This window comes from Thamnophis sirtalis, unplaced genomic scaffold (genome assembly GCF_051295495.1).
Source record: "Thamnophis sirtalis isolate CommonGarterSnake01/CBP01778 unplaced genomic scaffold, rThaSir2_p1.2 scaffold_6, whole genome shotgun sequence".
Classification (NCBI taxonomy): domain Eukaryota; kingdom Metazoa; phylum Chordata; class Lepidosauria; order Squamata; family Natricidae; genus Thamnophis; species Thamnophis sirtalis.
The window spans coordinates 4,005,882-4,077,970 of NW_028261386.1; positions in this window are offsets into that span (position 1 = coordinate 4,005,882).

Consider the following 72,089-nt stretch of genomic DNA (forward strand, 5'->3'; position numbering starts at 1 on the left):
TGGTGATTGGCCCAAAGTCACCCAGTCAGCTTTCATACCTAAGGCAGGACTAGAACTCACTGTCTCCTGGTGATTGATCCAAAGTCACCCAGTCAGCTTTCATACCTAAGGCAGGACTAGAACTCACTGTCTCCTGGTGATTGGCCCAAAGTCACCCAGTCAGCTTTCATACCTAAGGCAGGACTAGAACTCACTGTCTCCTGGTGATTGGCCCAAAGTCACCCAGTCAGCTTTCATACCTAAGGCAGGACTAGAACTCACAATCTCCTAGTGATTGGCCCAAAGTCACCCAGTCAGCTTTCATGCCTAAGAAGGGACTAGAACTCGCTATCTCACTACCGTCATAAGTCACTTTTTTTCACCGCTGTTGCAACCGTCACTAAACAAACAGTTGTAAGCCGAGGATTACCGTATACCTTGAATACCATCAGTGACTTAGCAGGGTGTAAAAACCTACATTCTTCTGCATTTTACACAGATGGGCTTTCATTTGGCTATCTATGTCATTTGTAGACTGAGAGTATATGCACCGAAGATAAATTCCTTGTGTGTCCAATCACATTTGGCCAATAAAGAATTCTATTCTATTCTATTGCTTGCATTGACAAATGTTTCCCTGCCTAAACACTTCCCATCTTTCCTTTTAAACACACACACACATGTGTTGTCACCTAGCGGAAGAAGGATTCCTGAGGTTAATGCCACCTTTAGCAAAATAATATTTTTTTTGAAAGCCCTTTGTTTTGTTCATCAGGTTGTTTAGTAAATTTATTCCTCAATTTGTCAAAGATCACGCTGTTCTCCCCTCCCCCTCCCCCTCCCCCTCCCCCCCCCATCTCTCTTGATTTTGAAGGAGGGTATCACGACATCCCTGGGCTTCGGCGGAGAAATATTTTCATTTCAGGCCAAGCGGACTCCTTCACATCCCCACCCACTACATTAGCCTCTGAATATTCCTATTGTGCCATTACTAATTAGGAACTCTCTCAATTTGGCAGCTGCGAGTGGGGAGAAGGAGAAGGAGAGGGAGGGGGGGAGGAAGGTAAGGCAGCATTAAGCATATGGTGTAATATCCTATTAATGAACCTTCTAAATTCAAAAAGCAGGTCAGCTGTTACATTCCATCCTTCCGAGTTTCTGCCAGGAGGGGGGGGGGGAAATGGAGAAGACCACCTCCCTTCAGGGGGCTTTCCAGAGCTTTGCCTAGAGAGAGAAAAAAAAACATAGGGAGAACAGTTGCAGGAATAAGGTATAGCCAGGGGTGGGTCCATCCTCTAGCAAAGGTTCGGCACAATAGCAATAGCAGTTAGCAATAGCAGTAGACTTATATACCGCTTCATAGGCCTTTCAGGCCTCTCTAAGCGGTTTACAGAGAGTCAGCATATTGCCCCCAACAATCTGGGTCCTCATTTTACCCACCTCGGAAGGATGGAAGGCTGAGTCAACCCTGAGCCGGTGAGATTTGAACCGCTAACCTGCTGATCTAGCAGTAGCCTGCAGTGCTGCATTTAACCACTGCGCCACCTTGGCTCTTATATACTTAAGAGACTTATATACCGCTTCATAGGGCTTTCAGCCCTCTCTAAGCGGTTTACAGAGTCAGCATATCGCCCCCAACAACAATCTGAAGTAGCTCTACCATAGAAGCTAATTTGATGTTGATTTGACAATGTCTCAGCACAGTCTATATCAGAGGATTGCAGTTAAAGAGAAAAATGTCAAAGAAATACTATGTATACTGCCTGGTCCTTGGTGACCTCTGAGCTTGGTTGCTTTCTTGCAGACATTTCATTACCCAACTAGGTAATATCATCAGTGCCGGAAGGGAGTGAGGTTTGCTGTCTTTTTATATATAGTAGCTTGCCCTGTCAGTGCTAGTGGGGAAGCTGTTTTCTTCTTCTTGGTAGTTCTTTGATTAGACTGTTGTTTACAGTTTGATACAAAATCAAGCTGCGTCTGAATTGATATTCCTTGACTGGGATATTGTTTACTGATTGATTGATTGATTGATTGTTAGTCTAGTGTTAATCTTGAGGTTAATCTCTGCTTATCTGGGGGTTGATTGCTGGGGAGGGGCTGTTTTGGACCCTTCAGCTTTCTAATTATCTGTTTTGAATGGTGTGTAAATATTATTTATCTCTATGTGCTGTTAGAAGTTAAAACGCACCCCTCTCCTAGAGAAGTGAAATATTTTGGGATACACTCAAAAGGCAGAATATTTCCCCTAAAAAGAGAAGTAGAAACTCAGAGAGGCAGAAAATCAGCCACCCCCACCTTTGTGAATGGGCCATTAAGGCTTGAGCCAGTCTACTCTACATAACAAAGATCTACCCACTTCAGGCAGAGCCATTTCATTGCCACCAAGTTTCAACCAAACATAGCACACGGACAACCTACAAAGCTAGCTATGACCTCTGACAGCAACCAATCAGGATACTCTTCCTCTGCCCCAGGAAGTTCAAAGCCCAGGAAAGGGTATAAAACGAAGGGACTCTCAGCATCTCTTCCCTTTTTTTCCTTCACCCAACATCTTGAAGCATGTGATCCCTTTTCTGCTCAGGAACTCAAGCCATGTGATCCTGTCCACCATTAAACCATCTTTCCAAGCAGCCTCCATGTTTCCAGTGTCTTTTCCCCCACTTGGAATTGAACCCAGATGGATATTTCTTCCAACAGTGCATATCTCTATGCGTGCTAATTTAAGGTTCTAGAAGAACAGGGGGGATAGAAAGGTTAACAGAAAGATGGGAGGGAGGGGGGAAGGAAGGAACGAAGGAAGGATAAAAAGAGAGAGAAAGCGAGGGAGGGGGAAGGAAGGAAGGAAGGAAGGAAGGAAGGAAGGAAGGAAGGAAGGAAGGAAGGAAGGAAGGAAGGAAGGAAGGAAGGAAGGAAGGAAGGAAGCAGAAAGTTTCAGTTTCAGTTTATTAAACTTGTATGCCGCCCTATTCCCAAAGGGACTCAGGGCGGCTAACAAACCAATAGGGAATGGGGACGATACAAAGAAAACAGACAAGAGAAAAACAAAATACAGCAACAGGATTAAAAAGAAAACTTCACAACAGCCGCAACAACTCGAGTGGGGCTGGGAACTCATCAGTCCCAGGCCTGCCGGAACAGCCAGGTTTTGACAGCTTTACGGAAAGCCTGAAGGGTGGTGAGGGTCCGGATCTCCACGGGGAGCTCGTTCCAGAGGGCCAGAGCAGCCACAGAGAAGACCCTCCCCCGGGTGGTCGACAGCCGGCATTGGCTAGCTGATGGAATCCGGAGAAGGCCTAATCTGTGGGATCTAATTGTTCGTAAGGAGGTAATTGGCAGGAGGTGGTCTCTCAAGTACCCAGGTCCGATACCATGTAGGGCTTTAAGTAACGAAAGAGAGAGAGAAAGGGAGGGAGGGGGAAGGAAGGAAGGAAGGAAGGAAGGAAGGAGAAAGAGAGAGAGAAAGGGAGGGAGGGAGGGGGAAGGAAGGAAAGAAGGAAGGAAGGAGAGAGAGAGAGAAAGGGATGGAGGGAGTGGGAAGGAAGGGAGGGAAGAAAGAAAGGAGAAAGAGAGAGAGAAAGAGTGGTAAGGAAGTAAGGAGAAAGAGAGAGAAAGGGAGGGAGGGGGAAGGAAGGAAGGAAGGAAGGAAGGAAGGAAGGAAGGAAGGAAGGAAGGAAGGAAGGAAGGATATCCCTGTAGGGATCTTAATAATGAAGAAGGACATTACCCTACACAAGAACACACACACACACACACACACACACACACACACACACACACTGTCTCTGGCCACTTCATAAGAACATAAGGGCAGGAATATCTCAATCCTCATATCTTTGTTGCATTTAGGACAGTGAAGATGATATAACCCCTATAAAATCTCATGGGGCTATTTGCTGCTTTCAGCTCACCCGTTTTCAAACGTCTTTGGAAGCGTTTTAGAAATGTGGAGAGATGAAGCCAAGAAACCGAATCACGGGTCCCATCATTGCAAACAACTTCCTATACCTCCAGATTGCATCTCTTTTCTTCATTTTATTTTATTTTATTTTGTTAGAAATAGACCAGATGGTTTTCTGACCCTACAACAACCCCCTTCTGAACTCTGTTGCAAACTCAGTTGCCAACTGGATGGAAATGTAAGCAGCATGCCTGCAAAATCCACTTGCAAACTCAAACTTTCGTTAGAGTTTGAAATGTGCATTGCTGGCTTCCTTCCAATCATGTTTTTTAGCCATAGCAGTCAGACTTATATACCGCTTCATAGGGCTTTCAGCCCTCTCTAAGCAGTTTACAGAGTCAGCATATCACCCCCACAGTCTGGGTCCTCATTTCACCCACCTCGGAAGGATGGAAGGCTGAGTCAACCTTGAGCCGGTGAGATTAGAACCGCTGAACTGCAGATAACAGTCAGCTGAAGTGGCCTGCAGTACTGCACTCTAACCACTGCGCCAACCTCTTCAAATAAGGTGCAAAATCTGTAACAGTCCTACTGCCACAAAGGAGGATCTGGTGCTAGGGATTTTCAGGAATGCCTGCCTCTAATGCATGGGTCACCAAGTGGTGGTCCGCGAGAAAACTTTGGTGGTCCTCAGAAAAATAATTTGCATTTTTTATATTGCACCAAACCAGGGGTCCTCAAACTACGGCCCCTGGGACAGATACGTGCAATGAACGCTTGTGTTGCTGCAGAGAGTCTCCACCTTCGGGGTCTTTTTGAGGGGGGCAGAAATTCCGACTTGGGGTCTGCTTCAGCCTCCTGGTGTGGGGCTTTGGGCGAAGGCTGGAGGGAAACGCCACTGGTGGCAAAGAGCTGGAGGGCATTGTTCCAGTGGGACTGCATCATGGCCTGGAACTGGCTGACCATCTCAGCCCGCTGAGCCTCCAGGCGCCGGTACCTGGCCTTGCACTCCCACAGGTCTTCCCTCTGCTTGGAAAGCCTATGCTCCTAGTCCTCAGTGAGGTGTTTCTGCTGAGCCTCCTTCTCGGCCAGATAAAATTGGAACTGAGCCAGCTGTTTCGCCAACTCTTTCTCATGGTGGCTGCTTAGCTCCAGCAACTGCTTCCTGTGGGGGCCCTGAGGAGCCCGGGTGGGCAGGCGAGGAGTGGCTGGGAGGGGCGAGTAGAGGCCTGCGAGGCACCCCCTTGACGTAAGTAACATTGAGTTGGCCAAGCCCACCCAGTCACATGACCACTAGCCACGCCCACCCAGCCAGTCATTAGGCAGATCGTATTAGTGGTCCGTGGGATTTAAAATTATGAATTTAGTGGTCCCTGAGGTCCGAAAGGTTGGTGAGCCCTAATGGTCTCTACTCATCCCACAAGATCTAGAAGTCTGGATTCTCTATAGCAGTGATAGCGAACCTTTTTTGGCTCCCGTGCCAAAAGCGGGAGGAGCACAGGGGGGGGGGCGGGTGCGGGTATGCCATACCCATAATGCTATGCGCGCTATCCCCCCCAAAAAAAATTGGTGCCATTTTTTCACCCCCCTCATGCTCCAGAGGCTTTCTAGGATACTGAAGAGGACAAAAACAGCCTCCCCCCTCCCCCCGCCTGAAGGCTCCGGAGGGTGAAAAGCGGACTTACGGGGAACCCGGAAGTTTGTGAATTGTGACTTCTGGTTATCTGTAGGTCCATTTTTCGCCCTCCGGAGCAGTGGTGGGTTTCAAAAAATTTTCGAACCTACTCTGTGGGTGTGGCCTCCTTTGTGGGAGTGGCTTGCCGGCCATGTGACCTAGTGGGAATCGTGGCACGACAAAACCGCGCTCGACTAAAGCGCGCCCGATTAAACCGCGTCGCTGACGTCATCAACAGGGCGACAACAGCGAGCGCGGAGAAAGAAGGGCGCTTTAAATAGTGCTTTGAAAGCAAGCCGATTCAAGTTAAGGTAAGGGTTAGGGTTAGGGTTAGGTTTAGGGTTAGGTTAAGGGTTAGGTTTAGGGTTAAGGTTAGCTTTAGGGTTAGGTTAAGGGTTAGGTTAAGGGTTAGGTTTAGGATTAGGTTTAGGGGGGTTAGGTTTAGGTTTAGGTGTTAATTTTAGGTTTAGCGTTTACAGCGTTCTTCTGTCTCCGCGCTGTTGTCGCCCTGTGATGACGTCAGCGACGCGGTTTCGTCGAGCGCGCTTTAGTCTCTCTCTCTCTCTCTCTCTCTCTCTCTCTCTCTCTCTCTCTCTCTCTCTCTCTCTCTCTCCCCTTCCTTCCTTCCTTTTGTCTCTCTGTCCCTTTTTCCTTTTTCACTTTTTCTTTCTTTTTTCTTTGTTTATTTCTTTCTTCCTTTCTTTCTCTTTCTCTCTCTGTGTGAGTCTTTGTGTGTGTGTGTGTGTGTGTGTGTGTCAGTGGTGGGTTTCAAAAATTTTTGGAACCTCTTCTGTAGGTATGGCCTGCTTTCTGGTGGAACCTCTTGTAACCGGTTCGGTAGATTTGACGAACCGGTTCTACCGAACTGGTGCGAACTGGTAGGGACCCACCTCTGCTCCGGAGCCTTCAGGGAAGCATCTTGAAGTCTCCGGAGGGAGAAAAACAGCCCTACGAGCAAACCGGAAGCCCATTCCTGAACTTCCGTTTTGCCTGTAGGGACAGTTTTTCCTGCTGCAGAGGCTTCAAGGAAGCTTCCGGAGGTTGAAAAACGGCCTCAAAAGAAGGCCGAAGTCAGCTGGCCAGCCGCCTGGGAAACGCCTTGCGTGCCCTAACAAATGGTTCCGTGTGCCACCGGTGGCACGCATGCCATAGGTTCGCCATCACAGCTCTATAGGATACAAAATCCCTATATACCAAACGGTTTCTTCATGGTGCAAAATAAAGGAAGGATCACCAAATATCTGGTCTGGCTTAGTTTTAATCCTATTTATTCCTTGGTTGTATAAATACAGCTAGTCCTTGACTTAAAGCAGTTCACTTAGTGACCGTTCAAAGTTTCAGCAGCCCTGGAAAAAGTGACTTATGACTGTTTTTCACACTTACGACCATTGCAGTATCCCCATGGTCACATGATCAAAATGCAGATGCGTGGCAACTGGTTCATATTTATGATGGTTGCAGCATCCGGGGGTCATGTGATCCGAAAGTGAGAACAATTAACCAGTGGAACAACTTGCCTCCAGAAGTTGTAGGTGCTTCATCACTGGAAGTTTTAAAGAAGAAGCTGGGGAGCCACTTGTCTGGAATGATATAGGTCTCAAGCTGGAGAAGGGGGTTGGATTAGAAAACCTCCAAGTTCCCTTCCAGCTCTATTCTGATTCAAATTTATTCGACATATTTTTACACCTGCTATATTTCCATTTTATTCAGTCAGTGCTGAATGTTATATGTCTGTAATTTGTAGGTGCTTCTAACACGAATCAAGAAAGATCGAGTTATCTGTCTCTCTGCGAGCTTCCCAACCGGTTTCCAATAAGCAACGTCCGTGGGGGAAACTGGTTTCCCTTAACAGCCATGTGATTCACTTAACAACCGCAGCTGCATGCTGACTGGGGGATCCAGGAGTTGAAGTCCACACATCATAAAGTAGGCTAGGCTAGGCTAGGCACTGTTCTGGCCTAAGATTTCCTTGGCCTTTCAGGGTATTTTTCCCAGAAGGACTAGGATTACAACACCCAGAATTCCACTCCTGCATTCTGGGCATTCTACTCCCAGGGGGTGGGATTCAGCTGGTTTGGAGCAGTTCTGGCAAACCAAATGCTTATTTTACATCTGGTTCCCCGAACCAGTAGTTGCAAGAACTGGCTGGCCCTGCCCGCCCTGCCCCACCCCTCCCAGGAGTCTCCCCGCAGCCTGTTTTGGATGCCCAGTAAGTGCGGGGTTTGCATGGAGCCTCTGGGAGGGCATAACATGGGCCTCCCAGAAGTTCAGGAAGTCTGGAAATGGGTCTGTTTCCAGCCTCCGGAGGGCTTCTGGAGCCCGCGGGGCATTTTTGCCCTCCCGGAGATTCGAGAAAAACCTCCAGAGGAAGGGTGAAATTCAGCAGCTTCTGGAGAACCGGTAGGAGAAATTTTGAGTAGTTCAAAGAACCGGTAAATACCACCTCTGACTGGCCCTAGAGTGGAATGGGAATGGAGATTTTGCCGTATCTTTTCCGTTGAGTGGGGAGGGAATGGAGATTTTGCCGTATCCTTCCCCTGGAGTGGAGTGGGAATGGAGATTTTGCAGTATCCTTCCCCTGGAGGTGGGAGGGAATGGAGATTTTGCAGTATCCTTCCCCTGGAGTGGGGTGGGAATGGAGATTTTGCAGTATCCTTCCCCTGGAGTGGAGTGGGAATGGAGATTTTGCAGTATCCTTCCCCTGGAGTGGGGTGGGAATGGAGATTTTTGCCATATCCTTCCCCTGGAGTGGAGTGGGAATGGAGATTTTGCAGTATCCTTCCCCTGGAGTGGGGAGAGAATGGAGATTTTGCCGTATCCTTCCCCTGGAGTGGAGAGGGAATGGAGATTTTACAGTATCCTTCCCCTGGAGTGGGGAGGGAATGGAGATTTTGCAGTATCCTTCCCCTGGAGTGGGGAGGGAATGGAGATTTTGCCGTATCCTTCCCCTGGAGTGGGGTGGGAATGGAGATTTTGCGGGATCCTTCCCCTGGAGTGGGGAGGGAATGGAGATTTTGCCGTATCCTTCCCCTGGAGTGTGGTGGGAATGGAGATTTTGCCGTATCCTTCCCCTGGAGTGGGGAGGGAATGGAGATTTTGCCGTATCCTTCCCCTGGAGTGTGGTGGGAATTGAGATTTTGCCGTATCCTTCCCCTGGAGTGGGGAGGGAATGGAGATTTTGCCGTATCCTTCCCCTGGAGTGGAGTGGGAATGGAGATTTTGCCATATCCTTCCCCTGGAGTGTGGTGGGAATGGAGATTTTGCCGTATCCTTCCCCTGCAGTAGGGTGGGAATGGAGATTTTGCAGTATCCTTCCCCTGGAGTGGAGTGGGAATGGAGATTTTGCCGTATTCTTCCCCTGCACTGGGGTGGGAATGGGGGATTTTGCAGTATCCCTTCCCTGTCATGCTCACCAGGCCACGCCCACAGAACTGATAGTAAAAAAAAATTGAATTTCAGCACTGCTACAGAGCCTGGGGAGGGCGAAACAGCCACCCCCAGCTGTGGTGCAGGAGGCTGAGTAGGTTACACCCACCATGGCCACGCTCACCCAGCAACCGGGCAGAGAACTGGTTGCTAAAAGTTTTGAATCCCACCACTGCAGTATTCTCTCCACAGTCCGGACAGCAGCACAATGGACCTTCTGTTTTCGAGACTCCAGCACGAAACGAGCTCAGACCTCTGACCTTTAACTTTTGCACCTCCTATGGAGCAAGATAATTTTTAAACAAAGCACCCCCAAAAAACCCATTTATGCCTGGTGAAAAGGGCAGAAAACCCTAATTATCCCTAGCATAAAAAAAAAAGAAAAAAAAAGGAGACATTGAGGGCAGGAAAAAGATAGGTGGAAAACGAGACCCAGAATTCAATCCAGGGCATTTTTTGCATCCAAAGTTTGCATCTGTCACCTGAGATTGACTGGGTCAGCGGATTGGCTCCAGCCCATCTCTTGCTGGGAATCAAAATATAAGTTCCTTGGAATAAATTATGTCCTTCACAAAGTACTAATAGAAATCACAACGGGAGCAGTGCCTAAACTGTGAGCGAGGAGGAGACCGATAAGTGGAGTCCAACAGGATTTCTAATACTTGATAGAGAGAGGGAAGAAATAATTTTAGCCACCTGAGATTTTTTACTTAGATGGGTCTTGCATGTTGATTCCATTGAAATGGCTCCTGTTTTTTTCTCCCTCTCTTTCCCTTTTTCTTTTCTCTTTCTTCTTCCTTCCCTTTTTCCTTTCCCATTTCCTTCCCTTTTCTATCCCTTTCCCTTCACCTTCCTCTTCCCATTCTTCCCTTTTTTCCTTCCTTTTTCCTTTCTTTGTTCCATCACTTTTCCCTTTCCATTTCTCCTTCCCTTCCTTTTCCCTTTCCCATTATTTTTCCTTTTCCTTCATTCTCTCCCTTTCCCTTCCTCCTTCCTCTTTCCTTTCTTTCCTTTCCTACTTCCCTTCCCTTTGCTCCTTCCCTTTCCCCTTTCCCTTTCTCCTTCCCTTCCTTACCATTTCTCCTTCCAGTCCTTTTCTTTTGTCCTTTTCCTTCCTTCTCTCCTTTCCCTTTCTCCTTTCTCTTTCCTTTCCTTTCTTTCCTTTTCTCCTTGCCTTCCCTTTCTCCTTGCCTTCCTTACCATTTCTCCTTCCAGTCCTTTTCCTTTATCCCTTTCCTTCCTTCTCTCCTTTCTCTTTCTCCTTCCCCTTTGCTTCTCTTTCTTTGTTTTTCTCCTTCCCTTCCCTTTTTCCTTTGTTCCTTCCCTTTTTTGTTTTTCCCTCCTCCTTTCCTTCCTTTCCATTTCTCCTTCCTTTCCCTTTTCTCCTTCCCCTTCCCTTTTTCCTTTCCCTTTCTCCCTTTCCTTTCAGTTTTCTTTTTCCTTCACTTTTATCTTTCCCTTTCACCAGTAGTGCTGGATCTCGTAATCTTAAATCCTGCTTCTTAATATAACATGGCTCCAGCCAGGTTGTGTGAAGATCCAGAAGGCAGAACAAGATGGAAATTCAAGTCTGAAGGGGGGAAAAAAATCAAAGTTGTTGCTGGCCAACAGCCAAATGTGAGTTCAAACAACCCGTTGTGGCTTCTGAACTTTTAAGAGGAATAGTTGCTTTTGAAAAGAAGCTAAAGAAAATGTATAGAGAATATTTCTGATATTTGAGGGGTATTGACAGAGGTGGCATTCACCCGAACCGATAGCGGAAATCACGGATGGAGCTGCCCACCTACCCCGGCTCTATGCCATCCAATCTAGGCATGTTTTTGAGGCCAGTCACATGTACGGAAGGTGCGCATGTGAGCAAAGCACATGTGCGGAAGGCCAGGCACATGAACGGAAGGGGCACAGTGGGCGAACCGGTGGTAACAAAATGGGAAACCCACCACTGGGCATTGGTTAAGGATATGCACATACATGTATTTTCAAATACAGATAATTCTTTACAAATTGCAACCATTTCTTTAGTGGCTAGTCAACGTTGCCAGAGCACTGTGACTTATGACCATTTCCCCTACTTCCGACCATTGCAACATCCCCATGGTGACATGATCCAAATTCAGACACTTGGCCACTGACTCATATTTATGACGGTCTCAGTGTCCTGGGGTCATGCAATCCCCTTTTGCGAACTTCTGACAAACAGAGTCAATGGGGAAGCCAGTGTCAGGGTTCCAAATAGCATCCAAAGTTAAATCAGAATCCAAGGCAAAGTATTGCTCAAAGTTCCAATTTATTAAGAGAGCCATGTTGGCACACCTGGGGAAATCCGGATCTGAAAGCTTCCCGGTTTTCCCCACCCAGTTGAAAGTTCATGATCTTTCTCCCACACCCACAAGTCCATCACATGGTCCAGTCTTCCACAGCCATGCTGGCAGCTTCCACCCATCCAGTTCCGGTCAGGTGCAGAGGTGCAGAAACAAAGGATGACCTTGGTTTTCTAGAAAGAATTTTGTTTTGGCTACATAGCATCTAACTCCGTACCATCCCCCCTCCCCTTTTCCCACAATAGAAAATGCAGAGTAGAATAATAGAAAGTGTGGCAGACCAAAGATCCAAAAGGAATATAATGGGTATAAAATGGGGCCAAACTCACTTAACAACTGTCTCGCTTAGCAACCGAAAATTTGGGTTCCAATGGTGGCCGTAAGTCAAGGACTTACCTTTAGGGACGATGCCGCCATGTATGTTGACAGGATGATTTTCAGCAAGACGGATTGTACGAGGCAACGTAGATCTGAAAAATTAACGGAGCCACCGAGGCAGGGTGCTTGACAGGGGGGGGAAATGGACTGAACGATTGCAAGTCATCGTAAATGACAAGAAATTAGAGCGAGGGAGATGAATTTGTGTACCTTGGTCAAACGCTTGCTAAAGATGGGGAAATAGATGGAGACATTATAAGGCGTGCAAAGCAGGGACATTTATTGGAAGAAGTGAAAGCAGCTACGTTCCTGCCTCCGCTGGGTGGCTCTGAGAATTGGGGACATCGGGGGGAAAAATGCCAGAGCAAGTTGAACGTTGTGAAATTATGTGCTAAAATGGTTCCACCACAAAACCGCGGTGGACTAAAGCGCGCTCGACGAAAGCACATACGTGATGTCATCACAGCGCGACGAAAACAGTACGCTGTGAGCGGTAAACTTAAAATTAACGCGTAAATCTAAACCTAACCCCCCCAAACATAACCCTAAACCTAACCCTAAGCCTAACCCTTAACCTAACCCTAACCCTAACCCTAAACCTAACCCTAAACCTAACCCTTAATCTAACGCTAAACCTAACGCTAACCCTTAACCTAACCCTAAACCTAACCCTAACGCTTAACGTAACCCTAAACCTAACCCTAACCCTTAACCTAACCCTAACACTAACACTAACCCTAACCCTAACCCTTACCTTTACGTGAATCGGCTTGCTTTAATTTTATTTTAATTTTAATTTAATTTATTTTTATTTTTTTTGTCGCGCTGCTGATGACGTCACGTACGCGCTTTGATCGGGCGCGCTTTAGTGGACCGTGGTTTTGACGGGTCACGGCTAAAATACCTACCATATTTTTCAGATTATAAAACGCTCCGGAGTATAAGAATACCCGAAGTATAAGCATCAAGATTTTGAAGAGACAAGTTTTTGCACTCTGCAGATCTCCTAAAAATGGCCCATCTTTCGCAAAAACGGGTCCGTTTTATGTCCAAAAAGTGGCATGCATAGCCATTAGGAGGCTTATAGAGTGCTCCTGGGGGCTGGGAGGGCAAAAGCGAGCAAAAAATGGCCTGTTTTTCGCTCATTTTTGCCCTTCTCAGCCCCCAGGAGCACTCTGGAAGCCTCCTAAAGACTATGCACGGTTGTTCTGGTGAAGGGGCGGGGTTTCAGGAGGCCAAAAATGCTGTATTCAATGTATAAGACACTCCCAGATTTTCACCCTCTGTTTTGAAGGGAAAAAGGTGCGTCTTATACTCCGAAAAATACGGTGGTATTTTTAAGTTATGACCTCAATTGTTCTTCACCAAATCATCAAGCAGACTCCTTGTCCCGAAAAAAAACCCCACCCCTTTTTATTTGGCTAATGTGAATTCCTAGCATCCACATCCAGCAAAGTCTTTCAAGGGTGAATTGCAAACACAGACCTTATCAGTCCTTGGATAGTTGCCAGGATGACAGCTTCCAGACGCAACTGCTATTACAAGGAAATACTTGGCAAGGAGCTTCTCAGATAAGCAAATCTTCACACTAATGAAGTAATTGTCTCCTGCAAACTCCACTCCCCTTTTGCTCCTATTTATTTCTTCGGGGAGGAGCCATTCAGCGTCTCCTTGTGCCTTTACTCCTGAGTTGGCCCTTATTCCTTAGCCGTTCCCGTCATCTGGCAGCTCTGCGCATGCACACATCAGGAACAGGCTCCAGCTGTTCTTCTGCCTCACTGATGTCTGACTCCAAAGGCAGCTGATAACTGTCAGACGGCCCTGGCTCCCTCTCTGCTTCCGACACAGAGCCCTCATCAGAGCCTTCCCCAGACTCCAGGACTGGCCCCAGTTCCTCCCCAACCCTCCTCACTCTCCGACTCTGCCGCCAGCACCACTGGCTACACCACCACAACAATTGAGAGCAGAATTACCTATGCTAAGCAAGGCAGTTGTTAAGTCACACTCAATTTTACAACCTTTTTTTTGCCATGGTGGCTAACTGAATCACTGCGCAGGTTAGTCCTTGACTTACAACAGTTCATTTAGTGACCGTTCAAAGTTACAACGGCACTCAAAAGGACTTATGACCGTTTTTCATGCTTCTGACCATTGCAGCGTCCCCGTGGGCACATGATTTACATTCAGATGCTTGACAGCTGACTCATACATATGATGGGATCCCCTTTTGCAACCTTCCAACAAGCAAAGTCAATGGGGAAGTCAGATTCACTTAACAACCGTCGTTGTGAGTCGAGGACCATCTGTATGTGATAAACGAAGGAGCAATTGAGCCAGGAATGTCTAGTTGCAAAAATGATTGTGGACTGAATACAGGAGTGGGTGTCTTGCACCATCCTGAGATGAGGAATGATCCTCGACTTATGACCATAACTGAACTCAAAATTTTAGGTTCCTAAACAGGACAGTTTGTTCAGCGAGTTCTGCCCCATTTTACGATTGTTCTTGCCGTGGTTCTTAAGTGAATCTTTGCAGTTGTTAAATTAGTAACATGGCTGTAAAGTGAATCTGGCTTCCTCATCAACGTCGCGTGTCAGAAGGTTGCAAAGGGGATCACACAACACTGCAATTGTCGAAAATATGAACCAGTTGCCGAATTTTGATCACGTTGCCATGAGGCTGCTAAAACGGTCGTAAATGTGAAAAACAGTCATAAGGTGTTTCAGTGCTGTTGTGCCTTCAGACACTTACTAATGGCTGTTAAATCAAGGATCGCCTGTATTCATTTTTTCTGCTTTATTTTCTTACTAGTTGATAACCCGCTGTTGTCCGAGTATTTATTTATAGGGGGGAAATTGTCTGGATCAAACATAATTTTCTAATGTTGGATTTCCCCCCCTTACCAGAGGAAGCTTCCATGGCAAGTCCTCAGCGCTGTACAGTAGAATCCATTTTACGGCAGTACAGTAGGAGCCATTTTAAGGCACAACAGGCTGTATCTTAACAGCCTGTTGTGCCTGAGAACACACACACACACACACACACACACACACACACACACACACACAAAAACACACACATTTGTGTCTGTCTGTCTATCTGTCTATCTATCTATCTATCTATCTATCTATCTATCTATCTATCTATCTATCTATCTATCTATCTATCTTAGGTCTTTAATTTCTTTGCCTTAGTTACGAACTGCGTCTCTGCAATCTGCATATTACCCACCCCACATAGTGGGTAATAGTGCGATTGTTTTTGTGTCTGCATTAACAACGAAGGAGACCTGTCTTTCACTGACCGATTGCACTGAACAACACTGAATGGGGTCTGGTCTGTTGGCCTGTGATTCTTCATCTTTTTGCTACATTGATTAAAACGAATTTAAAATCCCTATCGGGGACTTGCTTATGTCCTTCTCAGAAACCCAGAAAAGGAGAGAACTGATAAACTGGGTTAATTGCCAAGTGCTGTCTGGGACTTTCGACACAAAGGAATTATGTTGGAAGATGAAGCAAAGTTTGCTTTGGGTCACCAAAAGTAGATACCGAAACTGTGCAGAGAATTCCTCCCCGAAGAACAGCAGGTGACCTTGGAGCAGTGACACTCCGCCATCTTGTTTTCCCACCATCTTGTGAGGATTTACACACAAGCGGTGGTGAGATTCAGCCGGTTCGCACCTATTCGGGAGAACCGGTTGTTAACTTTCTAAGCAGTTCGGAGAACCGGTTGTTGGAAGAAATCTTATTTTGTTTTTTTCCACTTTTACAGGGCTAATCCTGTAAGGAAGGCAGGAAGGAAACATTCCGGTGTTGTTTCTAGCCTAATCATTATTGCCCTGCTTACAGAAACTGCCTCTCTGGTTAACCCTTATTACATTTTAACAGCTATAGCGAAGCGCCCATCGACCTGAGTGACCTTGAGTTGGCCACGCCAACACGGTCAAATGACCACTGAGCCACACCTACCCAGCTGGTCATTAGGACAGAGATCCAGTTGTTAAATTATTTGAATCCCACCACTGCATACAGGTGTTGTGACCCGGAGTTCTTACAGTCCACAAAAGTTTTGTTTTGACAATTCCACTCCAGACATGGGCTCAGGGGTGGGTTTCAACCGGTTCGCGGCGGTCCCCGCGATCCGGTTGGTCGCCGAACCCGGAAGTAAGTAACTTCCGGGAACAGCGAAGGCCTCCCCCCGCGCCCGCGCACGCCCGCTCCTTACCCGGTTTTGCCGAATTCTGCGCTTCCACGCATGCGCAGGACGCATACAATGCCTGCGCGATCCTCCAGGAGCAGCTGGAGCATCGCACAGACGCTAGTATGCACGTGCGCGCATGCGCGAGGACACCGCCGGCCTAGTTCCAACCGAACCGGTTGGAACGGGGCGAGAAACCCACCCCTGCATGGGCTCCAAAGTGTAACATGAAGGAAGTCAGATATGAAATACACATGGAGGAAAATCTTGCTAATTCTATTTAGCTGGCATTGTTTAATTTTAAAGCCATGCTTTAAATATTATTTTATTTATTTATATCCTGTCTTTGTTATTTTTATAAGTAACTCAAGGTGACGAACAAACACCATACCAGATTTACCTTGAGATAAGATGGGTGGCCTATGAATTTTATATATAAATAAATAAAATATTCCTTCCTGCTCCTTTCCCCCCCCTCCCCCCCACAATAACAACCCTGCGAGGTGGGTTTGGGCAGAGAGAGACTGACTGGAGTTAAGTCACCTGATGCCTAAGGCAGGAATAGAACTCATGGTCTCCTGGTGATTGGTCCAAAGTCAACCAACCAGCTTTCATGTGTAAGACGGGATTAGAATTCTCAGTCTCCTGGTGATTGGCCCAAGGTCAACCAGCTGACTTTCATGCCTAAATCAGGATTAGAGCTAACAATCTCCTGGTTATTGTGTCAGTGTGTATGAGAGTTCATGACTTGGCAGGGACATGGTAACAAGGTCAGCCAATGAATAGACATGGCCACTGGGTCAGCCAATGAGGGCTGTTTGGAAACTGAAACAGTATTTGCTGGAGACAGCAAGGAGCCTGGGGGTGGCTTAGTTCATCTGTTCTGTACTAAAGCTCTGAGTCTGTGCTGAGCTCTAAACTCTCTGCTGCTCAAAACTAAAACTGAAACTCTGTTTGCTTGCATTTGCTACCAGGTTGGAAAACCTGCTTTTAGTATTGTACATATGACATGTCTTATATTATATATAAAGAGAAGTTAATGCATCCTGCTGAATCAGTTACCTGTGTGTGCTTTCTGGATGTGATTGCTGCTGCAAACTCTGACAGGTTGGTCCCAAAAATCACCCAGCTGCCTTTCATGCCTAAGGTGAGACTTGAACTCACGATCTGCTGCTTTCTAGCCTGGTGCCTTAAAACTAAACCAAACTGGTTCTCATTATGTGTTTTCTTCCCTTCCAATGTTATCATGTAACTTTAGTTTGTTCAGTAGTGGGTTTCAAATTTTTTTAGAACCTCTTCTGTAGGTGTGGCCTGCTTTGTGGGAGTGGCTTGCCAGCCATGTGACCGGGAGAGTGGCTTGCCAGCCATGTGACCGGGGGGGAGTGGCCATCCTGTAAAATGTGGTGAAACTCATTTAACAACGCTCTTGCTTAGCAACCAAAATGTTGGCTCAGAAACTCTGGCATTTGAAGCATGCAAGTCTTAAAGAAGAGACCGCCTTCTGCCAATTACCTCCCTACGGCCTATAAGATCTCATAGGTTAGGCCTCCTCCGCATTCCATCGGCCAGCCAATGCCGGCTGGCAACCACAAGGAGGAGGGCCTTTTCAGTAGTGGCCCCGACCCTTTGGAACGAGCTCCCCGTAGAGATCCGTACCCTCACCACCGTCCAGGCCTTCCGCACAGCCTTGAAGAACTGGCTCGCCCGTCAGGCCTGGGGATAAGGACCATTACCCCGCCCGAATGTTGTATGCATGTTGCGTATTATTTTATTATGTGTTGTTGTCTTAGTATTGTATTGTATTGTATTCCCCTTTCCCTGGTTTCTGTGAGCCGCCCTGAGTCCCCTCAGGGAAAAGGGCGGCCTACAAATAAAATCAAACTGAAACTGAAACTGAAACTGAAAGCTGTCAAGTTACAAGACCTTTGCACCCCTAACCCTTTAGAAAAAAAAAACCCAGGGGTGTTCAAACTTGAAAGCTTTAAGACTTGTGGACTTCAACTCCCAGAATTCCTCCTCCAGTCATGTTGGCTCAGGAACTCTGACATTGAAGTGTGCAAGTCTTAAAGCTGTCAGGTTACAAGACCCTTGCACCCCTAACCCTTTAGAAAAAAAAACCCCAGGGGTGTTCAAACTTGACAGCTTTAAGACTTGTGGACTTCAACTCCCAGAATTCCTCCTCTCACTCTTCATCTTGATGATGTGCGAACCTCTATAGAAGAGGTTAGAACTGGCAAGAAACCCACCCCTGAGTTTGCTTGCTCTGGCTAACATGGCTATCAGCAAGAACATAATTTTACACCTTGTCTACTGCTACCTTTAGCTTGGTGTGATCTTCCAAATTAAGCCTCTCAACCTCTACTCAAGCATGCTACATGTAGGATTTTCAGAGAGTAGGACAAGAAGTAACAGGTAGAAGATCATTAAAGGGAGATCCAACCTAGAATGAAGGAGAAATTGTCTGACAGTGAGAACAATTAAACAGTGGATGTTAACCCTTCCCTCTCAGAGTTGTAGGTGATCCATCCCTGGAAGTTTTCTAAAGTAGACTAGACAACCATTTGTCGAGGGCGGTATAATTCCTGGCTTCAGTCGGGGGGGTGGACTAGAAGATCTCCAAGGTCCCTTCCAGCCCTATGATTCTATGTTCTGTATAATTAACAGAAGGATTCAATCAAGATCAAGTAAGATACCAATACCACTCTGTAAAGCCTTAGTAAGGCCACACCTAGAATACTGCATTCAGTTTTGGTCACCACACTATTAAAAAAAAGATGTTGAGACTCTGGAAAACTGCAGAGAAGAGCAACAAAGATTATTAGGGGAGTGGAGGCTAAAACATATGAAGAACGGTTGCAGGAACTGCGCATGGTTAATTTAGTGAAGAGAAGGACCAGGGGAGACAGGATAGCAATCTTCCAATATTTGATGGGCTGCCACAGGGAGGAAGGGGTCAACTTGTTTTCCAAAGCACCCGAAGGCCAGACAAGGAAGAATGGATGGAAACTGACCAAGGAGAGATTCAACCTAGAAATAAGGAGGAACTTTCTGACAGTGAGAACAATCAACCCATGGAACAGAAGTTGCCTTCGGAAGTGGTGGGAGCTTCATCAATGGAAGCTTTCGAGAAGAGACTGGACTGCCATCTGTCAGAAATGGTGTAAGGTCTCCTGCTTGGCCAGAGGGTTGGACTAGATGACCTACAGGGTCCCTTCCGACTCTGTTAACCTGTTAATTCGTTTTCGATTGACCTATCAAAAACTCTTAAGGACACCTTACGTTTGACCACTTTGGGGGTCTATCTTAAATGTCATGCAGTATTTGTGCTGGTTCATAGACTTGAGGTGTTTTTGTTACTCTGCTCTTGGTTTAAGCCTTGGTCATTCCCAACTCTGGCTTTTACTGGTTATCCTTCACGGCGTGACCCCAGAAGTCACCTTCAATGCCTCTGGCTTCAGGGCACGCTACCAAACATCACATGAACAACCCATATGACCAAGAAGAAATGGATTCCACCTGGCTCAGGAACTCTGGAAGAAGTGAAGTGGGATTCAGGGAGGCCTTTCAACCAGGGGGGGGTTCCGATTCTCTTAAGGAATTTCTCCTGGCTTCAGAGGGTCCTTTTCTAAAATCTAGGATCTAATATTGTCCCCTTTTGTAAGCAGAAAAGTGTGCCAATTTGTGTGTGTGTGTGTACATTACGAATGGTATGTTCCTATCCTCCGGCGTTTTACATTGAAATTCTGCACACTGCCACCCTATTACACGTTTGCTAACTATAAACCGTTTGATTTATATTCATTAACTAGTTCCCGACATCACCAGTGGCATAACTTTAGCACCGGACAAGCTACGGTTGACGGGAGAACCGAAATTCCAGTTAATTAAGGGGCTGTAATTGTTGTCCATACAAGTGTCTTTAGGGCATGGGGTTTGGCAAATAATTTTTCATCACCCCCTTTCCCTCCTCCTTCCTTCCTTCCTTCTCCTCTTCTGCTGGCTTGTCAGCCGACAACTTTGTCCGAGACATAAATTGCGGAAAAACTCTTATTTTCCAGAGATATGGTTTGCAGGTGGTTGAAAACAAAGAAATCTTAACTGTGTGCAGTTGGCAAAGTGGGGATCATATTGGCTGGCGAAATAATCTGGGAGTTGAAGTCCACACATCATAAAGTTGGTATGATTGAAAAACACTGTTCTGGCCTAAGATTTCCTCGGATTTCAGGGCATTTTTTCCCAATCAGGTGTCCTCCAGAAGGACTGGGATTACAACACCCAGAATTCCATTCCAGCATTCTGGGCATTGTAGTCCCCCCACAGATCTGGACAGCACCACGATCAGAGGTGGGTTTCCACATAATTTTACCATCGGTTCACCACACACCGAAACTGTGAGTACGTGAAACTCCCTTGAAGAAAGAGAGTGAAAGAAAGAAAAAGAGAGAAAGAAAAAGAAAGAAAGAGAGAAAGAAAGAAAGAAAGAAAGGGAGGGAGAGGAGGAGAAAAAGAAAGAAAGGGAGAGAGAGAGAAAAAGAAAGGGAAAGGGAAAAAAGAAAGAGAAAAAGAAAGAAAGAAAGGGAGAAAGAAAGGGAGAGAAAGAAAGAGGGAGAGAAATAAAAAGAAAGAAAGAAAGAAAGAAAGGGAGGGAGAGGAAGAGAAAAAGAAAGAAAGGGAGGGAGAGGAAGAGAAAAAGAAAGAAAGGGAGAGAGAGAAAAAGAAAGGGAAAGGGAAAAAAGAAAGAGAAAAAGAAAGAAAGAAAGGGAGAAAGAAAGGGAGAGAAAGAAAGAGGGAGAGAAATAAAAAGAAAGAAAGAAAGAAAGGGAGGGAGAGGAAGAGAAAAAGAAAGAAAGGGAGGGAGAGGAAGAGAAAAAGAAAGAAAGGGAGAGAGAGAGAGAAAAAGAAAGGGAAAGGGAAAAAAGAAAGAGAAAAAGAAAGAAAGAAAGGGAGAAAGAAAGAAAGAGGGAGAGAAAGAAAGAGGGAGAGAAATAAAAAGAAAGAAAGAGTGAAAGAAAGAGGGAGATAAAGAAAGAGAAAGAAAGAGGGAGAGAAAGAAAGAGGGAGAGAAATAAAAAGAAAGAAAGAAAGAGGGAGAGAAAGAAAGAGAAAGAAAGAGGGAGAGAAAGAAAAGAGAATGGAGGAAGGAGGGGAATAATAACTACATAGGAGGGAGGGAGGAGAGAGGAGGAAGGAAGGAAGGAAGGAAGGAAGGAAGGAAGGAAGGAAGGAAGGAAGGAAGGAAGGAAGGAAGGATGGGGGAAGAAGGATTTGGCAGCACTTTAAAGACGAACCAATTTCATTTTATTATCTCATCAGGTTTTGTGGGTTCCAATCCACTTCCTTAGATATAAGAATATCTCTAACCGCCCAAATTATTTTGTCTCTTTATCCCTGACCTCTCTCCTCCCCTCGTTCCACCTCTTCTCTCTTCCTTCCAAGAGCTGAACATACATAAACGTTTCTTTTCTCCGGAGCCGGAATCCATGAAATCTGATATAGGGTGATAAATTAAAATGGATTAGTCTGAACAGAAGTTCCCAAAATTTGCCCCAAGCCCTTCCCAAATGCTTCCATGACCATCGGGGGTCTCAAATCTTGAGGAGGGGCTTGTTTTAAGAAAGGTTTGAGCCATGGATGTGCCCAGAGCTGCTGTTTTGTGAAATATAGGGACGCGGTGGCTCAGTGGCTAAGATGCTGAGCTTGTTGATCAGAAAGGTCGGCAGTTCGGCGGCTCGAATCCCTAGCACCGTATAACGGAGTGAGCTCCCGTTCCTTGTCCCAGCTTCTGCCAACCTAGCGGTTTGAAAACACGTAAAAATGCAAGTAGACAAAATAGGAACCACCTTTGGTGGGAAGGGAACAGCGTTCAGTGCACCTTCGGCATTTAATCATGCCGGCCACACGACCACGGAGACGTTTTCGGACAGCGCTGCCTCTTCGGCTTTGAAACGGAGATGAGCACCGCCCCCTAGAGTCAGGAACGACTAGCACATACGTGCGAGGGGAACCTTTACCTTTAGATACGCTTCGACTTAACAACTGTTCATTTAGTGACCATTCATAGTTACAACGGCACTGGAAAAAGTGACTTATCACTGTTTTTCACACGACCGTTGCAGCATCCACATAATTATGTGATTTAAATTCAGACCCTTGGCAACTGATTCGTATTTATGACGGTCGCAGAATCCCGGGGGGGTCATATGATCCCCTTTTGCAAAACTTCTGACAAGCAAAGTCCGTGGGGAAGCAAGATTCAGTTAACAACCGTTTTACTAACTTAACAGTTGCAACGATTCACGTAACAACCGAGCTGTGGTGGCTCCGTGGTTAGAATGCAGGATTGCAGGCTAATTCTGCCGACTGCCAGGAGTTTGATCCGGACCGGCTCAAGGTTGACTCAGCCTTCCAAGGTTGGGTAAAACGAGGACCCAGATTGTTGGGGGCAAAATGCTGATTGTAAATTGCTTAGAGGGGGCTGTGAAGCACTGTGAAGCAGTATGTAAGTCTTAAGTGCTATTGCTATTGCAGGCTAATTCTGCTCACTGCTAGCAGTTTGATTCTGACCGGCTCAAGATTGATTCAGCTTTCCATTCTTCCGAGGTTGATAAAATGAGGACCCAGATTGTTGAGGGCCACATGCTGACTCTGTAAACCGCTTAGAGAGGGCTGTAAAAGCACTGTGAAGTGGTATATAAATCTAAGTGATATTGTTATTACAGGTGAACTCTGCCCGCAGCCAGGAGTTCGATCTTGACCAGCTCAAGGTTGACTCAGCCTTTCATCCTTCCGAGGTCAATAAAATGAGGACCCAGATTGTTGGGGGCAAGAAACTGACTCTGTAAACCGCTCAGAGAGGGCTGTAAAAGCACTGTGAAGCGGTATATAAATCTAAGCGCTATTGCCAGTACTAAGAAAGGTCAAAAAAGAGCCGAGGTGGCGCAGTGGTTAGAGTGCAGTACTGCAGGCCACTTCAGCTGACTGCTATCTGCAGTTCAGCGGTTCAAATCTTACCGGCTCAAGGTTGACTCAGCCTTCCATCCTTCCGAGGTGGGTGAAATGAGGACCCAGACTGTGGGGGGCGATATGCTGACTCTGTAAACCGCTTAGAGAGGGCTGAAAGCCCTATGAAGCGGTATATAAGTCTAACTGCTATTGCTATTGCTATAAAATGGGGCAAAACTCCCTTAATAACTGTCTTGATACTGGTCATCCATGTAAAGGAGATGGGATGATCTGGTAGACGTTTTTTGATATTTGATAGACATCTCCTGACTTGTTCAGGATTGTTGACAGAAGAATCAATGCATGACAAATAGTAGAGGTGATAGTGAGTCTCTTTGAAAGATTCCTCTCTTGATATTAAACTTCTCCCAATCTATCACCATTGACCGGCAACTGTGTCTTCCCTTGTGTCATTGATCTTCGCACAAATCTACTGATGTTGATTCCTGTTATTTCCGAGGCAGTTCATTATCTAGTGGTGTAGCAGGCAACCGGATGCCTTTTTTTTGTAATCAATCCCAGCTACAATTCCAGTTGGTCTTCCTTCTCTTGCACCTTGCCATTTAGGGACTGATTATCTATGGATCGTGTCAATTTAGGGGCTGATCCTATATTGGTGAGCACTTTCCTTTATGCTCAGGTCAGAGGTGGGTTCCTACCAGTTCGCACCAGTTCGCTAGAACCGGTTCGTCAAATCTACCGAACCGGTTAGAAGAGGTTCCACCAGTGGACCCGGAAAGCAGGCCACACCTACAGAAGAGGTTCCAAAAATTTTTGAAACCCACCACTCACTCACACACACACACACAGACTCACACAGAGAGAGAAGGAGAAAGAAAGGAAGAAAGAAAGAAAGAAAGAAAGAAAGAAAGAAAAAAAGAAAAAAGAAAAAAAGAAAAAAGAAAAAAAGAAAGAAAAAGTGAGAGAGAGATGAAAGAAAAAAAGGAAAAAGGGACAGAGAGACAAAAGGAAGGAAGAGAGAGAGGGAGGGAGGGAGGGAGGGAGAACACATAGCCGGCAAGCCACTCCCACCAGGTCACATGGCCAGCAAGCCACTCCCACAAAGGAGGCCACACCCACAGAGTAGGTTCAAAAAAATTTTGAAACCCACCACTGGCTCAGGTGCAAAGAACCTGTTTTCAATTAGATGTTGGAGGGCATCAGCTACCAGGCTACCGTATTTTTCAGAGTATAAGACGCACCTTCTTCCCTCAAAAAAAGATGCTGAAAATCTGGGTGCGTCTTATACACTAAATACGGCATTTTTTTTTTTGCCTCCTGAAACCGCGCCCCCTTCACCAAAATGGCCATGCATAGCCTTTAGGGGGCTTTCAGAGTGCTCCTGGGGGCTGGAAAGGGCAGAAATGAGCGAAAAAGGGGCTGTTTTTTGCTCAATTTTGCCCCCCCCCCAGCCGCCAGGAACACTTTATAAGTCTCCTAAAGGCTATGTATGCCATTAAAAAAAAAAAAACCTGGCCCGTTTTCACAAAAAACAGGCCGTTTTGGGGAGGTCTGCAGAGTGCAAAACTTTTTTTTTTAATTTTGCCTCTTCAAAATCTTGGTGTGTCTTACACTCCGAAAAGTACGGTAGTTAACAATTTAGAAGATGTTCATCATTTGTCTGTAGTTGTAGATATCTATGGAGATTCTCCAAATCATGGTTGTCCCAAATGTGCTTTTGGCACTAGATGCAGCTTCAGAGGATACCTTGAAAGAGCCCAGCAATCCAGGGCTGGAAGGGACCTAGAGGTCATCTAGTCCAACCCTCTGCTGCAGCAAGACATTGTTAAAGTGTGTTTCTTTCTTTTGACCGTCAGTCACGTGACTACATAGCCCCCACCTTTGTCAATGGGCCATTAAAAAGCCTTGGCCAGTCTATTCTACATAACAAAGATCTCCCCCTTCAGCTCCAGGGTGATGGGTTTATGGCATTATTGTATTAGCCCTTTACCCATCTCACCACAGGGCACCTGGGAAGAAGCAATGCTCAACCAAACTTGGACTCAAAGCACAGCCTAGAGAGTTGCCCCTGCATGGCCCCATGGGAGCCTGACAACCAATCAGAACACATGCTGAAGATCAAAGGCCAGAGAGGGCATAAAACCAGCGTCTTTCAGTATCTCAGTCTCTTTTCTTCTTCATCCAACATCTGGAAGCATGTGATCTCTCTTTTCTGTTCAGGAGCTCAAGCCATGTGGTGCTGTCCACCATTAAACCATCTTTCCAAGCAGCCTCCATGTTTCCAGTGTCTTTCCCCCCACTTGGAACTGAACCTGGAAAGACATTTCTTTCCAACTGGTGTAAAACGTACAAGAAGCAGAAAGCAGCTGATAAATATATAAACGTGGAGGAAGGCGAGGCTGCATAGCATTTGACGTCCTCTTTCAATCTTACAGGAGGCGGGAAGGCAGATGAGACGGAGGCAGGCAGGAGACCCTGCATGGCTAATCAGCCCACCATTCAAGGGTTAGTAATGAGCAAAGAGGAACTGTGATCATTTGGAGCCGTAGATGGTACCCTGCTGGGGACGAGTCAGCTTGCACGAACCACAGGGTAGTAATGAGGGAGGAGGCCCACATTGGCCTGCAAAGTGTAATTATAAAAAAAAGAAAAGAAATACCAACACCAGCTCTTCACGTGATTGTTCAGGCATTTGAGTTCTTTGCCTTTCTCCGGTTTCCTCTGGCAGCTCCCACCCCTTCTTTTCCGCCCCCTCGGATTAATCATCATATTTTCCAGTCATTCCTAGACAGAAGGTTGGATGCCAGGGAATGACAAACAAATCCATCAGAATTAGCCAGGATGCCTTGATTCCATTTCAGACGTGAAGACAGAATTTGGAGCTACAGTTTGCAGCTGGGGCAAGGCACAGAATGTTGTTGTGTGGGAAGTTATCATCCAACCCTCTCCCAAAAAAATGAAATATCCTAGGAAATGTTGAAAAGACAGAATATTTCTCTGGATGTGAAAAGAAGCATGTTTTAAAAGACAGAATAGTTGCCTGTACCTTCTTGCCCACCCCCACTTTGTCAATAGGCCCATTAAGACTAGCCAGGCTAGCCCACTTTACATAATAAAGACTTCACCAGCAGCTACAGAAAGGCATGATAATATACTCAACTGACCACAAGGCATCTGAGAACTCATCACAGCCTAGAGAGTAGCCCCCGCATGGCACCATGGGAGTCTGACAACCAATCAGAATACATTTCTTACACAGGAACAGGAAACAGAGAGGTGGGACTAAACAGGATATAAAAAGCCTAGCAAGCCCCTCCCTCAGCCCTTCTCTTCTTCTCCACCAACATTGAAGCATGTGATCACCTTTTCTGTTCAGGAGCTGAAGCCATGTGGTCCTGTCCACCATTAAAACCATCTTTCCAAGCAGCCTCCATGTCTCCAGTGTCTTCTTCCCCACTTGGAGTTGAACCCAGAAGGACATTTCTTTCAACAGTTGTGCGGGATAGGAAGTTAAAAAGAGAGTCAGGGACACTTACATGACATACACAAATTGGTAGTGCAGGGGTGAAGAACAGTACGGGGTCGTATTTACTTACCTTCAAATGTGAGCGATGCCCATGCGCTTGGGATTTTAAAAGGGCCTAAATGATGTGCCATAGAGCTGGGGGCGGGTGGGCGGAGCCACCTGAGATTTCCGCTACTGGTTTGGGAGAACTGGTCCGAAGCGGCTGAATAACGGTATTCAGCAGGTTCTGACCAGTTCTAGAAAACCGGTAGAGGGAATTTTGAGTAGTTTGGAGAACCAGCAAATATCACCTCTGGCTGGCCCCGCCCCCATCTCTTTTCTGCCTCCCGAGTCCCAGCTGATTGGGAGGGAATGGGGATTTTGCAGTATTCTTCCCCTTCCATGCCCACCAAGCCACGCCCACCAAGCCATACCATGCCCACCAAGCCACACCCACAGAACCGGTAGTTTAAAAAAAATTGAATCCCACCACTGCTCTGAATCTTGGTCACTTTAAAACTTGTGGACTTTAAAACTTGTGGATTTTAAAAGGGAGGGAGAGAGGAAGACAATGGATTTCCCAGCCCTGCCCGGGGCCATCACAGGTGCCCCTGACACAAGGGATGTTGAGCTGGCCATGCCCACCCTGCCCCACACCCACCCAGCCCCCCAAAGTCAAACACAACCCTGATGTGGCCCTCACTGAATTCGAGTTTGACACCCCTGATCTATTCCAACCCTCTGGTTCAGTACAGGGTCCCCCGCAAGCTGGAATGGGTGGAAGCTAATCAAGGAGAGAGGCAACTTAGAACTTTCCTGACAGTGAGAACAAATAATCAGTTTGCCTCCAGAAGTTGTGAATGCTCCAACACTGGAGGTTTTTAAGAAGAGATTGGACAACTCTTTGTCTGAAGTGGTGTAGGGATTCCTGCGTAAGAAGGGGGTTGGACTAGAAGACCTCCAAGGTCCCTTCCAACTCTGTTATTCTGTTCTATTCATTGCTATTCTATTCTATTCTATTCTATTCTATTCTATATTCTATTATTCTATATTCTATTTTATTCTATATTCTATTTTATTCTATATTCTATTTTATTCTATATTCTATTCTATTCATTGCTATTCTGTTCTCTTCTATTTTCCATTCTCTTCTATTTTCTATTCTCTTCTATTTTCTGTTCTATTCTATTTTATATGCTCTTCTCTTCTCTTCTTTTCTATTCTATTCTATTCTATTCTATATGCTCTTCTCTTCTATTTTCTATTCTATTTTATTTTCTATTCTATTCTATTCTATTCTATATGTTCTTCTATTCTATTTTCTATTCTGTTCTATACTATATGCTCTTCTCTTCTACTTTTCTCTTCTATTTTCTCTTCTATTTTCTGTTCTATTCTATTCTATTCTATATGCTCTTCTCTTCTATTTTCTATTCTATTCTATTTTCTGTTCTATTCTATTCTATATGCTCTTCTCTTCTATTTTCTATTCTATATGCTCTTCTTTTCTACTTTCTCTTCTCTTCTATTTTCTATTCTATTCTATTCTATTCTATTCTATATTCTATTTTATTCTATATTCTATTTTATTCTATATTCTATTCTATTCATTGCTATTCTCTTCTATTCTATTCTATTTTCTATTCTATTTTATTTTCTATTCTATACTATATGCTCTTCTTTTCTACTTTCTCTTCTCTTCTATTTTCTACTCTATTCTATTTTCTGTTCTATTCTATTCTATTCTATTCTATTCTATATGCTCTTCTCTTCTATTTTCTCTTCTCTTCCATTCTAGGAACATCTCAGACAAACGACAGCCCAACCTCTGCTTGAAAATCTCCAGAACATGAGAACTCTACCATTGCATGCAGCAATGATCTCTGAAGCCAAGACAGTGTAAAAGGTGCAATATATCAACCGGTGATTGCTTTTAGAAAAGTCATAAAAATAATTGATTAGATTGCAGGGATTTGAGGATGTCTTTTTTCTTTCTTTCTTTTTAAACAGAGCAGCTGGTTCAGGGTTCAAGCCATGATTCCACCAGGCTACTGTTCAACGGAAGCCGCAATAAAACTTTTCCCTGACGGTATTATTGCTCTGTGGGGACATTTAAATCCTTCCGGATCCTGTGAACCTTTACTCCGGTGTAATTCACCTTAGGTTCAGTGAGGCTTGCTGCTCAATTAAAAAGCAGGAAAAGGCTAATGACTTTCACCAGGTCTTTTGTCTGAAATGATATAGCAAGGGGTTGGACTAGAAGACCTCCAAGGTCCCTTCCGACTCTGCTAGTCTGTTATACATTTTATAATTTACATGTCTATGGAGATTCTCAGTCATCCAGACTCATGGTTGTCCCAAAGGTGCTTTTTTTTTAATGGGGCAACTGGAGTTTCTGGTTTTTCTTTGAAGCCGTTTCGCTTTTCATCCAAGAAGCTTCTTCAGCTCTGTCTGGATGGGGGAGAATGGAAGGATTTATATTCCTTGCAGACAGATGGTCATTTGCATCCTTTTAGAGAGTCATTGAGGCCACCTGGAGGTTTGTCTCTGTCCTCAGGGTCACCTGAGTGGGGCAAATGGGTGTGAAGCCTTCTTGAGCCTGTTGAAAAGACTGTGTTGTAGACTGGAGGTAAATGATGTTGTATAGCAGTTATCCCTGCAGGTGGCCTCAACAACTCATTAAAAGGATGCAAATGACCAGCTGTCTGCAAGGAGTATAAATCCTTCCATCCACCCTGTTTTGGTCCTGGAAGGCCTCCTGCACCAACCTGGAAGCCAAAATGGGGCACAGGGTGCAGGGATGGGTTCCTGCCACTTCTAACCTCTTCTATAGAAAAGGTTCCACAAATCTACCATGCTGTTTAGAACCAGTTCCAGCTCCCACCCCCTGCCCGTCCGCACCACGCTTGCCCCGCCCACCACTCACTGATTGGCTGGCTCACCAATCGCCCCGCCCGCCTCTTAAGAGTCCTATCTAAACCTTAAAGTCTTAAAGCTGTCAAGTTTGAACACCCCTGGGGTTTTTTTTTCTAAAGGGTTAGGGGTGCAAGGGTCTTGTAACTTGACAGCTTTAAGACTTGCACACTTCAATGCCAGAGTTCCTGAGCCAATATGACTGGAGGAGGAATTCTGGGAGTTGAAGTCCACAAGTCTTAAAGATGTCAAGTTTGAACACCCCTGGGCCTGGGGGTTTATTTCCTAAAGGGTTAGGGATGCAAGGGTCTTGTAACTTGACAGCTTTAAGACTTGCATGCTTCAAATTCCAGAGTTTCTGAGCCAACATTTTGGTTGCTAAGCAAGAGCATTGTTAAGTGAGCTTCACCACATTTTACAAGTTGGCCACGGCCTCCCAGTCACATGACTGCCAAGCCACGCCCTCCCAGTCACATGACTGCCAAGCCACTCCCACCCAGTCACATGGCTGGCAAGCCACTCCCACCTAGTCACAAGGCTGGCAAGCCACTCCCACAAAGCAGGCCACACCTACAGAAGAGGTTCTAACAAATTTTGAAACCCACCACTGGCAGGGTACATGTGCGGGGGACGTTCACATTGCAATTTGTGGGTGCGCGCCAGTGGTGGGTTGCTACCAGTTCGTACCGGTTTGGCCAAAGCGGTAGTGATTTGCAGCCTGGGTCGCTGGAACCGACAGTGACTCAGGCCTGCCACACCCCCTAACTGATTCTCCGGGCGGTGCCTATTATTTTTTGCTTCTGCGCATGCGCAGAACAATTTTTATTGTCGATGCACAGCGCGCATCAAGCGGGTGCAGGGTACACCCATGAATGAACCAGCAGTAGTGACTGCCGGAACCCATCCCTGGTGGGTGCGCATACGCTTTCGGTACTCGGCACCAAAAAAGGTTAGCCATCACTGGTCTAGGGTTTCCTACTTGAGCTAGGGGTTGGACTAGAAGACCTCCAAGGTCCCTTCCAACTCTGCATTCTATTATTCGGAGAGCTTGTACTCTCTCCTCCGCGGGCAAATTGCGAATCCCCGAAGGAATTAAAACCGAGCAATCTAACTTCCAATTTCACCTTCCTTTTATAGAAAGGTGCCACTTTGTGCTCACCGACCGAAACGCAATCCTGTTTGTGACCGTTCCCGGGTTGTTAGGTGCTGGGCCTTCATCTGACATAGGAATCTTGACATCCTGGCTGGCCTTCTCACTTTTTTCCAATTTTTCACTACATCAGTCATGAATAAATCACCCAAACCTATCAGATAGCTGCAAATAGGAAGCCGAGTGTTAAGTATCAGTTCAGTGGTCAAAGAGCGCCTTTTTCGGGAGGGGGGGGGAAGCAGAGAACAGAGTTTGGCGGTTGCTGGAGGGGCGTTTGCAAATGGAAAGGCTGGCGCATTCATTAGGTTCGACATCCCTCTTTAAAAAAATCTCTCCGCTCAGATTCAGAGAGAACTTCTCGGCCTGCAGGTAATGCTCCTCTGACTTAGTGATCACCTCTCAAGATTGCCATCCGCACGGCGGCATTCAAAGGCCGGCGGCGTTCGAGCTTACAGCCGTCCTGATGATTGGCAGTTGAAAATCCCACCAGGCTCAAGGTTGACTCGGCCTTCCATCCTTCCGAGGTGGGTAAAATGAGGACCCATTTTGTAAACCACTTAGAGTGGGCTGTAAAGCATTGTGAAGCGGTACATAAGTCTTAGTGTTATTGTACTTAGTGCAATCTAACTCTGCCCACTGCTAAGAGTTTGATCCTGACCAGTTCAAGGTTGACTCGGCCTTCCATCCTTCCGAGGTGGGTAAAATGAGGACTCAGATTGTAAACCACTTAGAGTGGACTGTAAAGCATTGCGAAGTGGCACATAAGTCTTAGTGCTATTGCACTTAGTGCAGCCTAACTCTGCCCACTGCTAGGAGTTTGATCCTGACCAGTTCAAGGTTGACTTGGCCTTCCATCCTTCCAGGGTGGGTAAAATGAGGACCCAGATTGTAAACCACTTAGAGTGGGCTGTAAAGCATTGCAAAGTGGCACATAAGTCTTAGTGTCATTGCACTTAGTGCAGCCTAACTCTGCCCACTGCTAGGAGTTTGATCCTGACCAGTTCAAGGTTGACTCGGCCTTCCATCCTTCCGAGGTGGGTAAAATGAGGACCCAGATTCTAAACCACTTAGAGTGGGCTGTAAAATATTGTGAAGCGGTACATAAGTCTTAGTGCTATTGCACTTAGTGCAGCCTAACTCTGCCCACTGCTAGGAGTTTGATCCTGACCAGTTCAAGGTTGACTCGGCCTTCCATCCTTCCGAGGTGGGTAAAATGAGGACCCAGATTATAAACCACTTAGAGTGGGCTGTAAAATATTGTGAAGCGGTACATAAGTCTTAGTGTTATTGCACTTAGTGCAGCCTAACTCTGCCCACTGCTAGGAGTTTGATCCTGACCAGTTCAAGGTTGACTCGACCTTCCATCCTTCCGAGGTGGGTAAAATGAGGACCCAGATTCTAAACCACTTAGAGTGGGCTGTAAAATATTGTGAAGCGGTACATAAGTCTTAGTGCTATTGCACTTAGTGCAGCCTAACTCTGCCCACTGCTAGGAGTTTGATCCTGACCAGTTCAAGGTTGACTCGACCTTCCATCCTTCCGAGGTGGGTAAAATGAGGACCCAGATTCTAAACCACTTAGAGTGGGCTGTAAAATATTGTGAAGCGGTACATAAGTCTTAGTGCTATTGCACTTAGTGCAGCCTAACTCTGCCCACTGCTAGGAGTTTGATCCTGACCAGTTCAAGGTTGACTCGACCTTCCATCCTTCCGAGGTGGGTAAAATGAGGACCCAGATTATAAACCACTTAGAGTGGGCTGTAAAATATTGTGAAGCGGTACATAAGTCTTAGTGTTATTGCACTTAGTGCAGCCTAACTCTGCCCACTGCTAGGAGTTTGATCCTGACCAGTTCAAGGTTGATTCGACTTTCCACCCTTCCAAGGTGGGTAAAATGAGGACACAGATTGTTGGGGACAATAGGCTGACTGTAAACCGCTTAGAGGGGGCTGTAAAGCACCGTGAAGCGGTATATAAGTCTAAGTGCTTATTGCTATAGCTTGCCATCAACATCCCAATCTACATCAAAAAAGCTACACACAAATGCACAGAAGCAAAAAATAAGATGGCAGCACCTATGGTGGCGCCTATGACGCTGCCCGGAGAACCAGTTTGGGGGTGTAGCAGGCCTGGGTTGCTGCCAGTTCCAGCAACCCACGGCGGCAAACTGGTTCAGCTGGACTGGTCCAAACTGGTAGGAACCCACCACTGTGGTGGACATGCCCAAAAGCAAGGAAATATTGGCCAAAAATACATACATGGCTGGGGAAAAAATGACAAAACAACGTATGGATCTGAAACCAGAGATATGTTTGTTGGGTATCTGTTGTGGCCCAGCAGGAGCCGTTGGAGCTGCAAACAGACTCCGATAGCGAGGGACCCTATGAGTCGGTTCTGGAAGATGTGGAGGACCCTGGACAGGGTTCAGACTCCGAGCAGGGACCAGAGAGGCTGGTTGGCCACCAGGAGGTGCCTGAGGCATGGAGCAGCGGTGAAAGCCAAAGGGAGTTTGTCCCTGACGTCAGGCCTTGGAGCAGTGGAGAGGAGCTAAGGGAGTTGGTCCTGGACGCCAGGCAAAGACGGGCAGATAAGCGCCGACAGCAACTACGAAGATACAGAAGATAATTGGGACCAGGTGGTTGTGATTAGGCTCCTCCCAAGAGAGTATATAAGAAGAGACTTTGGGAGGAGGCTTTTTGCAGGACTCAACTATTATACTAAAGCTGGAGAAGCTCTTGTGTGTATTTCTTATCTGTGGAAGTCTGGGTTGCTGCCAAAGTCTTGTCGGTGTGTTAATTTACTGTGAATAAATTGTCTAGCAGTAATCTTGTGTCGCCGTCACTCACCATACAGAGGGTGGTCAGAACAGGTATCCTACCTGAAATATATGATAAGAAACCCACATATTTGATCCTGCATATTTTAACTGCAACTAGAATTGTATTTGTGCAACAATTATGATAATGAGATCCCGTCTGAAGGGAATGTAATTAAGAAAATATTAGACATCCTCAGTTATTTTTACTAGGTATATGTACTGATTTTACAGTGGTAGAGACTAACTTGATTCTGCACCTAATAACGGCAGCAAGACTGTTGGTGGCGCAATACTGGAAGAAGGAAGACTTTTCTACAATCCAAGAATGGACATTGAAAGTCACAAACTTAGCCGAGATGGCTAAAATATCGGCATATCTTAAAGATCATTCAAATGAGAGATATAAACGAGACTGGAAAAAATGGATTGACTATATACAAAATAAATACGGGACCAAGAAATTCCAGTTAGCCTATGCTTAAGATCAGAAATGATTTAAATTGTTTAAAGTTAGTTCAGCAAGAAGAAGCTAAGGTCAATGTAGAATGTCATTGATTTCTTTATTTCTTTTTTCTCAATAGATTTTAGACTGTGTTAGTTAAAACTCCATACCGTGTACGGGTTCTGGGAAGTCGGGGGGGGGGAGGAGGAGGGGGGTTGGGGTGTGGAGGGAGGGAGTGGCATACAAGAAAAACTGTACTTCAATGTTTTAATGATTGACGAATGATGAAATATTTGTGTTTTTTTAAAAGAAATAAAACCTTTGGAACACAAAGAAAATATTAGACTGCGCAGAAATGTATAGATTAACACTTGCTATTAAGGATAGAGAAGAAACTTAATACTTTTTGATATGGGACGTATTCTATCAATGGCTAAATAATAGAAGTTAGAAAGGAGGAGATACAACTGGAGAAAATGGTAAAGAGGAATGTTGTTAAAGAAGATGATGTCAAATGTTAAATATTAATGTTGTCATATTATTATGTTATTATATGATTAGTATGATGCCAAGGAATTATAACAATGAAGATGTATAATATGATTATTTGAGCATACCCTGTATCCAGAACAGACACTGTTGGATGAAAATTGGATGTTATATAAATAAAACAAAATAAAACAGGGAAAAATATTTTTCAAAATATTCCGTTCTTCCAGGAGAGGAGCGCGTGCTAACTTTCTACAAGTCCCAAAACTTGGAAGACAAAACCTCTGGTCCCGGAGACCAACCCAGATTGGATCCTGTAACGTGATCCTGATTTGCCTTCATTCATGAGAAATTCAGTGCCAATCCAGAAAGAGAAATCATGTGAAACAAGGCTTCTGAAATGGTTTTGAAGCCCTTTAGGAAAGCCTCCTACGTCTACCTGCTGACATCTGGCCTCGGTCTCTGAGTGTGTTTTTACTCTCGACCTCCTATTACACCTGTGTGTCTTTATGTTATTGCTATGTATACACAACACAGCAATAGTCGAGTGATGCTACTTGAAAAGGTGAGACTGGAAGGAGGAAAGGAAGGGAGAAAGGAAGGAGAGGAGGAGGGAAGAAAGGAGGGAAGGAGGGAGGGATGGAAGCAGGGAAGGAGGAGGGAAGGAAAGAAGGAGAGAAGAAAGGGGGAGGGAAGGGGGAAGGAGGGAGGGAAGGAAGGAGAGTAGGAGAGAAGAAAGGGGGGAAGGAAGGAGGGAAGGAAGGAAGAAGAAGTAGGAATGTTGTAAGATAAGATGGAGTTATGGGATGGTAAGAAAGCAATTTCAAGAATAATGTCAACTGTAGGGGGAAAATTGTTATAAATACATATTATTAATAACAGTTATGAGATCATATAATTGTGAATGTATATATGAAATTAATAAAACTTTCAAAAAAAAAAAGAAAAGGTGAGGCTGAAAGTATTTGTATTTTTTTTTCCTGGAGAAGTGTGTTACAGCGGAATTGTTTTTAAAGGAAGAAAAAGAAGTAAATTCAAAGAGGGAAGCTGGATTCCCTGAACAAACGCCAATGATCTGTTTAACAACCACGGCCCAAAAGGTCATAAAATGGGGGTGCAGCTGCACATTTAACAAGTGCCTTGCTTTGCAACGGACATTCTGGGGCACCGGTTGTGGTCGTAAATCAAGGATTACCTGGATTAAGTTATTTTAAGAATCAGTGTTTTGTGCAAATGGGATGTGGGGGGGGGGGGAATAACCCAGTGGTGGGATCCAGCCGGTTCGCACCGATTCAGGAGAACCGGTTGTTAACTTTCTAAGCAGTTTGGAGAACCAGTTGTTGGAAGAAGTCTCCTTTTGATTTTTTCCCACTTTACAGGGCTAATCCTGTAAGGAAGGCAGGAAGGAGCCGAGGTGGCGCAGTGGTTAAATGCAACACTGCAGGCTACTTCAGCTGACTGCAGTTCTGCAGTTCGGCTGTTCAAATCTCACCGGCTCAGGGTTGACTCAGCCTTCCATCCTTCCGAGGTGGGTAAAACGAGGACCCGGATTGTTGTTGGGGGCAATATGCTGACTCTGTAAACCGCTTAGAGAGGGCTGAAAGCCCTATGAAGCGGTATATAAGTCTAACTGCTATTGCTATTGCTATAAGGAAACATTCTGGTGTTGTTTCTAGCCTCATCTTTATTGCCCTGCTTACAGAAACTGCCTCTCCCGTTAACCCTCGTTACATTGTAACAGCTAAGGCGAAGCGCCCATCGACACGAGCCCCTCCCCCCCCCGCACCCCATTTTGGTCTTGGAAAGCCTCCTGCACCAACCTGGAAGCCAAAAATGGGCAAGGAGGACACGGGGCGCATGTGCAGGGGGCGGGGGCAAAGGGGTGTTGCATGAACATTGCATTATGGGTGAGGGCTCACGTACTCTGTTGCATGCGAGCATGCATGCTTTCAGCCCGCGACACCAAAAAGGTTAGCCATCACTTGTATAGGGTCTCCTGCGAGACCAGGAGGTTGGATTAGAAGCCGTTCAACTCTAATGGTGTTGTATGTTGTATGTTTTGGAACATGCATTCAAATACTTACTGGTAGAGAAATATTCCCAAGCCTGGAAAAAGACACTGGAAACATGGAGACTGACTGGAAAGATGATTTAATGGCAAAGCAAAAGCACATGGGTAGTTCTGGGCAGCTGATCACACGGAGTCCAGTGTGAGGGCTTTTTATACCTTCTCTGGGGCTTTGAACTTGAGCTTCCTGTTCCTGTGCAAGAACATGTTATTCTATTGGCTGTTGTCAGATTCCTATGGGGCCATGTTTGTCCGAGTCAAGTTTGGTTGAAGTTTGCTGGGTGATGCAATGTCTTTAGGAGATTGTGCAACGTGGTGAGCTCTGCTGCTAGATAACCATATTATGTCCTGGAGGGTCATGTCTTAATCCCATCACTTGGAGCTGAAGATCTTTTGTCCTGCAGATAGGCTGGCCCAGTCCTGCTGGGGCTATTAAGAAACATGCTTTCCAAGAGCATGTTTCTCCTTTAGGGAAATATAATATTTTGCCTTTTTTAATATTTCCAAAAATAGTTCATTTTTGAAATAATGGGGTGGGTGCTAACTTTGTACACTACCCATAGAAAAATTGGGGGTGGGGGAATGCGTGGCACGACCAAACCGCGGTCCACTAAAGCACGCCCGATTAAAGTGCGTACCTGACATCAGCAGCGCGACAAATACGACCGCGGAGAAAAAAGGGCGCTTTTAAAAGCACTTTTAAAGCAAGCCGATTCACGTTAAGGTAAGGGTTAGGTTTAGGGTTAGGGTTAGGGTTAGGGTTAGGGTTAGGGTTAGGTTAAGGGTTAGGGTTAGGGTTAGGGTTAGGTTTAGGGTTAGGGTTAGGGTTAGGTTTAGGGTTAGGTTAAGGGTTAGGTTAAGGGTTAGGTTTAGGGTTAGGTTTAGGGTTAGGTTTAGGGTTAGGTTTAGGGTTAGGTTAAGGGTTAGGTTAAGGGTTAGGTTAAGGGTTAGGTTTAGGTTTAGGGTTAGGTTTAGGGTTAGGTTTGGGGGGGTTAGGTTTAGGTTTACGCGTTAATTTTAGCTTTACAGCTCACAGCGTGCTTTTTTAGTTGCGCTGTGATGACGTCAGGTACGCGGTTTCGTCGAGCACGCTTTAGTCAACCGCGGTTTTGTGGTGGAACCGGGGAAATGATCCAGACAGCAGAATTAGTGATTTGGGGATTTTTAATCAATATGCTTTATATATATTATTTATAAAAATGATAAAGGCGGGAGGAAACTAAATAAAACAAATACATAAAAGATATTTTCACTTTTTTAACCTTAAAGACACGATTATATCACAGTAGTTTGGAGAAAACTCATAAAACATTAATTCAGAAGAGAAAGGAAAATATTCTCCAAATAGAAAACCACCAGAACGAGGATAATAAATTAGGCAGTAATAAGAGAGAAGGAGGAAAGAAAAAAAAACCCACCTCACTTCCTGAACAGAAATCAGAATTAGAGCATTATTAGAAAATTTCATTAGGACAACAGATTGTTAAATGAAATTACATTCTAGGTTTTGTTTTTATGTGCCCCCTGCACTAAGTGGATTTGATCAGATGATGTTCACCCAATTAATTTTCCTTCATAGCTGGGGAATTGCGCTATCAGGGAGCACATTTTACATTTCTTGAGAAAAAAAAACTGTTTGTGGCTGAGACCCACCTGCATTTATATTTTTAACACAGCAAAGTTCTCAAGGACCCATTTGATTTCCGTTTGAGTGTTTTTAATTCGTGCCCACGTAAGAAGAAGTTCTAAGTACAGGGCAGTGTTTTTTTTAAACCGAGGTGCACCCACAATCGCTCATGCGGCTGCATTCTGGACGAGCTGGAGTCTCCGAATGCTCTTCAAGGGCTGCCCCATGTAGAGCGCATTGCAGTAGTCCAGTCTTGAGGTCACTTTACACTGCAGTGATTCACTTAACCACAGCGACAAGACAGGACAAACCTCCCTTAGCAACAGAGGTGGCATTCAGCCGGTTCAGACTGGTTTCAACCAAATCAGTGACGGAAATCACGGCTGGGCCGTCCCCAGTTCTATGCTGTCCTATTTAGGCACGTTTTTGAGGCCAGGGGCATCCATGGAATGCACACGCGTGGCCAAAGTACATGCGCGAAAGGCTGGGCGCATGAACGGAAGGGGTGCGTGTGCTTGCGAAGCGGGCACGTGTGTGTGCAGTGAGCAGGCGCATGCGTGGTGAACCGGTGGTAACAAAATGTGAAACCCACCACGGCTTATCAGCTGTCTCACTTAACAACAGAAACTTTGGCCTCAGTTTTGGTTGTAAGTTGACGACTACCTGTATTAAGCCGAGGTGGCGCAGTGGTTAGAGTGCAGCACTGCAGGCTACTTCAGCTGACTGCAGTTTTGCAGTTCGGCTGTTCAAATCTCACCGGCTCAGGGTTGACTCAGCCTTCCATCCTTCCGAGGTGGGTAAAATGAGGACCCGGATTGTTGTTGGGGGCAATATGCTGACTCTGTCAACCGCTTAGAGAGGGCTGAAAGCCCTAGGAAGCGGTATATAAGTCTAACTGCTATTGCTATTGCTATTAACTTTACTAAACAGTTAGAGTCTCTTGCAAACAGGCTCAGGAGCTGCCGTTGTCCGCCCGAAGGGAATAAGACCAAGATAGGTTGGTGGTAAGTAAGAGGCAAGTAAGTAATTAATAATACAACTGATTTTTAGAGAGATGGCGCGGGGAGGGATGATATGAGCTGATATCACACTGGTGACCTTGTCCAGACCCATAGTATATTTCTCACCTGCCTTCTAAGTGCTGACACATATAAGTTTGATGGGGGAATAGGCTTTCAAGCAGGGCACCTTTGCTTTCAAAGCGGATGTGCTGGCGTGTACGAAAAAAAAGTGCAAACGGGCATGCCAAACACCCAGTTCTGTGCGGTGATTGGCAGCTTGCCGACTTTCGGTATTCTCCGGAGGAGGAGGGCTATGAAAGCTTCCCCTTTCCCTTCAAAACGGCTGCCTCAGCAATACAAATACAATACAATACAATACAATAGCACAGATGGAAGGGACCTTGGAGGTCTTCTAGTCCAACCCCCTGCCTAGGCAGGAAACCCTATACCATTTCAGACAAATGGCTATCCAACATCTTCTTAAAGACTTCCAGTGTTGGGGCATTCACAACTTCTGGAGGCAACTTCTGTTCCACTGATTAATTGTTCTAACTGTCAGGAAATTTCTCCCCAGTTCTAAGTTGCTTCTCTCCTTGATTAGTTTCCCCCCATTGCTTTTTGTTCTGCTCTCAGGTGCCTTGGAGAATAGCGTGACTCCCTCTTCTTTGTGGCAACCCCTGAGATATTAGGAAAGGAAAAGAAAAAAAGAAAAAACCAGCAAGATTTGTTTTAACGGTCCTCCTGAATTCTGGAAGTGTGTGTGTGTGTGTGTGTGTGTGTGTGTGTGTGTGTGTGTGTGTGTGTGTGTGTTCCGGCATAACTCTGGAACGCCTCGAGCAATTTCAACCAAACTTGGTACACAGATGACTTACTCTCTGGAAACCAATACTGTGGAGGATAAGACACCCCTAACACCCCTTGGGGTGGGTGTTCTGTTAAGATACCGTAAAATGTGCCGTAAAATGGCTTCTACTGTACAGTGCAGCCATGGTAATGGCTTCACTGTACTGCACAAGGGGGCTCCCACTGTTAAGGAGGGAAATCCAACATTAGAAATTACATTTGATCTGGACATTTTCCCGCTATAAATAAATACCCAGGCAATGCCGGGTTATCAGCACTACTTGTTTATAAAAACAAGGGCAGTGTGATGCAGCTTAAGGAAGATGCTTCTTGAGTCCAGTGGGAAGGGAAATGCCCATCACTGTCCGTATCAGATGCTCCTGGATTAGAATTTAGAATAACTGTATTGTCACTTTAAATGTACACTAATGCAGAGTTCCCTGCATTAGGAATGGAGGAGCAGGCACCTTTACATATGCATACATACGAACGAACAAGGCTATGAGCACACATGCATGATGTGCGGTGGTGGTAGCACACACGGAGACATTAGCATGCCTGTGCGGCCCTAGTGGCAACGCTAGCACAAGTGGGATGTGTGCATGCGCCACCCATTCACAGCCCAGTAATGGGCTGAGGTCCACAGTAATGGGGACCCCTGCACTAATCGACATACATTAAAATGAAATTTCATTGCATGCAAGCTGTCAAAAGATCACCACCCTCCAATATACACTACATCCTCATCCTCATTTAACAATCCCGTAACAGTGGTGTGTTCCTAACGGTTTGGACCGGTTCTCCCGAACCGGTAGTGCTTCCTTCAAACAGAGAGCGAACCAGTTCTCTCTTCCGTTGAAAGTGGGCCCACCCACCCACCTCTGGATTATACTTACCGTATTTTTCAGAGTATAAGACGCACCTTTTTCCTTCAAAAAAGAGGCTGAAAATCTGGGTGCGTCTTATACACTGAATACAGCATTTTTGGCCTCCTGAAACCCCGCCCCCTTCACCAAAATGGCCGTGCAGAGCCTCTAGGAGGCTTTCAGAGTGCTCCTGGGGGCTGGGGAGGGCAGAAATGAGTGGAAAATGGGCCATTTTTTGCTCAATTTTGTCCCCCCAACCCCCAGGAGCACACTATAAGGCTCCTAAAGGCTATGCATGCAATTCTTTTGACAAAAAATGGACTCGTTTTTGTGAAAATGGGCCCATTTTTGCAAAAACAACGGGCTGTTTTGGGGAGGTCTGCAGAGTGCAAAACCTTTTTTTTTTAAATTTGCCTCTTCAAAACCTTGGTACATCTTATACTCCGGTGTGTCTTATACTTCGAAAAATATGGTATCTTCATTTCAGCTTCTGAAACCATCTCCCCAGAGGGGAGCAACAGAAACTGACTGTGAAGGGAGTGTGTGTGGGTCTCTAACAAGGCTTAGAAATATAGAGATATTTTTAAATTGCCTTCATTGCTATTGATTTGTGTCTTGGAAAACTGAAGACAAGAACTTGTAAAAAAATAACAGAATAACAGAGTTGGAAGGGACCTTAGAGGTCCTGGAGCACCAGGGAACTGCCAGAGGACTGGAGAAGAGCTGATGTGGTTCCCATCTTCGAAAAAGGGGGAAAAAACAGATCCAGGAAACTACAGACCTATCAGCCTGCCCTCAATACCAGGAAAGATTCTGGAAAAGATAATCAAGCAACGAATTAGCAAATACCTAGAAGCAAACAAAGTAATAGCCAAAAGCCAACATGGGTTTGTCAAAAACAGATTATGCCAGACTGATCTTATTGCATTCTTTGACAAAGTGACAAAATTAGTGGACCAGAGGAATGCCGTCGATATAGTTTACTTGGACTTCAGTAAGGCATTTGATAAGGTAGACCATAACCTACTAGATAAAGTAGAAGAATGTGAGTTAGATAGCATCACCACCAGATGGATTCGTAACTGGCTGACCAACTGCACTCAATGTGTAGTCCTCAATGGAACTGCATCTACATGGAGGGACGTATGCAGTGAAGTATCCCAAGCTCTGTTTTAGGCCCAGGACTCTTCAAAATCTTCATCAATGATTTGGATGAGGGAATAAATGGGAAACTCATCAAATTTGAAGATGACACCAAGCTGGCAGGAATAGCCAACGCTCCAGAAGACAGGCTAAAGATACAGAAGGATCTTGACAAACTTGAACATTGGGCACTATCTAATAAAATGAAATTCAAAAGAGTAAGAGTCTACATTTAGGCAAGAAAAACGAAATGCACAGGTACAGTATAGGTGGCACCTTGCTCAACAGTAGTAACTGTGAGAGGGATCTTGGAGTCCTAATGGACGACCATTTAAATAGGAGCCAGCCATGTGCAGCAGCTGCCAAAAAAGCCAACACAGTTCTAGGCTGCATCAATAGAGGGATAGAATCAAGATCATGTGAAGAGTTAATACCACTTTATAAGGCCTTGGTAAGGCCACACTTGGAATACGGCATTCAGTTTTGGTCACCACAATGTAGAAAAGATGTGGAGACTCTAGAAAGAGTGCAGAGAAGAGCAACAAAGAAGATTAGGGGACTGGAGGCTAAAACATATGAAGAACGGTTGCAGGAACTGGATATGTCTAGTTTAATGAAAAGGACTAGGGGAGACATGATAGCAGTCTTCCAATATCTCAGGGGTTGCCACAAAGAAGAGGGAGTCAAGCTATTCTCCAAGGCACCTGAAGGCAAGACAATTAGCAATGGGTGTAGGTGTCAAGCCTGCAGCCATCTTTTCTTTTGGGTCTTTGGCCTGCCATATTTTCTATTATTCTGCCATGCATTTTCTATTATGGGAAAATGGGAAGAGGGATTTTTAAGGAGTCACATACTAAGTAGTCACAACAAAATTCTTTCTAGAAAACCAAGGTCATCTTTTGTCTCTGCACCTCTGCACCTGACCGGAACTGGATGGGTGGAACTGCCAGCATGACAGTGGAAGACTGGACCATGTGATGTACTGGTGGGTGTGGGGGCAAGATCTTGGACTTTCAACTGGGTGGGGAAAACCGGGAAGCTTTCGGATTCAGGTATTCCCAGATGTGCCAACATGGCCCTCTTCATCAATTGGAACTTTGAGCAATATTTTGCCTTGGACTCTGATTTACTTTTGGATGCTATCTGGAACCCTGACAGCAGGGGTGAAATCAACTTACCTTCGCTACCGGTTCACAAATGTGAGTGTGTGCGTGTGTGTATATATACACGATTACCAGTGCTTTCGGTTAAGTAGAGGCAAGTATATTAGATAGCAGCAAGGGGTTGGTCTTAATGTGCTTTCCCCCCCTCCCTCAATCTGAGAGGAGCGTTTTCTTTGTGCAAACGGAGAACTCCTAAATCCTACGCAGGCAGTAAAATCAATGCTGTGGAACCATTGATAACAAACCCAAGGCATAGCAGCTCGCTCTTGTTCTTAGCCTCTGTAGTCTTCCGCGCTCTCCCGTTCTGCCCTCCTTCCTTCCTTCTTCTTTTTTTTTGTTTTTTTGCTACATCCCCCCAATTAATTAAGCCTTTCACAGGCCTGTAATTAGGAACATTAGCAAGTCATAAAATTGCCGCTAGTCTCTAAATTATGTCCTGGCCCAAAGCAATTTGTTTTTAATTCCTTTTGAAGACAATAGCACTGCAGAGTCCTATATATCTTCGTAGCGGTATACTGTTTACTTCTTTTATGACTCTATGAAGATCTAAATTCTTCTACTGCTCCCAGATGTACCCAAATGGAGCTCTCCCTCCCCCCGCCCTTCCCTCCACCATCCTTGCACATCTTCAGAGCCAGAGCTTGGGTTCCAGAGACAAGGATGCTCTCAAAATGGGTGCTATCTAACAAAATGAAATTCATTGGTGGAAAGAGTGAGGTTCTACATTTAGGCAAGAAAAACGAAATGCACAGGTACAGTATAGGTGGTACCTTCCTCAATAGTAGTAACTGTGAAAGGGATCTTGAAGTCCTAATGGACAACCATTTAAATATGAGCCAGCCGTGTGCAGCAGCTGCCAAAAAAGCCAACACAGTTCTAGGCTGCATAAACAGAGGGAGAGAATCAAGATCACATGAAGGGTTAATACCACTTTATAAGGCCTTGGTAGGGTTCAAAAATACAGTAGGTTGTAGAGATCAAGGCACCAGTAACATGCTGTCTGTGCTTCCTCAACTAATTTAGGATTAGTAATTTCTTAAAATTCCAGTTACATTCATTGTCTTTAAGAATCTACTTATATATTTACACCTGGAAATGAAAGTACTCTTTTAATTTGATAAAATCATTCTACCTAGTATTTGATTATTTTGCAATGTTAGATGATTTCTTATGAAAACAAAACTGTTTATGGTCCAAAGCAAGATTTTGATTCGTGAGAAAGAACAAATGTACCTGTTAATCAATGTTTATATTTAAAGCTATTAAAATTTTGGTCACCACGATGTAAAAAAGATGTTGAGACTCTAGAAAGAGAGCAGAAAAGAGCAACAAAGATGATTAGGGGACTGGAGGCTAAAACATATGAAGAAAACGGTTGGAAGAACTAAGAAGGGAGTTGGACTAGAAGACTTCCAAGATCCCTTCCAACTCTGTTATTCTATTCCATTCTAAATATGGGTAAGGGGGTACCTTCCGTCACCTACCCTGCTCCATTGTCTCATCAAACCACAACAGATCTCGGGAGAGTGGAGGAGAGCAGAGGTGGGTTCCTACCAGTTCGCACCACTTCGGTAGAACCGGTTCGTCAAATCTACTGAACCGGTTAGAAGAGGTTCCACCAGTGGACCCGGAAAGCAGGCCACACCTACAGAAGAGGTTCCAAAAATGTTTGAAACCCACCACTCACACAAACACACACACATATACACACACAGAGAGAGAGAGAGAGAGACTCACACAGAGAGAGAAAGAGAAAGAAAGGAAGAAAGAAATAAATAAAAAAGAGAGAGAGATGAAAGGAAAAAGGGACAGAGAGACAAAAGGAAGGAAAGAGAGAGAGGGAGAGAGAGAGAGAAAGAAAGAAAGAAAGAAAGAAAGAAAGAAAGAAAGAAAGAAAGAAAGAAAGAAAACACGTGGCCAGCAAGCCACTCCCACCAGGTCACATGGGCGGCAAGCCACTCCCACAAAGGAGGCCACACCCACAGAGTAGGTTCGAAAAAAATTTGAAACCCACCACTGGAGGAGAGGCAAGGTCATGTCACAATGGACCAGTTCTTGTTTGCAGATCTACAACAACTCGCTGCGGGCCAACTCACCACAGGACGAGATTTACACTAATGTCGAAGAAATAGTGGAATAAATTCATTAAACAAAAAGTGCCCGAAGAAGGACAAAATGAAATGTGAATGACAAACATTTAAATATTTGTTTAGTTATTTACAATAACACAATAGCATAGTTGGAAGGGACCTTGGAGGTCTTCTAGTCAAACCCCCTGCCTAGGCAGGAAACCCTATACCGTTCCAGACAAATGGCTATCCAACATCTTCTTAAAGACTTCCAGTGTTGGGGCATTCACAACTTCTGGAGGCAACTTCTGTTCCACTGATTCATTGTTCTCACTGTCAGGAAATTTCTCCTCAGTTCTAAGTTGCTTCTCTCCTTGATTAGTTTCCACCCATTGCTTCTTGTCCTGCCCTCAGGGGCTTTGGAGAATAGTTTGACTCCCTCTTCTTTGTGGCAACCCCTGAGATATTGGAAGACTGCTATCATGTCTCCCCTGGTCCTTCTTTTCATTAAACTAGACATACCCAGTTCCTGCAACTGTTTTTCTTATTTGAATAGAATAACCTTGGAGGTCTTCTAGTCCAACCCCCTGCTTAGGCAGAATACCCTATACCACTTCAGACAAAAGGTTGTCCAATTTCTTCTTAAAAACTTCCAGTGTTGCAGAATTCACAACTTCCAGACAAATGGCTATCCAACATCTTCTTAAAGACTTCCAGTGTTGGGGCATTCACAATTTCTGGAGGCAACTTCTGTTCCACTGATTAATTGTTCTAACTGTCAGGAAATTTCTCCTTAGTTCTAGGTTGCTTCTCTCCTTGATTAGTTTCCACTCATTGCTTCTTGTTCTACCCTCAGGTGCCTTGGAGAATAGCTTGACTCCCTCTTCTTTGTGGCAACCCCTGAGATATTGGAACACTGCTATCATGTCTCCCCTGGTCCTTCTTTTCATTAAACTAGACATACCCAGTTTCTGCAACCGTTCTTCATTTTAAAGATTTCAATTGAATTGTCCCACAGTGAGTTGCCCTGTGGTGGATTATCCCATTTCACTTGTTTGCAACTACAGCTGTTGGGTCCAAGCAACCAAAGCCGCTCCTAAATAGCTTACATCAATGAACGAATGAATGAATGAACGAATGGGATGGAAGGGACCTGGGAGGTCTTCCAGTCCAGCCTCCTGCTCAAGCAGGAGAACCTATACTATTTCAGATAAGTGACTGCCAAGACGCACGATGGTGAACCTATTGTAGGAAGTTATCACCCAGCCCTCTCCCAGAAAAAATGAAATATCCTAGGAAATATTGAAAAGGCAGAATATTTCTCTGTATGTGAAAAGGAAGGAACATGTTTTAAAAGACAGAATAGCTCCCTGTAGCTTCCTGCCCATCCCCACTTTGTCAATGGGCCATTAAGAAGGCCAAGCTAGTCCACTTTACATAATAAAGACTTCTCCACTGCAGCTGCAGGGGGGAGGAATGTTGGAACTTTACTCAACTGACCACATGTCATCTGAGAACTCATCCATACCTGGATTCAAAACACAGCCTGGAGAGTAGCCCCCTGCATGACCCCATGGGAGTCTGACAACTGATCAGAATACATTTCTTACACAGGAACAGGAAACAGAGAGGTGGGACTGAACAGGTTATAAAAAGCCTAGCAAGCCCCTCCCTCAGCCCTTCTCTTCTTCTCCACCAACATTGAAGCATGTGATCACCTTTCCTGTTCAGGACTCAAGCCATGTGGTCCTGTCCACCATTAAAACCATCTTTCCAAGCAGCCTCCATGTCTCCAGTGTCTTTTTCCCCACTTGGAGCCGAACCCAGAAAGACATTTCTTTCAACACTATCACACGCATGCAACCACAACACAACCATCTCACTTAGCAACAGAAATTTTGGCAGCTGTTGCAATGTGAAATTCGTTTTTTTTTTACTACAGTTCTGTGGGCATGGCTTGGTGGGCATGGCAGGGGAAGGTTACTGCAAAATCCCCATTTCCTCCCTCTCAGCTGGGACTCGGGAGGCAGAGAACAGATGCGTACAGGGCCAGCCAGAGGTGGTGTTTCCCGGTTCTCCGAACTACTCAAAATTCCCACTACCAGTTCTCCAGAACCTGTCAGCCCTGCTGAATTTCACCCCTGGGCTATTGTGGTCATAAGCCGAGGACTACCTGTAAGGAAATGCGGAACCTTCTTCAGAACTGCTCTTCAAATGCGGCGTGCCAGAGATATCTCACCTTTGATCAATGAGGAATTGATTCTGTGATGTGGATTCATTTTCTGGTTCGATATAGCAAAAGGATGCTTTGCCCGAACACGCTAAATTGCAGGTTGAGAGGAAAATGGTAGGGTGAAAAAAATACAGGATCCCTCAGTGGCTACTGGTTTCCATGACTTTAAAAGGAAAAGATGTGGAAGAGAAGAGCTTGGTGCTTGGTGACTGATAGAATATCTGTCCTCGGTGACAAAAAGGTTGATTCTTCCTGTGATGAACATTTTTTTCATATATAACTCAAGGCAGTGAACATACCTCCCCTTTTTCCCACAACCATGTGAGGTGGTTTGAACTGAGATAGAATGACTGACCCAAAGTCACCCAGTCAGCTTTCATTCTTAAGGCAGGACTAGAACTCGCAATCTCCTGGTGATTGGCTCAAAGTCACCCAGACCTAAGGTGGAACTAGAACTCACCATCTCCTAGTGATTGGCCCAAAGTCACCCAGCTACTTTTGAGGTCTAAGACAAGATTAGAACTCGCAATTTCTTGGTGATTGGCTCAAAGTCACCCAGACCTAAGGTGGAACTAGAACTCACCATCTCCTAGTAATTGGCCCAAAGTCACCCAGCTACTTTTCAAGTCTAAGACATGATTAGAACTCGCAATTTCCTGGTGATTGGCTCAAAGACACCCAGATCTAAGGTGGAACTAGAACTTACCATCTCCTAGTGATTGGACAAAAATCACCCCGCTGCCTTTCATGTCTACGACAGGACTAGAACTCACAATCTCCTGGTGATTGGCCGAAAGTCACCAAGTCACCTTTTATGCCTAAAATGGGACTAGAATTTACAGTCTCCTGATTTTTAGTCCAGCTCTTTAATTACTACACAAAACATCTTCTGGGCAAAAGTCGCAAAAGTCACAGGTTAAGGTGGTGTTTCTCAATCTTGGTGACTTTAAGAAGTGTGGATGATCCATCACTGCAGGTTTTTAAGGAGAGACTGGACAGCCATTTCTCCAGAATGGTACAGTATCTCCTGTTCAGAAAGGGGGTTGGACTAGAAGACCTCAAAGGCCATTTCCATCTCTGTTATTCTACATCCAAGATCTCAAATCCTTATGACTACCTCCTATCCCTGAAATAAAATCATTTTTATTTGAAGATGGAGGGGCAGGGGAAGAGAGAGAGAGAGAGAGAAAGAGAGAAGGAGAGAAAGAAGAGAGAGAAGAGAGAGAAAAGAGAGAAGGAGAGAAAAGAGAGAGAGGAGAGAGAAGAGAATGAGAAGAGAGAGAGAAGAGAGGAGAAAAAGAAAGAGAGGGAGGAAGAGAGGAGAAAAAGAAAGAGAAAGACAGGGGAAGAGAAAGAGAGAAGAGAGAGAAAGAGAAGAGAAAGAGAGAAAGAGAGAAAGAGGGAAGGGGAAGAGAGAGAAGAGAGAAAAAGAAGAGAAACAGAGAAAGAAGAAGAGAGAGAAAGAAAGAAAGAAAGAAAGAAAGAAAGAAAGAAAGAAAGAGAAATAGAGAAGAGAGAAAGAGAAAATAAAGAGAGAAAGAGAGAAGAGGAAGAGAGAGAAGAGAGGGAGAAGAGAGAGAGAAAGAGAAGAAAACGAAAGAGAGAAGAGAGTAAGAAGAAAAAGAGAGAATGAGAGAAGAGAAAGAGAGGGAGAAAGAGAGAGGAGAGAGGAGAAAGGAGAGAAAGAGAGGCGGAAGAGAGAGAGAGAGAGAGACTCAGCAAGTCGAAGTGCCTTAGCTTGAATAAGTATTTTTCTGTTGTCAGCTTCAGATCTTGAGCGAAAATCTGGAGAGAATAAGTAACAGAGACATACATTACACCCTCTGCTTTTTATCTCGCTCACGTGACGCTTTCATGTTTCATCATGAACGGCCCATTTTTATTCTCACTGGTGGGGATAAAACTATATTCCGTGGCACCATATATCAAAAAGAGGAACTCCGGTCTCCTTTGCATTAATATAAATAGCTGTTTAGGGCTGATTTCTCAGTCAGATATTCCCACCTCACCTGTCCTTCATCGGCACGGCTTGGCACCAAGTTGTAGCTGGCTTACTTAGAAAAGGAATTTGCGGCTTTTATATATATTTTCAAGGTAGAGATGCTGTCGGTTGTGGGTTGTTGTTGTTGTTGTTTACAAAACAGCAACCCGCGGAAAACACTAGCAATGAAACCAGGGGAACAAAAGGGATGACGATGGAGTCGTTTTTGTAATTTGTTTTTTTAAAAAAAGGATTTTATTTTATGTTTTGAAAGGGTAGAAATCCGATGGATTAAATAAAACGGATTTTATTCTATGTTTATTTTATGTTTTGAAAGGGTAGAAATCCGATGGATTAAATAAAACGGATTTTATTTTATGTTTGTTTTCTGTTTTGAAAGTGCAGAAATTCGACCCTCATCAAATTCGCCTTCGTTTAGTTTGGCTAAACGTTAGGATGGAAATAACAGGAGCTGCAGGGATGGATCTTTAAAAAGCTGCTTTCTCTTTCTTTCTCTGATGAAGCAGCCTGGAAAGAGGCTGGAGGAGGGATGCAAAAAATAACAGGAGACCATAGATCATTTTTACAGGTACAAAATCAATCTTCAAGGACAATGTATGTGACATTTTAAAAAAAACAAACCTCTTCCCCTATAGTATACAGATAGATGTCTGTAAGTTTGGGCACTGCCTCCCCTATTTGAACTAATATTTGACAACGGAGCACGCAGCTAAGAAAAGCATATTATTTCCCTTCCAAATGGACCTCATCAGGCTGCGACTTTTGCCTTCTGTTTAACGGCTCTCACAAACCCAGTTAAAAGCGACACCAGGCAAAACTGCCTTGGTGAGGCCACACTTGGAATACGGCATCCAGTTTTGGTCGCCACAGTGTGAAAAAGATGTGAAGACTCTAGAAAGAGTGCAGAGAAGAGCAACAAAGAGCATCAGGGGACTGGAGGCTAAAACAGAATAAACGGCTGCAGGATTTCGGTGTGCGTGGTTTAATGAAGAGACACGGTAGCTCAGTGGCTAAGACGCTGAACTTGTCGATCAGACAGTCAGCAGTTCAGCGGTTCGAATCCCTAGCACCGTGTAATGGAGTGAGCTCCTGTTATTTGTCCCAGCTTCTGCCAACCTAGCAGTTCGAAAGCACGTAAAAAATGCAAGTAGAAAAAATAGGGACCACCTTTGGTGGGAAGATAACAACACTCCGTGCGCCTTTGGCATTTAGTCATGCTGGCCACATGACCACGGAGACGTCTTCGGACAGCGTTGGCTCTTCGGCTTTGAAACAGATATGAGCACCGCCCCCTAGAGTCAGCAACGACAAGGACCCATGTGCGAGGGAACCTTTACCTTTAATGAAAACAAATAAGTAGGGGGTGACATGACAGCGGTCTTCCAATATCTCAGAGGTTGCCACAAAGAAGAGACAGTCAACCTATTCTCCAAAGCACCTGAGAGCAGGATAAAAAACAATGGATGGAAACTAATCAAGGACAGAAGCAACCTGAAATAAGGAGTAATTTCCTGACATTGAGAACCATGAATCAGTGGAACAACTTGCCTCCAACACTGGAGGTTTTAAAGAAGAGATTGGATAACCATTTGTCTGGAATGGTAGAGGGTTTCCGGCTTGAGCAGGAGGTTGGACTAGAAGATCCCTTCCAATTCCATTAATCTGTTTTAACTGTCGGGATCAGTGGTGAGTTTCGATTTTTTTACTGCCGGTTTGCTCATGCATCAGAGGTGGGTTCCTACCAGTTCGCACCAGTTTGGTAGAACCGGTTCGTCAAATCTACCGAACCGGTTAGAAGAGGTTCCACCAGAAAGCAGGCCACACCTACAGAAGAGGTTCCAAAAAATTTTGAAACCCACCACACACAGAGAGAGAGAGAGAGAGAGAGAGAGGAAGGAAGGAAGGAAGGAAGGAAGGAAGGAAGGAAGGAAGGAAGGAAGGAAGGAAGGAAGGAAGGAAAAAAGAAAAAAAGAAAAAAAGAAAAAAAGAAAAAAAGAAAAAAAGAAAAAAAGAAAAAAAGAAAAAAGAAAAGAAAAAAAGAAAAAAGAAAAAAGAAAGAAAAAAGAAAAAAGAAAAAAGAAAAAAAGAAAAAGTGAGAGAGAGATGAAAGAAAAAAAGGAAAAAGGGACAGAGACAAAAGGAAGGAAGGAAGGAGAGAGAGAGAGAGAGAGAGAGAGAGAGAGAGAGAGAGAACACATGGCCGGCAAGCCACTCCCACCAGGTCACATGGCTGGCAAGCCACTCCCACAAAGGAGGCCACACCCACGGAGTAGGTTCGAAAAAAATTTGAAACCCACCACAGAGAGAGAGAGAGAGAGAGAGAGAGAGAGAGAGAGAAAGAAAAAAAGAAAAAAAGAAAAAAAGAAAAAAAGAAAAAAAGAAAAAAAGAAAAAAAGAAAAAAGAAAAAAGAAAAAAAGAAAAAAAGAAAAAAAGAAAAAAAGAAAAAAGAAAAAGTGAGAGAGAGATGAAAGAAAAAAAGGAAAAAGGGACAGAGAAAAAAGGAAGGGGAGAGAGAGAGAGAGAGAGAAAGAGAGAGAGAGAGAGAACACATGGCCGGCAAGCCACTCCCACCAGGTCACATGACTGGCAAGCCACTCCCACAAAGGAGACCACACCCACAGAGTAGGTTCGAAAAATTTTTGAAACCCACCACACACACACACACACACACAGAGAGAGAGAGAGAGAGAGAGAGAGAGAAAGAAAGAAAAAAAGAAAAAAAGAAAAAAAGAAAAAAAGAAAAAAAGAAAAAAAGAAAAAAAGAAAAAAAGAAAAAAAGAAAAAAAGAAAAAAGAAAAAGTGAGAGAGAGATGAAAGAAAAAAAGGAAAAAGGGACAGAGAAAAAAGGAAGGGGAGAGAGAGAGAAAGAGAGAGAGAGAGAGAGAGAGAGAGAGAGAACACATGGCCGGCAAGCCACTCCCACCAGGTCACATGGCTGGCAAGCCACTCCCACAAAGGAGACCACACCCACAGAGTAGGTTCGAAAAATTTTTGAAACCCACCACACACACACACACACACACACAGAGAGAGAGAGAGAGAGAGAGAGAGAAAGAAAGAAAGAAAAAAAGAAAAAAAGAAAAAAGAAAAAAGAAAAAAAGAAAAAAAGAAAAAAGAAAAAGTGAGAGAGAGATGAAAGAAAAAAAGGAAAAAGGGACAGAGAAAAAAGGAAGGGGAGAGAGAGAGAGAGAGAGAGAGAGAGAGAGAGAGAGAGAGAGAGAGAGAGAGAGAAAACACATGGCCGGCAAGCCACTCTCACCAGGTCACATGGCTGGCAAGCCACTCCCACAAAGGAGGCCACACCCATAGAGTAGATTCGAAAAAAATTTGAAACCCACCACTGTTGTGCCCGCATGACACTTCTGCGCATGCGCAGAAGCATCTGGGCAAGTGGGCGGAGCCTCCCACCGTTACCACTACCAGTTCGCCCAATCCGGGCCAAACCAGCAGAAAACTGGTCGGGATGCTGTGATGGTTCTAAGTATGCAGACTGGGTATAAGTCCTTTTTACAGTGCTGTTAACTTTGAACAGTTCCTAAACAAATGGTTTTAAATCAAGAACTACCAGTTCCTCTTTGCCATTCATTTCAGCTTGACTCTTTAACTCTGGAACGCCGCTTCGTTGAAGTAAGAAGCAACAGAGTCAGCCAGGAAGGCGGGGTGGAGGTCTGGACTCCAACGCCCATCAGCCATGTGGGCAAGAGGTGATGGGAACTGGATTTTATTTTTTTTACAAAACGAAATGACTGCAGGTTTTTGCTTTCTTGCATTCGATTGCTGAATGCAGCTGGGCTGCAGCCGGAATGCAAATAGGAAGGGGAAAAAATCTCACTTGACAGCCATTTGAAACAAATGAAGAAAGGGAGAGTGAAAGCCGGTGGGAGGGAGAGAGAGATGGACAGAAAGAGAGAGAGAAAGAGGCAGACTCTGAAAAAGAGACGAGCTCTTTCTCATCAACACAGCACCTCCTTCTTCAGTGTTTCTCCGATAAGAAACATGATAAATATCCCCAAGCAAACAACATTTCTGAAAGTTTCATTCTTCCCCTGCTATCTAAATGAGCCTTTCATGCACCTCACTTGTTTTTCCTGCAACGGTTGTCTGTCCTTTCACCACCAAGGAAGATTAAAGGGTCTACCAGGCCTGCTCCTTCATCTGGGTTTGCAAGAATGTTGTTATTCCATCTTGCAGGCATCCTTCCCCCCCAAATGTTGATTGCGGCATGCCGGGATCCTCTCAAAAAAAGCCCATAATCACATTAAAAAGATAAATAAAGTTGAAATTCACCCAGGTAGATGAACTTAATTGTTCATCCCGATGGACCTTCAACCCTCTGGATTCCCGTTGGAAGCTGCTCACTCAAGGATGGAGATGATCTATTAGTTCGTAACAGGAGAGGAAAAAGTGGAAAATGGCTAAAAGCAATTCAGAGTTTCATTTCCTTCCAAAGATCAAAGGCCTTCTCCGTTTCCTGCATCTCGGTACAGCCTTATTCCATTCCAGGAATAAGGAAACTTTCCACCTGGGATGCATGCAATTAAGAGGAAGGGTTTTGGGGAGAACATTGAGGGATTTGAAAGGAAAAACTGGCCCTTCTCTCTTGTAGGAAGTTATCACCCAGCCCTCTCCCAGAAAAATGAAATATCCTAGGAAATATCGAAAAGGCAGACTATTTCTCTGGATGCGAAAAGGAAGAAACATGTTTTAAAAGACAGAATAGTTGCCTGTAACTTCCTGCCCATCCCCACTTTGTCAATGGGCCATTAAGAAGGCCAAGCTAGTCCCTTTACATAATAAAGACTTCTCCACTTCAGCTGCAGGGGGATGGGATTAAAGTATGATAATATTGGCCCCAACTGACCACATGGCATCTGAGAGCTCAACCAAACCTAGATTCAAAACGCAGCCCGGAGAGTTGCCCCTGCATGGCCCCATGGGAGTCTGACAACCAATCAGAATACATTTCTTACCTAGGAACAGGAAACAGAGAGGTGGGACTGAACAGGTTATAAAAAGCCTAGCAAGCCCCTCCTTCAGCCCTTCTCTTCTTCTCCACCAACATTGAAGCCTGTGATCACCTTTTCTGTTCAGGGCTCAAGCCATGTGGTCCTTTTCTACCAATAAACCATCTTTCCAAGCAGCCTCCATGTCTCCAGTGTCTTTTTCCCCACTTGGAGCCGAACCCAGAAGGACATTTCTTTCATCACTCTAATACAGGGAAGGATGTGTCTTCTTCTCTCTCATCCAATTCCCTAAACAACTAGCTTCTTCCAAATGAATTTTGTATCTGAAAGGAAGACAAGAAGCAATGGAGGGAAACTTCTCAAAGAAAGAATCAACCTAGAAGGAAGGAAAAATTTCCAGGCAGAGCGATCAGTGGAACGACTTGCTCCCCCCCCCCTCCAAGTTGTGAGTGCTCCATGACTGGAGGTTTTTAAGAAGAGATTGGACAACCGCTTGTCTGAAACGGTATAGGGCAGTGGGGGGGGGGATTCAAAAATTTGTACAACCGGTTCTGTGGGCGTAGATTGGTGGGCGTGGCAGGGGAAGGATACTGTAAAATCTCCATTCCCTCCCGATCAGCTGGGACTCGGGAGGCAGAGAATAGATGGATGTAGGGTCAGTCAATGGTGGTATTTACCCGGTTCTCTGAACTAAGCACAATTTCCGCTACCGGTTCTCCCGAACTGGTCAAAACCTGCTGAATACCCACCTCTGGTATAGGGTCTTTTGCTTGAGTAAGGGGTTGGACTAGAGCAGTGTTTTTCAACCTTGGCAACATGAAGATGTCCAGACTTCAACTCCCAGAATTCCCCAGCCAGCATTCGCTGGCTGGGGAATTCTGGGAGTTGAAGTCCGGACATCTTCAAGTTGCCAAGGTTGAAAAACACTGGATTAGAGAACACCCATAACTTCTGCAGGCAAAGTTGTTCCACTGATTAAGTGTACTAAGTTTGGACCAGTTCACCAGGAGACTGAGCGTTCTAGTCCCACTTTAGGATTAAGAAATTGGTTGAGTGACTGTAAGTTCTAATCCCACCGTGGGCCAATCACCAGGAGACTGTGAGTTCTAGTCCCGCCTTAGTCATGAAAGCTAGCTGGGTGACTTGGGGCCAATCACCAGGAGACTGTGAGTTCTAGTCCCGCCTTAGGCATGAAAGCCAGCTGGGTGATTTTGGGCAAATCACCAGGAGACTGTGAGTTCTAGTCCCACCTTAGGCATTAAAGGCAGCTGGGTGACTTTGGGCCAATCACCAGGAGACTGTGAGTTCTAGTCCCGCCTTAGGCATGAAAGCCAGCTGGGTGACTTGGGGCCAATCACCAGGAGACTGTGAGTTCCAGTCCCACCTTAGGCATGAAAGCCAGCTGGGTGACTTGAGGCCAATCACCAGGAGACTGTGAGTTCCAGTCCCGCCTTAGGCATGACAGCCAGCTGGGTGACTTTGGGCCAATCACCAGGAGACTGTGAGTTCCAGTCCCGCCTTAGGCATGAAAGCCAGCTGGGTGACTTTGGGCCAATCACCAGGAGACTGTGAGTTCTAGTCCCGCCTTAGACATGAAAGCCAGCTGGGTGACTTTGGGCCAATCACCAGGGGACTGTGAGTTCTAGTCCCGCCTTAGGCATGAAATCCAGCTGGGTGGCTTGGGGCCAATCACCAGGAGACTGTGAGTTCTAGTCCCGCCTTAGGCATGAAAGCCAGCTGGGTGACTTGAGGCCAATCACCAGGAGATGGAGAGTTCTAGTCCCGCCTTAGGCATGAAAGCCAGCTGGGTGACTTGAGGCCAATCACCAGGAGACTGTGAGTTCTAGTCCCGCCTTAGGCATGAAATCCAGCTGGGTGGCTTGAGGCCAATCACCAGGAGACTGAGCGTTCTAGTCCCACTTTAGGCTTAAGAAATTGGTTGAGTGACTGTGAGTTCTAATCCCACCGTGGGCCAATCACCAGGAGACTGTGAGTTCTAGTCCCACCTTAGTCATGAAAGCCAGCTGGGTGACTTGGGGCCAATCACCAGGGGACTGTGAGTTCTAGTCCCGCCTTAGGCATGAAAGCCAGCTGGGTGACTTTGGGCCAATCACCAGGAGACTGTGAGTTCTAGTCCCACCTTAGGCCTTAAAGGCAGCTGGGTGACTTTGGGCCAATCACCAGGAGACTGTGAGTTCCAGTCCCACCTTAGTCATGAAAGCCAGCTGGGTGACCTTGGGCCAATCACCAGGAGACTGTGAGTTCTAGTCCCGCCTTAGGCCTTAAAGGCAGCTGGGTGACTTTGGGCCAGCACCTCTGTCTCATCCCAACCCACCTCACCCCACCTGTTTTTGTGAGGAAAATAAAAAGAGGAAGGAGTGTTAGATATGATTGCCACCTTGAATTACTTAAAAAAAAAATAAAGGTGGGATTTAAAAAAATCTAAAAACAAATAAGGATATCCCAGTAAGATCAGAAATGTAAGACCCCCCCAATTCCCCCTCAGTTTTTTTCTCACTGTCTTTTTCCAGGCTTCCATTATTTAAAATAAGCCCAGTTTTTCCCCTCTTTGTTACTTCAGTGTTGAATTAGTTATTACCTCAATGTTGAATTTCTTATTAGGATTTTATATTTCCTTCCCCTTCCGGTGATAGTCACGGTTTTATCTTTACGGTGCTCCGTTCTCATAACTCTATGCCGAGAAGGACAATTTCATTTACAAGGTGTGATGGGAACACAGGAATTTTAATCACTCCAGCTTTTCCTCTGCATTGGATCATTTTTTCCCCCTTAAAAAAAAATAGCAACAACAACTACAGGAAAACAGGCTTTCCAGATTTAATGCACCACATCATAGCTGGCCATCAAAGCAGGTTGCTTACAGTTCAGGTAATGTCTCCCTGAATTCAACACTTAACAAGTGTTGAGCTGCGGCGAGGATGAGCAGTAAGTCTCTGTTTTTTTCCAAGCCCCTCCTGTTTTTTAAATAAACATTTATTGACTGTTTGCTCCATGTGTGTGTGTGTGTGTGAGAGAGAGAGAGAGACAGACAGACAGAGAGACAGAGACAGAAACAGAAACAGAAATAGCAGTTAGACTTATATGCCGCTTCATAGGGCTTTCAGCCCTCTCTAAGTGGTTTACAGAGTCAGCATATTGCCCCCAACAATCCGGGTCCTCATTTGACCCACCTCGGAAGGATGGAAGGCTGAGTCAACCTTGAGCGGGTGAGATTTGAACCGCTGAACTGCAGATAACAGTCGGCTGAAGTGGCCTGCAGTACTGCACTCTAACCACTGTGCCACCTCGGGAGGGAGGGAGAGGGGGGAGGGAGGAAGAGAAAGGAAGAAAGAGGGGGAAGATAAAGAAAGGAAGGTGAACAGAAGGCAGATGGAGGGGGGAGGAGGAGAGAGAGATGGAGCAAAACAGAGAGAGAAAGAAAAGAGAGAGAGAAGAAAAAAGAGGGGAAGAGAAAGACAGACAGAGGAAGAGAGGAAGAGAGAGGGAAGAGAGAGGAAGAGAAAGAGAGAAGGGGAAGAGAGGCAGAGGAAGAGAGGGAGAAGAAAAGAAAGAGAGATGGTGAAAATAGAGAAAGAGAGAGAAGGAAGGGAGACAGAGACAGACAGATAGATGAGCCCATAGGAAAGCTGAATGTTTTCAGCACAATTTTGCTGAATAATGTGTTTTACACATTATTTTCTAATGTACTTCCCTTCCAAATTCTAACTAGTGTAGTATTCAAAGGCTAACAAAGGTTGGCTCAGTGATGAAACCAACTGGATATTGATGTATTGCTAAAAAGAGAGGCGGGAGATTGAACAGAATAACAGATTTGGAAGGGACCTTGGAGGTCTTCTAGTCCAACCCAAGCTCAAGCAGGAGACCCTATACCATTTCAGACAAATGGCTGTCCAATCTCTTCTTCAAAACCTCCAGTGATGAAGCACCAGAAGTGGGTTCCTACCAGTTCGCACCTATTCGGTAGAACCGGTTCGTCAAATCTACCGAACCGGTTAGAAGAGGTTCCACCAGTGGACCCGGAAAGCAGGCCACACCTACAGAAGAGGTTCCAAACATTTTTTGAAACCCACCACTGGTCCTTGGATATGATTATTCTACACTATCATGCTCATATTTATAAAACTCAGTGCCTCTGTGAAAGGTAAGGATGACTCCTGCGTTTGTGGTGCAATCAGGACATTGCGTGTGTTGAAGTTGTTTTAACGCAAACCAAAGATGTCTTTTAAAAAACAAGTTTACATCATATTCTTATGCATGCCAGTGCTGTGTGTGAGGTAATTTAAGGTGACAAGTGTCATGGCATCTTCATATCCGGTCACATGGGCGGCAAGCTACTCCCATCCGGTCACATGGGCAGCAAGCCACTCCCACAATGGAGGCCACACCCACAGAGTAGGTTCGAACAATTTTTGAAACCCACCACTGTGAAGCACCCACGATTTCTGGAGGCAAGTTGTTCCACTGGTTAATTGTCCTCACTGTGAAGACGTTTCTCCTTAATTCCAGGTTGCTTCTCTCCTTGATTAGTTTCCATCCCTTCAGGCACTTTGGAGAATAGGTTGACCCCTTTTTGGGATGTGATGACCCATAATCCCATCTCATTAATAAAGACATCCATGCTGACGTTTGCTCTGAGGAAACACAAGCAAAGCTGGCTGGGGAATTCTGGGAATTGAAGTCCGCCAGGCTTAAAATTGCCAAGGTTGGAGACCTCTGATTTAAACCATCGTGGCCAGAGGTGGGTTTCACATCATTTTACCACCGGTTCACCGCAGACCGAAAATGTGAGCGGCTTGCACCGGAAGTGGTATTCAACAGGTTCTGACCAGTTCTGGAGAACCGGTAGCGGAATTTTTGAGTAGTTTGGAGAACTGGCAAATACCACCTCTAACTGGCCCTGCCCCCATCTATTCTCTGCCTCCCGAGTCTCAGCTGGTCAGGAGGAAATGGGGATTTTGCAGTATCCTTCCCCTGGAGTGGGGAGAGGATGGAGATTTTGCAGTATCCTTCCCCTGGAGCGGGGAGAGTATGGAGATTTTGCAGTATCCTTCCCCTGGAGTGGGGAGGGAATGGAGATTTTGCAGGACACTTCCCTTGGAGTGGGGAGGGAATGGAGATTTTGCAGGACACTTCCCTTGGAGTGGGGTGGGAATGAGGATTTTGCAGTATCCTTCCCCTGGAGTGGGGAGGGAATGGAGATTTTGCAGTATCCTTCCCCTGGAGTGGGGAACGAATGGGGATTTTGCAGGATCCTTCCCCTGGAGTGGGGAACGAATGGGGATTTTGCAGGATCCTTCCCCTGGAGTGGGGTGGGAATGGGGATTTTGCAGTATCCTTCCCCTGGAGTGGGGAGGGAATGGAGATTTTGCAGTATCCTTCCCCTGGAGTGGGGAACGAATGGGGATTTTGCAGGATCCTTCCCCTGGAGTGGGGAACGAATGGGGATTTTGCAGTATCCTTCCCCTGGAGTGGGGTGGGAATGGGGATTTTGCAGTATCCTTCCCCTGGAGTGGGGAGAGAATGGGGATTTTGCAGTATCCTTCCCCTGGAGTGGGGAGGGAATGGGGATTTTGCAGTATCCTTTCCCTGGAGTAGGGAGGGAATGGAGATTTTGCAGTATCCTTCCCCTGGAGTGGGGTGGGAATGGGGATTTTGCAGTATCCTTCCCCTGGAGTGGGGAGGGAATGGGGATTTTGCAGTATCCTTCCCCTGGAGTGGGGAACGAATGGGGATTTTGCAGTATCCTTCCCCTGGAGTGGGGTGGGAATGGGGATTTTGCAGTATCCTTCCCCTGGAGTGGGGTGGGAATGGGGATTTTGCAGTATCCTTCCCCTGGAGTGGGGTGGGAATGGGGATTTTGCAGTATCCTTCCCCTGGAGTGGGAAGGGAATGGGGATTTTGCAGTATCCTTCCCCTGGAGTGGGGTGGGAATGGGGATTTTGCAGTATCCTTCCCCTGGAGTGGGGAGGGAATGGGGATTTTGCAGTATCCTTTCCCTGGAGTGGGGAGAGAATGGGGATTTTGCAGTATCCTTCCCCTGGAGTGGGGAGGGAATGGGGATTTTGCAGTATCCTTTCCCTGGAGTAGGGAGGGAATGGAGATTTTGCAGTATCCTTCCCCTGGAGTGGGGTGGGAATGGGGATTTTGCAGTATCCTTCCCCTGGAGTGGGGAGGGAATGGGGATTTTGCAGTATCCTTCCCCTGGAGTGGGGAACGAATGGGGATTTTGCAGTATCCTTCCCCTGGAGTGGGGTGGGAATGGGGATTTTGCAGTATCCTTCCCCTGGAGTGGGGTGGGAATGGGGATTTTGCAGTATCCTTCCCCTGGAGTGGGGAGGGAATGGGGATTTTGCAGTATCCTTTCCCTGGAGTGGGGAGGGAATGGAGATTTTGCATTATCCTTTCCCTGGAGTGGGGAGGGAATGGAGATTTTGCATTATCCTTTCCATGGAGTGGGAAGGGAATGGGGATTTTACAGTATCCTATCCCTGCCATGCCCACAGAATCTGGCAGTACATTTTTTTTGAATCCCACCACTGGCTTGCATGCATACGCGTGGCTTAGAAAACGTGGCTCAATGGGACAGCATAGCGCTGGGATGGGTGATTGGGTGGGCAAGCCCACTAACAGGTCACCACTACTCGTTTGCCTGAACCGGTCCAAACTGGCTGAATACCATCGCTGATCATGCCCCGTACTCCACGTGGGTGCGGGTGCGCATTTCGGAGGCCTCCATTTCCCCCCCCCCCCCGTGCTTCCCTCTCCTGCATCTGCCTTCGCATAAAAGGATTAAGGGGAGAGGAAGCAGGGCAGGAAATGGGCTGTTGGACATCTTGTTAAACGGCCTGTCAAGGGTTCCTGTACAGGATTCATTTAAACTCTATTTCATTCTACATAGAGGCCATGCCATTACCGAAGAGATGGCAGATAAGGTTTCCTCGCGTCTCCTGGGAGCCAAGTATCAATTTAAGAAATAAAATAAATAAATAAACCCAGTGGAGCCTGGGATGGCGATAAGGCGGCTTTTATGACATGCTTGCCCACCTCCAGGCTGAAGGGGAAGGATGAATAGCGGAGGCTGGGAAGCGGAAAAGGGCTCTCCAAACACCTCAGAGCAGTGTTTCTCAACCTTGTCAACTTGAAGATGTCTGGACTTCAACTCCCAGAATTCCCCAGCCAGCATTCGCATTCGCTGGCTGGGGAATTCTGGGAGTTGAAGTCCAGACATCTTCAAGTTGACAAGGTTGAGAAACACTGCCTCAGAGCCCAGCCATGGGGAACAGGCCTGCCTCATGTCATTGTTGTGTTGTGTTGTGTTGTATTCTGTTCTGTTCTGTTATTGTGAAGTTACAACAGGCCTGCCTCATGTTATTGTTATGTTGTGTTGTGTTGTGTTATTGTGAAGTTACAACAGGCCTGCCTCATGTTATCGTTACGTTGTGTTGTGTTGTGTTGTGTTGTTATTGTGAAGTTACAACAGGCCTGCCTCATGTTATTGTTGTGTTGTGTTGTGTTGTATTCTGTTCTGTTCTGTTATTGTGAAGTTACAACAGGCCTGCCTCATGTTATTGTTATGTTGTGTTGTGTTGTGTTATTGTGAAGTTACAACAGGCCTGCCTCATGTTATCGTTACGTTGTGTTGTGTTGTGTTGTGTTATTGTGAAGTTACAACAGGCCTGCCTCATGTTAGCGTTACATTGTGTCGTGTTGTGTTCTGTTATTGTGAAGTTGCGTTATGTTGTGTTGTGGTGTTACATTACGGTGTTGTCTTGTGGTATGGTGTGGTATAGTATGGTGTTGCGATGATATATTTTTGTTGTGATGTTACGTTACGTTACGATGTTATGCTGTGATGGGATGGGATGTTACGTTATGTTATGTTTGATATGTTATGTTGTGGTGCGGTGTTGTGTTCTGATGTGATGCTCTAATGCCGTGTTGTGTTCTGATGTTCTGTTTTGATGCTATGTTATGTTGCAATGTTATTTACAGCCGAACAAACAGATTTAAAGATAGTTTCTATCCTGGGGCTGTGAGACTTTTAAATACAACCACAATCACTCCATGCACACGCTAGGTTTTTTTTTTTCTTTCTTTTATCGTTTCTGTTATAATTTTGCACCAGTGAGATTAAAACCAATTTCGTTGTGTTTAAGTACAATGACAATAAATATTATACTTATTCTTATACTTATGTTATGTTACGTTACGTTAGGATGCTATGTTATCTTGTGGTGTGTTGTATTGTGATGTGATGTGATGTTACGTTATGATGTTATGTAAGATATGTTATGTTGTAGTGTGGTGTTGTGTTGATGTTATGTTCTGATGTTGTGTTTTGATGGTAAGTTACATTATGTTACATTACGTCACAATATTATGTTACGTTATAATGTTATGTTACATTACACTATGTTATGATGTGTATTTTATTATTATTTTATTTCATTATTTTATTATTTTTATTATTTTATTTTTATTATTTTATTTTATTATTTTATTTTATTATTTTATTTTATTATTTTATTTTATTATTTTATTTTATTATTTTATTTTATTATTTTATTATTTTATTTTATTATTTTATTATTTTATTTTATTTTATTTGAATTTATTTCATTATTTCATTATTTCATTATTTCATTATTTCATTATTTCATTATTTCATTATTTCATTATTTCATTTTATTATTCCATTTTATTTTATTAAATTATTAATTTTTATTTTATTAATTTTTATTTTATTATTTTATTTATTTTTATTTTATTAATTTTTATTTTATTTTTTATTATTTTTTCTGCATACAGGTAGTCCCCAACTTACAACCAACTGAGCCCAACAATTCCGTTGCTAAGCAAGGCAGTTGTTAAGTGAGTTTCGCCAGGGGTGGGATTCTACTGGTTCAGACTGGTTCAGGCGAACCAGCAGCTCTGACTATCAGCTGGGAGCAAACCGGTTTGCTCCGACTTTGAGGTGCGCCTGCCTGCCCGCCCCTGCGCTATACTCACCTATATTTCCTTTTCCGGAGCCCAGCTGATCAACAGAGCAGAATGGATGGCCGCATCTCTTTTTTTTTCCTCGCCAGCAGTAATGTGGAAGGTGAGTTTTCTGTAAACTGTGCACGCACACGCAGCAGGCACCAGGCACATCAGGTGTGCGAGCAAGCGAAGCAAATGAGCACCCACGAAGCACGCACTCAGCGTACTGGTGGTTAAACCGGTAGGATCCCACCCCTGGTTTTGTCCCATTTTAAGGCCTTTCTCGCCACAGTTGTTAAGTGAATCCCTGCAGTTGTTAAGTTAGTAACATGGTTGTTAAGTAAATCTGACTTCAAAACTGGATCATAAGTTTGTGGGATACGCTCGTAACTTAGAGTGGTCACTAAACAACCAGTTGTAAGTCAAACACTACCTGTACCCAGTATTTGGATCTCTTGTAATTTGCTCTGTTTCTGAGCAGCTGATGAAAAATAAGATGGATGGATGGATGGATGGATGGATGGATGGATGGATGGATGGATGGGTGGGTGGGTGGGTGGGTGGGTGGGTGGGTGGGTGGGTGGGTGAGTGAGTGAATGAATGAATGATTTAAGTGAGTGAATGATGAATGAATGATTAGAGTGAGTGAATGAATGAATGATTTGAGTGAATGAATATTAGTGAATGAATGAATGAGTGAGTGAATAAATGAATGAGTGAGTGATTGAGTGAATGAATGTTGAGTGAATTGATGAATGAATGATTTGAGTGAGTGAATGAATGAGTGAATGAATGATTTGAGTGAGTGAATGAATGAATGATTTGAGTGAGTGAATGAATGATTTGAGTGAGTGAATGAATGAATGATTTGAGTGAGTGAGTGAATGAATGAATGAATGAGACAGTGAGTGAGTAGATGAATGAGTGAGTGAGTGAGTGAGTGAGTGAGTGAGTGAGTGAGTGAGTGAGTGAATGAATGAATGAATGAATGAATGAATGATCAAAGAAGAGAACCGGAAGTGACTTCAAGTCAGAATACAAAGCTAGAAATACCCACCCCAGCATCTCTTTCCTTGTTCCCTGGAAGTAATTAATTTCTTCTAAGGCATTCAGGCTGAACTGAGTAGAAATAATGGGAAACTGAAGGGGACCTGAGGAACTGCAGCAGAAATAATTTGTTTGGTCCCTCATCTAATGCTAACTGAGACAGTTGTTAAGTGACTTTGGCCTCATTTCACAACTTTTCTTGTCACAGTTGTTGTGAGCCACTGCAGCTGTTAAGGGTTGTGTGGAGCAGTGGCTAGAAGCAGTATTGCAGATTGACTCTGCTCTCTGTCAGGAGTTCAATTCTGGCCAACTCAGGTTTCCATCCTTTCGAGGTTGGTAAAATGAGGAGCCAAATTGTTGGGGGGCAAGAGGCTGACCTTGTAAACCACTTAGAAAGGGCTGTAAAGAACTGTGAAGCGGTACATAAGTCTTAGTGCTATTGCTATTGCAGGCTAACTCTGCCCACAGTTAGGAGTTCGATCCTCAAGGATGACTCAGCCTCCCATCCTTCCGAGGTGGGTAAAATGAGGACCCGGATTGTTGGGGGGCAAGAGGCTGACTCTGTAAACCATTTAGAGAGGGCTGTAAAAGGACTGTGAAGTGGCATATAAGTCTAAGTGCTGTTGCTATTGCTAGCAACACAGTTGTTAAGTGAATAGCAATAGCAATAGCAGTTAGACTTATATACCGCTTCATAGGGCTTTCAGCCCTCTCTAAGCGGTTTACAGAGTCAGCATGTTGCCCCCAACAACAATCCGAGTCCTCATTTCACCCACCTCGGAAGGATGGAAGGCTGAGTCAACCCTGAGCCGGTGAGATTTGAACAGCCAAACTGCAGAACTGCAGTCAGCTGAAGTAGCCTGCAGTGCTGCATTTAACCACTGCGCCACCTCGGCTCTTGTTAATCTGGATTCCCCCTTGACTTTGCTTTTCAGAAGGTCACAACAGGTGACCCCACGACCCCAGGACACTACAACGGTCATAAATATGAACCAGTTGCCAAGTGGCTGAATTTTGATCACGAGCCCACACGGAATGCCACGACAGTCGTAAATATGACAAGCCTTAACCCTTATTTTACTGCAACAGAGAGAGTTGGAAGTCAATGTTTCTTTTTCTTATTCTTCCTCACGTCTCTTCCTGCTCTTCCTCTCCACCATTTCCCTATTTACTTTTGTATCTTGCATCTTATTCTATCTTATAACTACATAAAAATGTTTAAACTTGTCAATGTCACTAGGTCACGTAAATCCCTTTTTAAATGGCCATTGTAACTTATGAAGCTAATCGAATGGTTTACAGATTAACAGAGTTGGAAGGGACTTTGTAGGTCATCCAGTCCAACCCCCTACCCAAGCAGGAGACCCTACACCATTTCTGAAAGATGGCAGTCCAGCCTCTTCTTGAAAGCCTCCGGTGATGAAGCTCCCACAACTTCTGAAGGCAACTTCTGTTCCGTTGGTGTTGTGGCCCACCAGTAAAGCTTGCAGCAGATTCGGACAGTGAGGAGGTTGGGGAGGAAGATGGGCCAGTCCTGGAGTCTGGGGGAGGCTCTGATGAGGGCTCTGTGTCGGAGGCAGAGAGGGAGTGAGGGTCGTCTGACAGCTATCAGCTGCCTTCGGAGTCAGACATCACTGAGGCAGACCAACAGTTGGAGCCTGTTCCCAGTGTGTGCATGCGCAGAGTTGCCAGATGAAAGGAACAGCTAGAGAACAGGGGTTGACTTGGGAGTAAAGCCACTGGTGGACGATGCATGGCCCCTCCCGGAGGAAATAAAAGAGGAGCAAAAGGGGAGTGGAGTTTGCAGGAGACAATTCATTTGGTTAATTGGTTCGTGACTCTTGCCAAGTTTTGCAGCTATCGGCCTGGCAGCTCTCCAAGCCAGATAAGGTCTGTGATGTTAAATCCTCCCTTGAAAGACTTTGCTGGATGTGAATGAGAAGACTTCACAGTCAATTAATAAAAGAATTAATAAAAGGGGTTTTTTTTTAATCAGGACAAGGAGTTTGCTTCATGTTCTTGGGAAACCTCGGTCAGAACCGTTGGTTGATTGTTCTCACTCTCAGAAAGATCCTCATTCTTTCTAGGTTGAATCTCTCCTGGTTCAGTTTCCATCCATTATTCCTTCTTTAGCCTTCAGGTGCCTTGGAAAATAGCTTGACCCCCTCCTCTCTGTGGCAGCCCCTCAAATATTGAAAGACTGATATCCTGTCTCTCCTGGTCCTTCTCTTCACTAGACCAGCCATGCCCAGTTGTCCCATCGGAAGTCTATTTTAACCTCAGGTGCACCTTCATTCATTGGAGTCTCTGTTTTCCCCCTTCCAGCCCAAGTAGAAATGAAGATATATTTTTTTTCCTTCTCTCTCTCTCTTCCATAGGGCTGCTGGCAAACGTGTTTTTCATCTCCGAATGCCTGGTTGAATTCCCGGAAGCGTCCGCTTAAGGGGAAGAGATGCTATTCGAGTCAAGTTCATAAGTAATGCAGTTCCAGCTCAGGTCATTTCCTATCAGTCAGAACCATTTTAAATGGCCTGATGAAAGAGGGGAGGGCTTAGGAGCCCACGCTATGAACATCCAAATTAAAAGCTAAATAGGATGTAGCTTTTGGTTTGGCGGCATCTTCATATGTCAAGACTCATTACCTTCATATGTCAACCACACAGGGCTACGGGAGCTCTTTTCCCCTTCCAAGAATCCGGGGAAAGGGGGAAAGAAGGGAGTTTTCTTAATGGAGCGCTTAGCAAATGGCTGCCACACTCTCTTCTTTTCTCCATTTCTCTCTCTCTCTCTCTTTTTTCTCTCCGTTTTTGCCCTCCCTGCCACCGTCTCCCTAAAATCTCTGCTGCTCTGTAAAGGAGGGAAGACAGTTTCCCCATTAATTCATGCAGATCCTCACTGGACAAAAGCAGTTTGTGGGGTCTGAAGTAGCCATTGACAAAATGGCCACCATGGCATCAAAAACGCTGCAGGTGAATCCTCAAAGTGCGGCCACAATCGGTCCTCAAATTACAGGCCACAGCTAGTCCTCAAATGGCCGCACATTGGAACCAGGATTTCTTTTTTCTTTTTGAAGCAAGGTGGTTGTTGGGGGAATCCCACCTGATTTTATGAACTTGTTTTGCCATGGTTGTTAAGTGAATCATTGCAGTTGCTGAGTGGATCGTGTGGTCATTAAGCAAATCAGAAACACACATACACACACACACACACTGACTGTATTTGTTAGAAGCCATCTGGAATGTTGAAAATGATGATCACATGTTCCAAGAACACTGAAATTGTCATAAATACAGGCCAGTTGCCAAGTGCCTGAATTTTGAACATGTGGCCATATGGCTGCTGCAACAGTCATAACTGTGAGGACCAGTCGTAAGTCACTTTCTTCCAGTGCTGCAGACACTCATCTACTGCAACGTTCAGAATAGATTTACCCTCTTGAGCTGCAAAGATCTAAATGGCCATTAGACAGCATCAGAGAATCCATTCTCAGCCATCCTTGGCTGCCATTTTGCATTCATTCCAATGTAACAGCCCAGATCATCATCATCATCATCATCATCATCATCATCCATTCTTCAAATCCCACTCCCTTCTAGCACTGATGATGTTACCTAGTTGGGTAATAAAATGTCTACAAGAAAACCACCAAAGTCAGAGAGTATCAAGAATCCCAAAATCGTCATCCTTCTCCACCTCCCCGCTCCTCCTCTACCAGCTCCTCCTCCTCCCTCCTTTTCTTCGTCTTCTTTTTTCTCTTCCTTCACCACCACCTCCTCCTCTTCTTCTTCTTCTTTCTCCTCCTCCTCTTCTTTTTCTTCTTCTTTCTCCTCCTCCTCCTCTTCTTCATCTTCTTTCTTCTTCTTCTCCTCCTCCTCCTCCACCACCACCACCTCCTCCTCCTCCTTCATTCTTCAAATCCCACTCCCTTCTAGCACTGATGATGTTATCTAGTTGGGTAATAAAATGTCTACAAGAAAACCACCAAGATCAGAGAGTATCAAGGATCCCACAATCATCCTCCTTCTCCTCCTCCTTCTCCTCCTACCCCATCCTCCTCTACCAGCTCCTCTTCCTCCTCCCTCCTCTTCTTCGTCTTCTTTCTTCTCCTCCTCCTTCTCTTCTTCGTCTTCTTTCTTCTTCTCCTCTTCCTCCTCCACCATCACCACCTCCTCCTCCTCCTCCATTCTTCAAACCCCACTCCCTTCTAGCACTGATGATGTTACCTAGTTGGGTAATAAAATATCTTCAAGAAAACCACCGATCAGAGTATCAAGGATCCCACAATCATCCTCCTTCTCCTCCTCCTCCTTCTCCTACCCCATCCTCCTCTACCAGCTCCTCTTCCTCCTCCCTCCTCTTCTTCGTCTTCTTTCTTCTCCTCCTCCTCCACCACCACCACCTCTTCCTCCTCCTCTTCTTCTTCTTCTTTCTCCTCCTCCTCCTCCTCCTCCTCTTCTTTGTCTTCTTTCTTCTTCTCCTCCTCCTCCACCACCACCACCTCTTCCTCCTCCTCTTCTTCTTCTTCTTTCTCCTCCTCCTCCTCCTCCTCTTCTTTGTCTTCTTTCTTCTTCTCCTCCTCCTCCACCACCACCACCTCCTCCTCCTCCTCCATTCTGCAAACCTCACTCCCTTCTAGCACTGATGATGTTACCTAGTTGGGTAATAAAATGTCTACAAGAAAACCACCAAGAGAATATCAAGGATCCCACAATCGTCATCCTCCTCCTCCTCTTCTTCTTCTTCTTCTCCTCCTTCTTCTCCTCTTCCTCTTCCTCCATTCTGCAAACCTCACTCCCTTCTAGCACTGATGATGTTTCCTAGCTGCATAATTGGTTTTCTGCAAGAAAACCACCAAGCTCAGAAAACCCCAACGACCTCACCATTCAACCCTAAACTACAAATGTTCTCTTCTATACGATTCTAGTCACTAGACCCTGTCTGGCTGGGTTTTTTTTTTAATTTATTTTTTTTTACAGCCATGCACTTTTGGAAAGAAAGGGTCCAAAGAACTTCCGCTCCAAATAATAATTTCCTGGCTCCGTTTCCTGGCGTTGGCCTCCGGCTGCAAAATCCCAGCGATGTCCTCGAGCCAAGGCAATGTTGGAAGAAATGTCCTTCTGGGCTCAGTTCCAAGTGGTGGTGGGTGAGGGGAGAGACACTGGAAACATGGTGGCTGCTTGGAAAGGTGGTTTTAATGGTGAACAGGATCACAGGCCTTAAAGATGTTGGGTAAAGAAGCAAAAAAGGGAAGAGATGCTGAGAGTGCCTGGGTTTTATATACCCTCTCTGGGCTTTTGAATTTGAGCTTGCATTCTGATTGGTTGTCAGGCTCCCATGGGGCCATGCAGGGGCAACTCTGTAGGCTGCCCTGAGTCCCAAGCTTGGTTGACTCTTGCTGGGTGATGATGTCATGAAAGGGCTTTGGGATTCCTATTATGGCTCTGCCTGAAGGAGGTGGGTCTTTGTTATGTAGAATAGACTGCAGTGGTGGGTTTCAAAAAAATTTTGAACCTACTCTGTGGGTGTGGCCTCCTTTGTGGCAGTGGCTTGCCGGCCATGTGACCTGGTGGGAGTGGCTTGCCGGCCATGTGTTCTCGTTCTCTCTCTCTCTCTCTCTCTCTCTCTCTTTCTCTCTCCCTTTCCTTCCTTTTGTCTCTCTGTCCCTTTTTCCTTTTTTTCTTTCATCTCTCTCACTTTTTCTTTCTTTTTTCTTTTTTTCTTTCTTCCTTCCTTCCTTTCTCTCTCTTTCCCTTTCTCTCTCTGTGTGAGTCTGTGTGTGAGTCTGTGTGTGTGTGTGTCAGTGGTGGGTTTCAAAAAATTTTGGAACCTCTTCTGTAGGTGTGGCCTGCTTTCTGGTGGAACCTCTTCTAACTGGTTCGGTAAATTTGACGAACCGGTTCTACCGAACTGGTGCGAACTGGTAGGAATCCACCTCTGATAGACTGGCTCACGCCTTAATGGCCCATTGACAAAGGTGGGGTAGGATGAGTTTCCGCCTCCCTTTTTAGGGGAAATATTCTGCCCCTTTTAATATTTCCTAAAGCATTTCACTTTCCTAGGAGAGGGTGCTGACTTCCTACAGCACACTGGCTGAAGATCATTCCTTACGGTTTGTCTTCCTTGAGAGGCTCTTCGCTTCCCTTCAGAGTTTTTCAGCTGGGGAAAAATAAAAGAAGAATCATGCTGTCAGACGAGAGAGAAATGTCGGAGCAGGGAAACAGCCGTTTGTTTCCCAGATAAACAGGGTGATTGGTGACACTTTCTGGATATGTATAAGGTGGTGAATAATTCCCTTCAAGGGGAACTCTGCATCCTTGGTGGATTCTCTGAATTCTTCATACTCGGGGAAAATGTCTTTTGGATCATTAATTGCCGATTGCCACGGGTGGGAACCACTGTTTTTGTTTTGTTTTTTTATTATTATTTCATGCTATTTTATCGTCTCTGTTCAGAACAAGTTCTCCCAGGCTTACGCCCTCCTTTGTTCTTTCGAAGATGGGAATCCACTTGCATTATAAATCAGCTTCTTCAAAAGTAATCTTGAGCAAATCATTGGGGAAGGATAACAAAGCTGGGCCTAAAGTTACAGCATGGAGAAGGGACTCTTACGACGGCTTGTAAGATAAAGGTTCCCCTCGCACATATGTGCTAGTCGTTCCCGACTCTAGGGGACAATGCTCATCTCCATTTCAAAGCTGAAGAACCAGCACTGTCCGAAGATGTCTCTGTGGTCATGGGGCCACATGACTAAACGCCAAAGGCCCACAGAATGCTGTTCCCTTCCCACCAAAGGTGGTTCCTATTTTTTCTACTTGCATTTTTACCTGCTTTCGAACTGCTAGGCTGGCAGAAGCTGGGACAAGGAACAGGCGCTCACTCCGTTATGCAGCACAAGGGATTCGAACCGCCGAACTGCCGACCTTTCTGATCAACAAACTCAGCATCTTAGCCACTGAGCCACCGCGTCCCTTTATGGCAGCCTGTAAGAGAGCCAAATACAAGTTAATTGTGCTGGTAAGGAGCCAGGGGTTAAAGCAACCAGCCATTTAAGCAAGTTTGCTTAGTGAGTTGACTTGGTCAGTGGTGGGCTGCAACCGGTTTAACAACCGGTTCGGTGAGCACACAGCATTCAAAAAACACCCTTTTAAAGCTCTATAACTTACCTTCCACTGTAGTGCCGGTGAGTAAACGGGCAATGCACTGTGCACAAATCAGCTGAACTGAAAAACACAGAAATATAGGACAGGACCGTGGCATGACAAAACCGCGCTCGTCAAAATCGCGGTGATAAAATCGCGGCGCTAAAGCCGCGACGTCATCACTGCGCGTCATCACCGCCGCAACAACAGCGCGGCAACAGAAGGGCGCTTTAAAACGGCGCCGCGGCAGAAAGCCGACTTCAATTAAGGTAAGGGTTAGGATTAGGTTTAGGGGTTTGTTTTAGGGTTTGTTTTAGGGTTAGGTTTAGGGTTAGGTTTAGGTTTAGGGTTAGGTTTAGGGTTAGGTTTAGGTTTAGCGTTAGGTTTAGCGTTAGGTTTAGCGTTAGGTTTAGCATTAAGTTTAGGGTTAGGTTTAGGGTTAGGTTTAGGGTTAGGTTTAGGGTACTGAGTGCTTGGGAATGCGCAAATTTGCCCTCCGCGATTATGTCATCGCGGTAGGGTCGCGTTTTTCCTTAGTGCTTAGAACGGCGCGAATTAGTCTTCGCGCTTATGTCTCCGCGGATAAGGGCTTCACGGATTTGTGGTGGAACCGGACAGGACAGGGGAAGGTGGGAGAGGCCAACTGCTCACCGAAACTACCGGTGTTCCCGAACCAGTCTAAACTTGCTGCAGCCCACCACTGTACTTGGTCTAATAAAGAGAAGAACTAGGAGTGATATCTTCTAATACTTTTTATATATATATTT